Here is a 60,948-nt window from a genome sequence, read left to right on the forward strand (position 1 = left end):
CTCCCACCCCCCACTTTTTTATTCTGGCATCTTCCTTCTTCCTTTCCAGTCCTGAAGAAACATCTCTGCCTGAAACTTTGATTGTTTATTCTCCTGCATAGATGCTGCCTGACCTGCTGAGTTCCTCCAGCATTTTGTGTATGTTGCTGCAGAGAGACATAGTTCATTTGGAATTGTGGGCAGCACGGTGAAAAGTGAAATTTAATCCAGAGGCAATGCATTTTGGGACATCATAAACTAACTGATCGTATACAGGCAGGACCTCAGGAGAGATGGTGGACAGAGGGATACTGGGGTGAAAGTTCATAATTCCCTGAAAATGTGGATGGATAGGAGAGTGAAGAAGATATTTGACATTGCCATCCCCTACTCACAATTCCTCTGACTCCGCTGCATCTGCTCTCAGGATGAGGCTTTTCATTCCAGGATGAAGAAGATGTCTTCCTTTTTTTTAAAGAAAGGGGCTTCCCTTCCTCTGCTCTCAAATGCATCTCTCCCATTTTATGCACATCTGCCCTCACCCCACTGCCCGCCACCCCACGCGGGAAAGGGTTCCCCTTGTCCTCACCTACCACCGCACCAGCCTCCGGTTCCAATGTATAATTCTCCATAACTTCCGCCACCTCCAACGGGATCCCACTACCAAGCACATCTTTCCCTCCCTCCTCTTTCTGCTTCCCGCAGGGATCACTCCCTACGCAACTCCCTTGTCCACTCGTCCCCCCCATCCCTTCCCACCGATCTCCCTCCTGGCGCTTATCCCTGCAAGCGGAACAAGTGCTACACCTGCCCTTACACTTCCTCCCTCACCACCATTCAGGGCCCCAGACAGTCCTTCCAGGTGAGGCGACACTTCACCTGTGAGTCGGCTGGTGTGGTATACTGCGTCCGGTGCTCCCGGTGTGGCCTTTTATATATTGGTGAGACCCGACACAGACTGGGTATTTTGCTGAACACCTATGCTCTGTCTGCCAGAGAAAGCAGGATCTCCCAGTGGCCACACATTTTAATTCCATGTCCCATTCCCATTCTGATATGTCTATCCATGGCCTCCTCTACTGTCAAGATGAAGCCACACTCAGGTTGGAGGAACAACACATGATATTCTGTCTGGGTAGCCTCCAACCTGATGGCATGGACATTGACATCTCTAACTTCCATTAATGCCCCTTCTCCCCTTCTTACCCTATCCCTTATTTATTTATTCCCTTTTTTCTCTCTTTCTCTCTCTGCCCATCTCACAATCACTCCTTGCCTGTTCTTCATCTCCCTCTGGTGCTCCCCTGCCCCCTTTCCTTCTCCCTAGGCCTCCCATCCCATGACCCTTCCCCTTCTCCAGCTGTATATCCCTTTTGCCAATCACCTTTCCAGCTCTTAGTTTCAACCCTCCCCTTCCTGTCTTCTCCTATCATTTTGGATTTCCCCCTCCCCCTCCCACTTTCATATCTCTTAATATCTCTTCTTTCAGTTAGTCCTGACGAAGGGTCTCGGCCCAAAACGTCGACAGTACTTCTTCCTGTAGATGCTGCCTGGCCTGCTGTGTTCCACCAGCATTTTGTGTGTGTTGCTTGAATTTCCAGCATCTGCAGATTTCCTCATGTTCACAAGATATTTAACATGTTTGTCTTCATCAGGTTTGAGGTCCTGTTGCAGTTGTACAAAAGAATGGTTACTTTGCACATGGAATATGGTCTAGAGTTCCTAGCTCTGCATTAGAGTGTGTGGTAGCTTTAGAGGGAATGCAGAAGAGTTTCATTGGGATGTTGCCTGGAACAGCGAAGTTGGATAGATTAAGTTTATTCTCACTAAGAATGAAGGTGGCTCAGAGGTGACCTTTAAGAGATTTATAAAAACGATGAGGGATAGATAGGGTAGTTAGAATCTGTTTTCCCAGGATGGGGATGTTTAATACATGAGGTCGCAGGTTTAAGGTGAGAGGAGAGAATATTAAAGGAAATCTGTGGGGCACATTTTCACACTGTTATCTGGAAGAAACAGCCAAAGGAAGTGGTCGAAGCAGTTACAGGTGTTTGGGCAGGTACTTGGATGGGAAGGGAGTGGAGGAATATGGCCTAATGCAGGCTAATGTGATTAGTGTACACAGACTTTCTGGTTGGCGTGGGTGCATTAGGTTGAAGAGCCTGTTTCTGTGGTGTGTAACGATGACTACAGTGCTGCCACAGCCTTTTTATTCAAATACAGTAACAGTGGCTAATCAAGTTATTCCAAGTAATCCCTTTATTATCAGAGGAGGAAGTGCTGGATTAAATCACATAACACAAGCCTTCACTAGCCAGTTTTTCCACTGTTTTGGCATAACGATAGTGTAAATTCTAACTACTCAGAGCAGTTTTAAAAATGCTCCATATCCCTTTGGTCCAATATTGGTGTTTTATGAACTGCCTTTGGTACAACATAACAACAATGCATTTGTGTTAGAACATAGAACACAAGCCATTCAGCCCACAATGTTGTACCGGCCTTTTAACCTATTCTAAGATCAAAGTCCAACCTTATGTCCCTGCCATGAAAAATGGGAATGGGTGTAACCCTTTCATTGCATTTTGTAATTTTCGTTAGCTAACTCTGGCTAACAGCCAAGTGACTCGGTATTGCATGGAACTGGTGAGAAGTTCACTTTCAATTAGCAACACAGGTCTAGGGTTGGTATGATTCGATTTTAACCATGCAGGAAAGCTAGAATGTCCTGATTAGGGATTATTAATTGTGGTGTGTAAATACTGCCCATGAAAAGTTATTGTTCATTTGTACAGAATTGTGTACAGTTCTGGTCACCGAATTATAGGAAAGATATCAATAAATTAGAGAGAGTGCAGAGACAATTTACTAGGATGTTACCTGGGTTTCAGCACTTAAGTTACAGAGAAAGGTTGAACAAGTTAGGTCTCTATTCATTGGAGCGTAGAAGGTTGAAGGGGGATTTGATCGAGGTATTTAAAATTTTGAAAGGGATAGATAGTTGACGTGAATAGGCTGTTTCCATTGAGAATAGGGGAGATTCAAACGAGAGGACATGATTTGAGAGTTAGGGGGCAGAAGTTTATGGGAAACACGAGGGGGTATTTCTTTACTCAAAGAGTGATAGCTGTGTGGAATGAGCTTCCTGTAGAAGTAGTAGAGGCCAGTTCAGTTGTGTCATTTAAGGTAAAATTGGATAGGTATATGGACAGGAAAGGAGTGGAGGGTTATGGGCTGAGTGCAGGTAGGTGGGACTAGGTGAGATTAAGAGTTCGGCACAGACTAGGAGGACCAAGATGGCCTGTTTCCGTGCTGTGATTGTTATATGGTTATATGGTTCAGCAGGAATAACAGATCTTACACGGGCATAAAATTAAAGTTAGAAGTATATTTACCAATATTTCAACTTCAACAAACAGTTAATAGAAATATAAAAGAAAAAGAGCCCATTACAGTTAAGCAGGGCTAAATAGAAAACCTACAGCACAACACAGGCCCTTCGGCCCACAAAGCTGTGCCGAACATGTCCCTGCCTTGGAAGTTACTAGGCTTACCTATAGCCCTCTATTTTTCTAAGCTCCATGAACCTACCCAAAAGTCTCTTAAAAGACCCTATCGTATCCGCCTCCACCACCGTTGCCGGCAGCCCATTCCACGCACTCACCACTCTCTGAGTAAAAAACTTACCCCTGACATCTCCTCTGTACCTACTCCCCAGCACCTTAAACCTGTGTCCTTTAGTGGCAACCATTTCAGCCCTGGGAAAAAGCCTCTGACTATCCACATGATCAATGCCTCTCATCATCTTACACACCCTCTATCAGGTCACCTCTCATCCTCTGTCACTCCAAGGAGAAAAGGCCGAGTTCACTCAATGTGCACAAAAACGTTGGAGCCTGTTGCTGAACTAGTTGGGTGTATCGCTTTACTCACGGTGCTGAATTCCAACACCAACTACAGGTCGAACTTCCCTCAAAGAACATCCCAAACAAACTGGTTAACTCAGAAGTAATGGCACTTCCTCCTTGGAACCATTCGTCTGAACAAAGCACCCCTTGCGAAAGGGTCTCCCCTTCAGGTGAGATCCTCCAAGAGTCTTTCCTTGTGCTCTTCTTCACACCTCCTTCTCTACCAACATCGTCCAACCGAGACCACTGTCCCTCAGAAATACGATCCTGCCCAGCTCTCTCGAATGTTCCGTGGCATCCCACTGGAACCCCACCAAGACAAGCCCAGTTGGCTGACACAGGTTGAGCAATTGCCTCTTTATCTTAGCCAAAGCCAAAGCACGAGTTGATGAAGCTTAACTAACAGAACACTCAACGTTTTCAGAAAAGCTGCTAAAATAAAATACCTAGCAGCATAGCAGTACGAAAACATGTCCTTAACCAGGGCATAACATGGATAAGGCTGACCAACAGGGCTCTGGTGAGCTGTGTAGGCCAATCCCTGTACAGTGGGCACAAAAGATTGCAGAAATGTCGATGAACAACTATACCATCGACTTCAGAGGACAATGGAGATGGGAAGGCATCAATGGCCTATACTCCACTTAAGAGCTAAGGGCCCAAGGAAGGGAGGAAAATCAATCTACCCTTCCCTCTCATAAAGCCCTCCAGTTTTCAATCATTCATGTGTCTAAGAGCCTCTTAAATGACTGGAAAGTATCTGCCTCTACCACCACATCTGCCAGGACGATCCATGCGCCCACCACTCTCTCTGTATCCCCCCCTATAATTTCCTCCAATCACTTTAAAAGCATACCACTCTTGTTAGCCATTGCCACTCTGGGGGAAAAAGGTGCTGGCTGTCCAATTCTATCTCTGACTCATACATCTCTATCAGTCACCACTCACCCTTCCCCATTCCAAAGAGTTTTTCATCCCAAAGAGAAAAACTCTTGCTTCCTCAGCCTTTCCTCCCAGGACATGCTCTCTCTAATCCAGGCAAATCTCCTCTGAACCCTCTCTAAAGCTTCCACATCCTTCCTATAATGGCAACCAGAACTGAACACAATATTCCAAGTGTGGTCTATCCAGAGTTATAGAGCTATGGCATTATCTCACTGCTCTCGAACTAAATCCCTGACTAATAATGGCCAACATACCATATACCTTCCTAACCATCCCATCACTAGAAACTTTGTGCTTCTGACATCATTCCACCAGCCCCCATCACCAACACCACCTTCCACTTCAGCAGGTTTCACCTACCACCTAGCTTCATTCCCCCCGTTCCCCAACCACCTTCTTCTTCGGGCTTCAGTCCCCTTCCTTTCTAGTCCTGATGGTCTCAGCTTGAAACATCAACTATTTACTAGAGTTACCTGGGTTTCAGCACCTAAGTTATAGGGAAAGATTGAACAAGTTAGGTCTTTATTCTTTGGAGCGTAGAAGGTTCAGGGGGACTTGTTAGAGGTATTTAAAATTGAGGGGGATAGATAGAGTTGACGTGGATGGGCTTTTTCCATTGAGAGTAGGGGAGATTCAAACGAGAGGACATGATTTGAGAGTTAGATGGTAAAAGTTTTAAGGGTAACATGAGGAGGAATTACTTTACTCAGAGTGGTAGCTGTGTGGAATGAGCTTCCAGTAGAAGTGGTAGAGGCAGGTTCAGTATTGTCATTTAAAGTAAAATTGGATAGGTATATGGACAGGAAAGGAATGGAGGGTTACGGGCTGAGTACGGGCCACTGGGACTAGGTGAGTGTAAGCGTCGGCACGGACTAGAAGGGCTGAGATGGCCTGTTTCCGTGCTGTAATTGTTATATGGTTATTCCCCTCCATAGATGCTGCATGACCTGCTGAGTCCCTCCAGCGTTCTGTGTCTTGGTCAAGATTTCCGACAGCTTCAGGATCTCTTGAGTTTATAGAGTGGATAGTTGGTTGGCTGGCGAACAGGAAACCAATGGTAGACGTAAGCAGGTCATTTTTTGCTTAACAAAATGTAATCAGTGGTGGGAGCAGCAGAGGGAGGAGTAAATTAAAGTACAGAAGGGACAAGCAGGTGGCCATTGTTGGGAGTGGGAGTAAGGAGGCTTCTGCTCAGAAGAGACGTTGGCTCTGGGTAAGTTTCTGTTAAGTTTCCCTTTTTTTGTTACTGTGTCAGGGGTACTTGGTGCAATTTAAATGGATGTTGGAGTCCTGGGAGACCCAGTGTCTGTGTGAAGAGCATCCGGCTGCAGTTCCTTAAAGACCATGTTTGGGATTTGGAGCATTAGCTGGCTGATCTTAGGCTTATACGGAAGAGTGAGGAGATCATCAATTGAGGTTCTAGGGAAGTAGGCAGCTTTTAGTTGCAGGAAACAGGTAGCTGGGCGACTGTCAGGAGATGGAATGGAAATGTGAATGGGCAGTTAGTGCAGAGCACCCCCATGGCCATTCCCCTCAATAGTAAGTATACCGTTGTGGCGGATGGTCACCCAGGAGAAATCCACGTGACCAGGATATTGGCGCTGAGCATGGATCTGTGGTGCAAAAGGGAAAGAGGAGAGCAGTAGTGATAGGGGACCCTGTGGATGTGAATGGGACACCCGGATAGTATGTTACCTCCCAGGTGCCAGGGTCAGAGACGTCTCGGATTGCATCCACAGCATTCTGGAGGGGGAGGAAGAGCAGCCAGATGTCTTGGTACATATCGGTACCAATGCCAAAGGAAGGAAAAGCAAAGAGGTCCTGAAGAGAGAATCTAGAGAGCTCGGCAGAAAGCCGAGAAGCAGGACCTCCAGGGTGGTAATTTCTGGATTGCTACTGTGCCACGCACCAGTGAGGGTAGAAACAGGATGATTTGGCAGATTAATGCATAGCTGAGGAGCTGGTGCAGGGGGCAGGGCTTCAGTTCTTGGACCATTGGAATCTCTTCTGGGAGAGGTATGACCTGTTCAAAAGTGACCAGTTGCACGTGAACCCAAGGGGAACTAATATTCTCGAGGGTTGGGGAAGGTTTAAACTAATTTGCAGTGATATGTGAACCAGAGTGAAGTGGCCCAGGATAGGACAGATGGTAAAAATGCAAAGATAACGTGCAGTCAGACTGTCAGGAAGAGCAGACAGATGATAGGGCAAAGTTGCAGCCAGCAGGGTGAGTATCAGGGCATTAGGGATGCAAAATCAAAAAGGGTAGCAAATGCAGTACTCAAAGTGTTGTATCTCAATGCATAAAGTACAAGAAATAAGGTGGATGCATTTTTACAGATTGCCAGTTATGATGTTGTGGCCATCACTGAATTGTGGCTGAAGGATGGTTGTAGCCGGGAGCTGAATGTTCAAGGTTACATGTATCGGACGAATAAGACGGTAGGGCAAGGGGGTAGTGTGGCTCTGCTGCTAAAGAATGGCATCAAATCGGTAGAAAGATATGACATAGGATCAAAAGGTGCCGGATCCTTGTGGGTTGAGTTAAGATACTGCAAGGTTAAAAGAACCCTGATGACAATTATATGCAGGCCACTCAACAGTAGCTGGGGTGAGGACTACAGGTTACAATGGGAATAGAAAAGGCATGTCAAAAGGGCAATGTTATGATAGTCATGGGAGATTTTAACACACAGGTAGATTGGGAAAATCAGGTTGGTAATGGATTTGAAGAGCGAATTTGCTGAATGCCCACGAGGACTTTTTAGAGCAGGGGATTAACTGTTCATTATTGGGTGTTATGTAATGAAGCGGAGGCAATTAGGGACCATAAGGTAAAGTTCAACTTCAAACTTGATAGGAAGAAAGTAACGTCTGACATAGCAGTATTTCAGTAAAGGAAATTACAGAGGTATGAGAGAGGAATTGTCCAAAGTAAATTGGAAGGGGCTGCTGGCAGGGATGAGAGCAGAGCGATAATGGCATGAGTTTCTGGAAAAAATACAGAAGCTGCAGGATAGATGTGTTGCAAAAACAAAGAAATACTCAAATAGCAAAATAGTATAAACATGGATGAAAAGGGAAGTGAAAGATAATGTAAAAGCAAAAGCAAGGTATATAACAAAGCCAAAATTATCAGGGAAATAGAATTGGGAAGCTCTTGGAACAGTACAGAGAGCAAGCTAGCAAACAATATCAAGGTGGGTACAAGAAATCTTTTCAAGTATATAAAAAATAAAAGAGAGATGAGGTTTATATACAACCATGAGGAAAAAAATGCCAGAGAAATAATAAAGGGGGACAAGGAGATGGCCCCTAAATACTAAATGATTATTTTGCTTTAGTGTGGGAGACATTAGAAGTGTGCCAGGTTTTGAAGGGTGTGAAAGAAGAGAATTCAATTTACTTTATTTTCCATGTGGAACTTCATCTGCGCAGTGGTAAGGACAACGTCACAGACTTTAAGATACACAACTCTACACTACATATAGTTGAATACCATATAAAATACTCACAATAGATAATAAAAACTAAGAACTAATTCATGTGATTTTAAATACACATACACATAACAAAACTGACTGCTTTTCCTGTTAAGGGTGCCATGCATACTATATATTCAAAAGGAAGTAAGTGCAGTTGCTATTACAAGGGAGAAGGTGCTTGGAAAGCTGAAAGACCTGAGGGTACAGAAGTCACCTAGAGCAGATGAACTGCACTCTAGGGTTCTGAAAGAGGTAGGAATGGAGATTGAGGGATTAGTAATGATCTTTCAAAAATCATTGGACTCTGCCATGGAAAATTGCAAATGTCACTTCACTCTGGGGAACCTGGTAGAATTCTTTAAGGAGATTACAAGTAGGATAAATAATGGGGATGAAGTGAAGGTTATATATTTGGATCTTCAGAAGGCATTTGACAAAGTGCCACACATGAGGCTGGTTACCAAGTTAAAAGCCCATAGCTGTACAGGAAAGTTACTGGCATGGTTAGAGCATAGGCTGATTAGTAGGACACAGTGAGTGGGAATAAAATGATCCTTTTCGGGTTGGCTGCCAGTGATGAGTGGTGTTCCACAGGGGTCGATGTTGGGACCACTTCTTTTTATGCTGTATATGAATGGTTTAGAGATAGAATAGATGGCTCTTTTGCTAAGTTTGCAGATATATAAAGCTTAGTGGAGGGGCAGGTAGTTTTGAAGAAACGGGTAGGCTGCAAAAGGACTTAGACAGATGAGGAGAACGAGCAAGAAAGTGGCAAATGAAATACAATGTTGGAAAATCGATGGTAATGCAGTTTGGTAGAAGAAGTAAAAGTTCAGACTATTTTCTAAATGGGATGGGCCAAGTGCCTTAAATTCTGCTCTGATATCTTGTGGCCTATGGTCCTGTGGTAATTTGTGTGTGTGCCACGGGGATCAGTGGTGGGCATTTGATGTAAATGACTGAAGATGCATAAGACCATAAGATACAGGGTAGAATTAGGCCATATGGCCCATTGAATCTGCTCCACCATTTCATCATAGCTAATCCAATTTTCCTCTCAGCCCCAGTCTCCTACCTTCAGTATCTGATCATACACTGACCAATCAAGAATCTATCAAACTGTGACTTAAATATAGATAATGACTTAGAAGCCACAGCTGCCTGTGGCAAAGATTCACCACAGATTCACCACTCTCTGGTTAAAGAAATTCCTCCTGATGTCTGTTTTAAAAGGATGCCGCTCTATTCTGAAGCTGAGTCCTCTGGTCTTGGACTCTACTATCATAGGAAATATCTTCTCCACTTTGACTCTATCAAGGCCTTTCATTTTTCAATGGGTTTCAATGAGGTCACCCTTTATTGTTCTGAATTCTTGAGAATACCAAATTTACTGTTACTAAATTTGCTAACAACACAAAGATTAGTAGGAAAGAGAGTTATAAAGAGGACTTTTGGAGGCCGTATATCTGTACAGGTTGGTAGAGACAGTGATCACCCCAACAGTGTGGCTGTTAGAGATCAGGGGATAGCTAGTGGACATTAGACAATACCTGGAGGTGTGTGAATGGTGAAAGAGCTTGCATAGGCCAGATGGGCTAAATAGACTCCTTTACTGCCATAAAGGAATATGAAAAGTAAGGTTGGGTAGGAAATTATGAAATGGTCCACTTTGGCAGGAAATGATGAAACCCCAGATCCAAAGTGCATCTCCTTCTGTAGGCTATATATTGTTGTAGGTTATTTCTTAGAGTACAGAAACAGGCCTTTCAGCCCATCCAGTCCATGCCAAACCTAGTATCAACAACCTGCACCTGGATCAAAGCTCTCTAAATATCTCTTAAATGTTGAAATCAAATCTGCCTTCACTTCTTCCACTGACAGTTCATTCAACCCTCTCACCACCTTCTGAGTGAAGAAGTTCCTCCTCATTTTCCCCTTCAACAAATCACCTTTCCCCCTTAACCCATGACCTCTAGTTGTAGCCTCACCAACCTTTAGTGGAAAAAATCTGCTTGCATTTACCCTGTCTATACCCCCTTAATTTTGTATACTTCTATCAAATCTCCCCACAATCTTCTAAGTTCGAGAGAATAAAGACCTAACCTATTCAACCTTTCCTTGTAGTTCAGGTCCTCAAGTTCTGTGTTCTTTCAACCTTATTTAGATCTTTCCTGTAGGCTGGTGACCAAAACTGCACACAATACTCCAAATCAGACCTCACCAAAATCTTATACAATTTCAACATAACATCCCAAATTACATTGCAATAAAGCATGTCAGTTATATAGTGACTACAGATGAGATCCCTCCTCCAATCCAACAAAGGCCATGGGCCTCTCAGGCATTGTGTTGTCTCACGGCATGCAGGCCTAGCAGCTGGTATTTTGGTTGCTGTCAGTAAGGGCTACGTTGGCAGACATGAATTCAGCAGCAGCCTAACAAAATAAATAAACTTCCTAACGATGAGATACTATCTTCACCTTTGTCTATTACACTCTACAGCTGGGACACTGAAAACAAAAGTCGGGAAGTTATACTCCCGTTATTTAGGTCACTGGTGAACACTATGGTAGTGTAGTAGTTAATACAATGTTATTACAGCTCGTGGTGTTGGAGTTCAGAGTTCAATCCCAGCGACCTCTGTAAGGAGTCTCTGTACGTCCTCTCCGTGAAATGTGTGGGATTATTCCAGCTTCTCTAGTTTCCTCCCACAGTCCAAAGACATACTGATTAGGTTAATTTGACTTTGTAAATTGTCCTATGATTAGGTTAGGGTTAAATCAGGGTTGTTGGGGGTTGCTGGGTGTGGCCTATTCTGTACTGCATCTCTAAGTAAATAAATAGAACATGGAACACAAAGCATAGAGCTGTCTGTCAGTACAGGAACAGCTCTTTGGCCCACAAAGTTGCAACAGACTAATTAAAGTGATAATTAAATGTCTAACCCAACTAATTCCCTCTACCTACACAGTGACTATATTTCTCCATTCTCTGCACATTCATGAGATTCTTAAATGCCTCCATTGTATTTGCTTCCACTGCCACCCCTGGCATTGCATTCTGGGTCCTCACTATTCTCTCCTTAAAATATATGGCTTACACATCTCCTTTGAACTTATACCCTCTCACCTTAAATGCATTCCATTTAGTACTAGACACTTTGAGACTGGGAAAAAGATATTATCTCTCTTTTCTATTTATGCCTCCCATAACCTTACAAATCTCTTCAGATCTCCCTCAGCCTCTGCCACTCCAGAGAAAACAACCCACGTTTGTCCAAACTCTGTTTTTACACATACCATCCCCAACCACCACTCCATAAGACACTCGGCCCATCAATCTGCTCTGCCATTCAATCATGGCTGATTTAGTTCTCAGTCTCTTACAAGCATTCCAACCTCCCTGCTCCTCCTATGATCTCCTGAATTTAATCTATCTGGACTTGGAATTCTTTCCTTAAACATCACTAGCTCCCCTCCACCTTCATATTCTAGTTTCTGCCCCCTTCCTTTCCAATCCTGATGAAGGGTGTCAATACAAGACATCGACTATTTACTCCCCTTCATAGATGCTACTTTGCCTGCTGAGTTCCTCCAGCATCTTGTGTGTCTTGTTGTTGATGTCTGAATGGTTTTAAGCAGCAAAAGAGATACATCTGGATCTTGGTTGGATTTGAGCATTTCATTATGAGGAGAAAGTGGATAGTTTGTAATTGCTTTCCCTGGAATGGAGGAGGCTGAGGGGAAAGGTGGTTGAGGTGTTCACATTTATGAAAGACATAGATAGTACACAGAATAAGGTGTATAGACAGTGTAGATAGGAAGAAACTCTCTCCAACTCTTCCTCCGCTACATTGCTAACTGCATTGGTGCTGCTTCATACACCCATGCTGAGCTCAACAAATTCATCAACTTTGCCTCCAATGTCCACCCTGTTGTTAAGTACTGACATCTCCCTCCCCTTCTCAATATCTGTTTCCATCCCTGGAGACAAACTGTCAACTGATATCTTTTATAATCCTACCGATTCCTACATCTATCTTGACAATACTTCTTTCCACCCTGTCTCCTGTAAAAATCCAATTGTCTTCTCCCAGTTCCTTTGATGTTCCTAGGATCAGTTCCTAGGACATGGCTTTCCTTTCCAGAACATCAGAGGTGTTCTCCTTCTTCCAAGAATAGGGTTTCCCTTCCTCCACCTTTGATGATGCCCTCATCAGCATCTCCTCCATTTTCCAGACATCCACGCTCATTCCAGCTCCTCCTTGCCTTAACAATGATAAAGTTCCTTGACCCTACCTACCACCCCCACGAGGCTCCGCACCCAACACATCATTCTCCACAATTTCTGCAACCTACAAAGAGATCCTACCACCAAGCACATCTTTAATTCCAGACCACACTCCGCAGGGATCTGTGATTCCTTTGTTCATTCATCCCTCCTCACTAATCTCCCTCCCAGCACTTATCCTTGCAAGTGGCCAAAGTGCTACACCTGCCCATTGACCACCATTCAGAACCCCAAACAGCCCTTCCAGATGAGGGGACACTTCACCTGCGAATCTACTGGGGGCCATCTACTGTATCCAGTGCTTTCAATGCGGCTTGTTCTACATTGATGAGACCAATCAAAAACTGGGGGACTGCTTCACCGAGCACCTCTGTCTCTTTAAAGTCACCTCTCCATTCACCCAAAGTGGAACCTCCCAGTGGCCAAACATTTTAATAGTGATTCCCATTCCAACATGTCGGTCCATGGCCTCTTGTGTCAAAGTGAGACTACCCTCAGTGTGGAGGAGCAACACCTTATATTCTCTAACCTGATTCTATGAATATTAATTTCTCCTTCCAGCAAAATAAATTCCTTCTCCCTCTCCTCTTCTTGCATTCCTCACTCTGCCCTCTTACCTCTTCTCTCCTGCCCATCACTTCCCCCTGCTGCCCCTTCCCTTTCTCCTGTGGTCCATTCTCCCCTTCTATCAGATAGCTTCTTTACCTCTCCCACCCACCTGACTTCACCAATCACCTTCTAGCTGTCCTCCTTCCCCTCCCCCCAACTTTTATTCTGGCATCTTCCCCCGTCATTTCCATTGAAGGGTCTCTGCCCAAATGTCGACTGTTTATAGATGCTGCCCGACCTGCTGAGTTCTTCCAGTACTTTGTGTATGTTGATCTGCCTGTTCTGGCAGCTCAGTCTCGGCAGCCTCAATCCTCAGAGACTTCTCCAGTGTTCTCTCTACCTACGGTTATTGCTCATCAGTCATTTCCCCCCAGCCCCACCCCACCCACACGCACAGAGGAGGTAGGGAATGTAACAAAAGTTGCTGCTTCTAGGGAGCAGGAGGAATGGTGTCATTAGGCCCATATTCATGAGGGGATCTCGGAGAGACCTCCAACACACGAATCCCAATATATGATGAGTCTAGAACCAGGGGTCGTACAATACAACATCTAGGAAAAGATGAGGATAAATTTCACTTAACAAAGACACATTCATTCATTATGTGCTGTGTCATATGACATAGGCAATCATGGTGTAGACAATGATTTTTCTTGGCAAACTTTTCTGCAGAAGTGGTTTGCCATTGCTTTCTTCTGGGCAGTGTCTCTACAAGATGGGTGACCCCAGACATTATCAATACTTTTCAGAGTTTGTCTGCCTGGCATCAGTGGTTGCATAACTAGGGCTTGTGATATGCACCAGCTGCACCACCTGCCCTCATGGCTTCATGTGACCCTGATTAGGGGCTAATCAGGTGCTACACCTTGTCCAAGAGTGACCTGCAGGCTAGTGGAGGGAAGAAGCGTCTTACACCTCCTTTGATAGAGACACATCTCTGCCCCGTCACCCAATAACAAAGACTAAACTGACATTAAACAAGAAGTAAATAAATGCAGAAACTGGGAATCTGAAATAAAAGCAGGGAAAAAAACTGGAAATACTCAATGGGACACCACACACAAAATGCTGGAGGGACTCAGCAGACCACTTAGCATCTGTGGAGAGAAATAAAGTCAATGTTTGGGGCCGAGACCCTTCATTGGGACCAGCAAGATCCATCAACAGAGAAATGGAGAACTTCTGAGGTCAACAACTCTGCTGAGAGTCTCCACTCTCTGTTCTTGTTTCAAGTTCTCAGCATCTAAAGGATGTTTTAATTTTAGGGCCAACAGCCCAGAGTCTCCCCGTGACCATTCAGGGTAGCTGTTACTATTTGGGAAATTTATAAAAAAGCAATTGTGACTTGGACTGTACAGCAGTGTCAGTGAATGTCTGGAACCTGTAATTTGACTGTGTGACCTGAAGGATTACCATGTGCAGAATCCCACAGAACAGAAGAAACCATTCATATCTCCAAGAGCTATCCAATTTCCCCATTCTCCCCACCCTTTCACTGCATTCCCCCCCCCCCATTGATTTTGCAAAAGTTTCAAGTACATATCCAATTTCAATTTGAATTAAAACTGCTTCCATGACCCTTGAGGCAGTGCTCACCAAAGAGCAACTGACTTCTTTAAACATAAATTCTCCTCATCTCCCATCTTGCACATCTGTTGAATGTTACCTTTCTTCATTAGATCTTTACCTTCTAACCAAAGGGAATTTCTCTCCACATCAAGCAGACTGTGCCCTGATTTAACCATAGTTTTAGGAAAGATGTCATTAAGCTGGTAAGAAGATTTATGAGAATATTGGCAGGACTTGAGCATCTAAGTTATGGGAAGAGACGGGGCATGGTGAGGATGGATGACCTTAGAGGTGTGTAAAACTATGGGGCATAGGTAGAGTGAATGCACATAGAGTAATCATCTTCCCAGAGGCAGTTCTATAGAACATGGGTTTCAGGTGAGAGGGGGAGAGGAGACCTGAGGAATAACTTCTTCACACCAAGGGTGGTGAGCACATGGAAGTGATTGAAACAGGTATAATAAGACATTTGAACAGGTACATAGATAGGAAAGGTTCAGAGGGAGATGGGCAAATGCAGATAGATGAATCCGGCCCAGATGGTATTCTTGGTCAGTACAGACAAGATGGGCTGAAAGGCCTGTTTCTGTGCTGTATGACTCCATGAATATTTGAGTCTATGTAATGAGAGGTGTGAGACAGGGATTCTGTAAGGTGTGTGTTAGGGTTTCAACATTTTACAATTTATATAAACTATTGAGGTAAAGATATTGTTGCTAAATTGACACTACAAGAATAGATAAGTAAGTGAATCATGAAGAGGATGTAAAGAGGCCAAAAAGGGATATAAATACAATGATAAGTGGTTTAAAATCTACAGTGGAATACAATGTGGGGAACAGGCAGGAAAAAAAATTAAAAAGAAACCTGTTATCTAAATGGTGATAGATTACCAAGCTCTGCAGTGCAGAAGGAGCCAATGTGGCCTTGTCTGCAGGTATTTATTGGCTGGGCACTGAATTCAAATGCAGGAAGGTTATACACAAGTTATACTGGGCATTGGTGAGACCACATCTGAGCTACTGCGTACAGTATTGGATTTTTTAAATCAGAAAAAAGATGTTAATACGAACATTGAAAGTTTCACACAGAAGGTTGATAAGGTTACCTTCTCCGGAAAGTTCTGACAGACTCGGCTTGTGTTTGCTGGAGTGAAAAGTGAGACGATTAAAACACTCAAGTTGCTGAAGGACACACAGAAGGGAGATTCTACCTGACCTGCTGAACTCCTCCACAATTTGTGTGTGTTCCTCTGGATTTTCAGCATCTGCAGAATCCCTTGTGTTTCAGGTCTTGACAGGATGTTTGCCCTTGTGGAAGAACCTAGAACTGGGATTACTGTTCAAAATTAGAGGTCTCCCGTTTATGATGAAGATGGGGTGGTGAGTTTTTGGGACTTCCTTCCTTAAGGGGCAGTGGAAGCGAAGCCTTTAAATGTACAGATGGTTGATGCAGATGAATATTTGATAACAGTGAAATAAGGGGGTGGAAAGGAGCAAGGATTTGAGTCTACAATCAAATCAGCCATGATCTTTCTAACCGGCCAGGCAGGGTGCTGGGGCAAGTAATGAATTCCATGGTAGCTTGACATCTAGCCTCATGCTGCTACAGCTCGGGGTGTCAGAGTTTGACCTCCGTCAATCCTGGTGTACTCTGTAAAGAGTCTGTACATCCTCCTCACGGAATGCGTGGGCTTTTTCTCGGTTCTCTGGTATCCTCCCACAGTCGGAAGACATACCGCCTAGGTCCATTGGTCAGCTTGAAGGGCCAGATGGCTTATTCCGTACAGTGTCTCTAAATAAATAAAAAAATAATTCTACACAACTCATAAAAATGCAAAGTTCAGTACCTTCTGAATAGCACAAGTTTAAACTGACCTTTGATAAGAAATGCACTTAGAATCCTAATCATTTCCACACACTGTCATCAGCTCAGCTCTACTGCAGGAACTGAGCCAATAATTTAGCCTGACAACTGAAGGTAGTTCTGATAAAGAGCTACAAAGTTAGATCATTTGATTTGATGGGAAATCTTGAATATATGGAGAACTGGTGTCAGGGAAAATTAATAGGGGAATTGCATTGCCCTGTGGGCTAGCATATGTTCAATGGGCTGAACAGTTTCCTTTTACATTTAAGGAAATAAATCATGTCTTCAGGTTGAAGCAATGTGTAAAAAAACATGTCCTGCACATCTCCTTTGAACTTAACCCCTCTCACCTTAAACGCATGCTCTCTGGTATTAGACACATCAACCGTGAGATTAAGATATTGTCTGTCTGCTCTACCTTTGCTTCTCATATCTTATAAGCCTCCCTCAGATCTCCACTGAGCCTCCGGTGCTCCAGAGAAAACAACCCACGTTTCTCCAATCTCTCGTTTTAGCACATGCCCTCTAATCTAGGCAGCATCCTGGTAAAGCTCCTCTGCACCCTCTCCAAAGTATCCACATCTTTCCTATAATGGGGTGACGAGAACTGTAGCAATACTCCAGACGGGACTGAGCCAGAGTTTTATAAAGCTGCAACTTCCCAACTTCCCAGCTCAACGCCTCAAACATTCCACATGAACTTGGACCCTAAGATCCCTCGCTCATCAGCACTGTGGTTAACTGTATATTGTCTCTTCACATTTGAACTCCCAAGGTGAAGCACTTCAAGGTTAAACCCCATCTGCCATTTCTTCAGCCATATCTGCATCTGGTCTGTATCCTGTTGCAAACTTTGTCAGTCTTCTTCACTATTCACAACACCACTAACCTTGGTATTACCTACAATCTTACTAACCCACCCAGGTCGTTTACATGCACCATAATCTGCAGAGGTCCATATGGAATACCACTAATTACTGACCTCCAAACAGAATAAATTCCATCGACCACTACCCTCCATCTCCTATGGGAAGCTGGGCATTAGGGTTTGGGTATTGAATGTTTATTATGGAAAAGCGCGACTGCACCAACATCCTCACATCTACCTCCCAACTTGCCAAACAGGAGGATCTGGCACAAGACAGACCAAGCATAGAAAGCAAGTTGGTCGTGCAAATCAAAAGGAAGAAGACAAGCCGAATACTGGCAGGAAACAGGAGGACAGTAAAGGACAAGGTCCTTTCTTCTACGTTGGAGGCACAAGTGGAACTTCATTGTATGTTTAAAGAATCTCCTTTCTGACGGTCTCTGGGCTTGAGGGTACTTGCTTCCTTTATTGTTCTGTGGACTCTAAATTGGCTGCTGAGGCAACATTTTATCACTGAGGTTGTGAAGATGTTATATCTTTTTCTGAGTCCTGGAAATGATTAAATATGAGGCAACCTTTTCACAGATGGGATAGGTGATTCAAAGTAAATTTATTATCAAAGTACGTATCTGTCACCGTGGACAACCCTGAGATCCATTTTCTTGCAGGCATACTCAATAAATCCATAATAGAATAATAACTGTAATAGAAGCAATGAAAGACTGCACCAATCTGGGCATTCAACCAGTGTACAAAAGACAACAAACTGAGCAGATGCAAAATCAAATAAATAACAATAATAATAAATAAGCAATAAATATTGAGAACATAATATGAAGACTCCTTGAAAGTGAGTCAGTAAATACAATAGCCATAATAGAATCAGTTAAAGACTGCACCAACTTGGACATTCAGCCAGTGTGCAAACAACAACAAGAAGTATTATATGTAGCCTGCAGAACAACACCATGGTTCATCAATGCCATCTTGGTGGGCAGTGAGTAGTGTAGCTTGTGAGGTGGTGGTAGGGTTGAGAATAGAGAATTACACATTTTTAAGATGTGTAAAGGGGTGGAGTAAGAACATAAGATATCGGAGCAGAATTAGGCTATTTGGCCTATCGAGTCTACTCCACCATTTCATCATGGTTGATCCAATTTTTCTCTAAGCCTCGATCTCATACCTTCTTCCCATTTCCCTTCATGCCTGACTAATCAAGAATCTATCAACTTCTACCTTAGATATACATAAAGGATTGGCTTCCACAGCTGCCTGTGGAAAAGAATTCCACTGATTCACTACTCTCTGGCTAAAGCAATTCCTCCTCTTCTCCATTCTAAAAGGTCTCTGGTCCTAGACTCCCCCACTATAGGAAACATGCTCTCCACATCCACTCTATCAACAACTTTCAATAGGTTTCAATGAGGCCATCCTTCATTCTTCTGAATGCCAATGAATACAGGCCCAGAGCCATTAGACACTCTTCATATGACAAGCCATTCAATCCTGGAAATCATTTTTGTGAACCTCCTCTGAACCCTCTCCATTTCCAACGCATTCTTTCTAAGATAAGGGGACAAAACTGCTCACAATACTCTAAGTGAGGCCTCACCAGTGCTTTATAAAGTCTCAGAATTTCATCCTTGCTTTTATATAGTAGTCCTGTTGAAATGAATGCTAACATCACTTAGCCTTCCTCACCACAGTAGGTGGTTGATGGTTGTTTGTTAATATTTGATGTGGATTCTTTGGGCCAAAGGACTTGGTTCTGTCTATGACTCTGATTTCAAGTCCATTTGCATTTGCAATGGTGTACATGCTCTGGTAAATCTCTTTGTTGACTAACAGATATATGTTGAAATTTTATATTCTGCTTTGTTAACACAGAATTACCGCCTTCTGCAGGGACAAGGGCTGGAAGCAAATCCTGGATAGCAACCGAGATGACTACTACTTTAAATGGTCTGATGCTAAAGTAGTTTCCAACTATCAAAACTTTCAAGAAGGTAATAAGTAGAATCAAAATGGCTCAGATCAGTCAGAATCTGCCATAAATTACTATGCCAAAACAGTAGGCTTTTAGTTCAGTACAACTTGGAGTAAGTTCTTTATTCAGTTCTGAGAGTCAGAGACTGCAATTCCCTTGTCACTGCATTTTGCAAGGAGGATTCTGGAATATGAGTTAGACAGACATACAGGGTTCAGGAAGAAATTGTTTTGGCTGTAAGTTTTAAATCCACCCATTCATTCATCATCCTCTTTGACTTTCTACCATCAGGCAGGAGACTCCAATGCATGGAGACAAGAACGGTCTGGATGGAAAACAGCCTCTCCCTTCAGGCCATTTGGCTTCTGAAGTCCTTGCCACATCACATTTGAAGTGTCACTGGATAATTTGTACTGTTCCTTACATTATTTAATTTATGCACTTTACTTTATTTATCTATGTGTAATTCAAATGTAGATTTAATTTTTACCTTCCTAAGTTATTGTGTGTTAAGTGTACTACTATGCTTTACACCCTGGTCTGGAGAAATGCTGTCTTGTTTGGCAGTATACGTGTTATAGTTAAACGGTAATAAACTTGACTCATCTTGATTTCTATGGATGCTTGACCACTGAGTCTGTTCAAGGCTAAGCCTGAAGGGCTTTTGGACATGAATGAACATGGACTGGTCAAGAAAGTGGAAGTAAGTGAGAAGGTCACTCACGATAGTATCTGGAGATCTACTCTTCCATTGCTTGTGCCTTATTCTTCTGAGTGACATGTGTTTGGTCATTGTGTTTGATTTTGTCTGTACTACATAAGCACGTACTATGAACATCTACATTAAGTACTCCCATATGACATAGCTTAGTTCAGAGTTAAGCCCTCGCTGCTTTGCATATCCACGTTGTATTCAGTTTTTCTTTGTCCACTACAACTTAGATTTATCAAACACAACATAATCCCGGGATCATTTAGCTCTACAAAGCATGTACATGGCTAGGAAAGGTTTAGAGGGTTACGGGCCAAACACAAGCATATGGAACTTGCTGAGTTGGATCCTTGCTTAGCATAGACCATATGAGCCGAAGGGCCTGATTCTGTGCCCTATGGCTCTATGATTCTATTAAGATGAAATATACATCCAGTGAAAAACAGCAGGGCAGCTTTGTTGATCAAAACTGTAGTCAATGATACAGGTTCTGAGAAGGGTTGTAAGAAGAGAGATATGTTGTGAGTGGTCCTGGAGTCAGCCTCAGCTGAAAGGAATTAAACATCTTCTGAATTTCAAATGGAGGCAAGAGGCAATATAGAGAATTCAGTAGGATTTGGTGGAAGACTTTTCTTTTAATGCTGTCCAGGATGTGAATTGCACCAGTACGTACCTGTTTAACCTAGAGCTTCTGGAACCTTGAAATGTTTCTGATGTTGGATGAGGAGCTACAAGCTGGGCCCATCATGAATCACCCTTCACATGGGCAATTAATGCAGCCTAACCAATGAAGCTCATGCTCCAGAAATAGACAATATAAAAGATGTGCTGTAAAGGGCAAAGGTACCCAATAAATACGAGGATTGAGAGCCAACAGTATTTCACACTTTAGGGGTAAAGGTAAGTGCGACACTGTTACAGCTCAGGACGATCTAAAGTTCAGGGTTCAAATCTGGAGCCATCCTATTAGGAGTCTATGTGCACCCTCCCCGTAGAATGCCTGGTTTTCCCCGGGTGCTCTGGTTTCTTCCCACAGACCAAGGGTGTACCAGGTAGGTTAATTGGTCATTGTAAGTTAGCCTGTGATTAAATCAGGTTTAATCCGGGTTGTGGGGTTGCTGGGGCAATATAGCTTGAAGGGCCAAAAGGACTTAATGTTACAATGTGTGCTGATGGACAGCTGATCCTAGGTGTGGAGGAACACCAGCCTCCCATGTAGAGACAGAAGCAAGAGTTCCTTCACAGGAATTCCAACTGAACATCGATGGCTTGACTGAGCAACACCATGAGATGATTCATTCTCAAAACACAGAGACCCTACAGTGAGCACTAATTGGGAGTCCGTTTTAACTAATCACAGTACGCTGTAAACCCATGCCAGTCAAAATAAACTGGACAAGATTAACAGTAAGCACAAGAGCTTAACAACTCTAGTTAAAACAACTATTATAAATAGGTGCACAGGCCTGCAGGACTCATGACATCTAATCCATGCTCTATCACTCAATAAAATAAAGATAAATAAATAAAATAATGTACAGTGATACTAACTTTGCCAATATTTGTGCCTTTGACTTGTTGTTCTAAAAGGTAAGCAGATGGTGAATCAAATCCCAAACAAAAGTGTCCTGACCAGCAAGTTTGGCCTCTGCTCTTCACTCAAGAACAACGAACGTATAATGAATAAGTATGGCAGGATAACATTCTCGAGGTAAGTGTCTTCTCCTCTGCATTCAGAAATTTGGCAGAGGTTTGACTAAAACAAGAATAGAAGGACCCTGGTTACTTGGGCCTTACCAATTGCATTACATGGGTCCAGATTTGAAATGACCATGTTTAAATCAAACTGCAAACCTAAAGGACAATTAAGTTCAAGTTTAATTATCACTCAACTATCTCAACCATACATGAATATAGCCAAGCAAAAGAGTGTTCGTCTGGGGCCAAGGTGCAAAACACATTACCAACAGCACATACCACACAACACAACACAACAAAAATGGCTTCAGAAAAAAAGTCACAAAGAAGAAACAAATACAGCCCATGTCCCTGAGCAGAGACTATAACACCATAAGACATAGGAGCAGAATTAGGCCATTTGACCCATCGAGACTGCTCTGCCATTCAATCATGGATGATCCTTTTTTTCCCTCCTCAGCCCCATTCTCCGACCTTCTCCCCATAACCTTTGATGCTGTGTAAAATCAAGAACCTATCAAGCTCTGCCTTAAATACACCCAATGACTGGGCCTCCACAGCTACCTATAGTAATAAATTCCACAAATGCACCACCCTTCAGCTGAATAAATTTCTCTGCATCTCTGTTTTAAATGGACGTCCCTCTCTCCTGTGGCTGTGCCCTCTTGTCCTAGACTCCCCCACCATGGGAAACATTGTTTCCACATCTACTCCATCTAGGCTTTTAAACATTTGAAAGATTTCAATGAGATCTCCCCTTATCCTTCTAAATTCAATGAAGTACTTACCCAGAGCTATCAAATGTTCCACATATGATAAGCCTTTCATTCCCAGAATCATTCTTGTGAACCTCTTCCGAACCCTCTCCAATGCCAGCCCATCTTTTCTTAGGTGACAAGCCCAAAACTATTCACAATACTCACAGTGAGGCCTCACCAGTGCCTTATAAAGCCTCAGCATCACATCCCTGCTCTTGTATTCTAGATCTCTCAAAATGACTATAGACTTGATGGTAAGTTGACCTGCTCCAGCTTATTCCTCCACCAAACGAACACAGGAGGGCAACACTGATGGGAGAGGCCAGCTTCCAATCCAGTATGGATGTCAGTACAGGGCTCTCCCATAGTGATTGGATGCTTCCTCTGCCAGTCTGCTGCAAAAGGTAACCCCACAGCTTCAGCCTAGCTCTTGCCACAACTGAGTCAATGCAGTTCCCCCCACCATCTGTCTCATCAATGCAGCAGTGAACCAGACTTGCAGTATTCTACATTGCCAGTGTCCAGACAGGGCCTTGCAATCACAACAATACATCCAAAACAACCACTCGTACTGCACACCGTCCAACAGTACACGACAAGTCCAGGCGACAACACAACAATGGTACAAGAACAAGTCCAGCTTCATCACTACTGGGAAACTCGCTGATGGGATAGTCCTGCAGTACTTGATGTTCTTAGTATCCAGCAGTGACTTTCACTCGGGAAAAAGGCTTACTAGATGAACCTTTAATCGATCTGGAGTGACCATTGCATCCCAGCATGCTGCCATCTTACCAGAAGTCAGTTGGGCTCTCTGAACTCTTGGACCTTCCAGGAAAGAATAAGTTGATAAATAGATGCACAAGGAACTCAGAAGAATGCTCTGTTGATTGGAAATGAGATTCACGGCCATTTGGGCAAAGATTAGATTAAATCTGGGTTGACCTGGCTCAGATGAATGTATTTGTTATCTCCTCCTTATCTCTGTTATTGGTTCAAAATCAGACTTCTTTTCTGTTGAAGACAGACACACCACTGGTTCCATATTTAACCTTTCTTTATTATTTGTGATGGCTCATGATAAAAAGTATAGTCTATGCTTCAATATTTGATCCTATAATGATGTCTTTAGAAGTGTTAAGCAATTAAGAATCAAATAACAAACAGCAAGAAGAGCAGTGCTTGGTTGGGAAAAGAGGGATAGGCAGTAGTATCACTAAGTTCCACAACTTGTAGATGTGTCTGTGTGGATGAGGGCATGCCTTCAAGAACATATCAGACATACCCAGATGAAAAACTGTGGTTAAAGCAGGAACACGTAGTCCATTGAGGACTAGGTCTGTGGCATTTGAGGCCAATGATCCAGAACTATACAAGAGGTCTAGGTATGACAGTCTCCATCAGCACAGGTGCAACATAAGGCTATGTGCTTAGCCCCCTGCTCTACTCAGTTTACACTTACAACTGTGTGGCTAAACACACCTCCAATGCCATATTCTTTCCTATACAAAGAAGGCACGACAGCAGCTATATTTCATTAGGAGTTTGAGAAGACTCGCTATGCCAGCAATTACACTTGAAAATTTCTACAAAGGTACTGTAGAGAGCATTCTAACTGGTTACATCACCATCTGGTATGGTGGGGTCACAGGATCAGAAAAAGCTGCAGAAAGTTGTAAGCTCAGCCAGCTCATTCATGGACACTAGCCTCTCCAGCATCAAGGATGCCTTCAAAAGGCAATGCCTCAAGAAGGCACCATCCACCAGTAAGGACCCCCATCACCCAGGACATGCTCTCCTCTCATTGATACCCTCTGGGAGGATGTACGGGAGCTGAAGACACACACTCAATGATTCAGGCTCAGCTTCTACCCCTCTGCCATCAGATTTCTGAATGGATATTGAACCCATTAATACTACCTCACTATTTATATTCATTCATTCATTATGTGCTGTATCATATGACATGGGTAATCACTGTCTCATGACCATGATCGTTCTTTGTAAATTCTTCTGCGTAAGTGGTTTGATATTGTCTTCTTTTGGGCTGTATCATTATACGACGGGTGACCCCAGACATTGTCAATACTCTTCATAGATTGTCTGACTGGTGATAGTGAATTGAATTGAATTGACTTCATTACTTACGTTTTTCATATACACGAGGAGTAAAAATCTTTATGTTACATCTCCATCTAAATGTGCAATGTGCAATTTATAGTAATTTATAATAAATAGTATGTACAACAATATAACATAGAAATGCATTTGTGTCAGCATGAATTAATCAGTCTGATAGCCTGGTGGAAGAGGCTGTTCCGACACCTGTTGTCCTGGCTTTTATGCTGCGGTACTGTTTCCTGGATGGTAGCAGCTGGAACAGTTTGTGGTTGGGGTGACTCAGGTCCCCAATGATCCTTCAGGTCCTTTTTACACACCTGTCTTTGTAAGTGTCCTGAATAGTGGGAGGTTTACATCTACAGATGCGCTGGTCTATCTGTACCACTCTCTGCAGAGTCCTGTAATTGAGGTTCCCATACCAGGCGATGATGCAGTCAGTCAGGATACATTCAATTGTGCCCCTGTAGAAACATAACTAGTACTTGTGATGTGCGCCAGCTGCTCATATGACCATCCACCATCTGCTCCCATGGCTTCATGTGACCCTGATCAATGGGAGGTGAGGGGGTTGGGGGCTAAGCAGGTGCTACACCTTTCCCAAGGGTGACCTGCAGGCTAGTGGAAGGAAAGAGTCTTTGGTAGAAGCATCTCTCCACTCCACCACTATATATACACAGAATTATTGTAATTTATGGTTTTTAATATTATATTTTGCAATATTCTGCTGCTACAAAATATATGACATATGTCAATGATAATAAACCTGATTCCGGTGCCATTTGTAGAGGTCACGGACTCTGGACCCACCCTTGAACACAATGCTAGCATCAAGGGGGTCCGCCACTCTGCTGCAGAATGCTTGATATTGACTATCAGATGTTGAAATCAAATTTTATAAAGATTGCCTTCAGAAAACTTTGATTACAGAAAAGGTAATATATACCCTACAGACAGTAGAAATTTTGCAACAGCAGCTGCGGAGATAAGAAAATTGACACAGCAGGGCCTGACGTTGGAACATGTTTATGAGAGTACTTATACCGGCTGCACCTTTACTGTGCCCTTCAGACTGTCCCACTTACAAACTCTTTGTGTCATAGTCAGGAAATCTTGGCTGTACAAACCTTCTGCCCACCTTGTTCCTGCTGACCACTGAGTGCCCTTCAATGCCAATCCCATTCGCCAGTACTTGGTCCATTGTCTGCTCAGTTCAAAGTTCAAAGTAAATTTACTATCAAAGTACATATGTGTCACCAGATACAAGCCTGAGATTCATTCTTTTGTGGGCATTCACAGTAAATCTATAGAATATTAACCATAACAGTATCAATCAAAGACCGCACCAACTTGGGTGTTCAATCAGTGTGTGTAACAGACAACAAGCTGCAAATTCAGAAAGAAAATAATAATAAATAAATAAAGAAGCATTAAGTATTGAGAACATGAGATGAAAAGTCCTTAAAAGTGAGTCATAGGTTGTGGGAACATTTCAGTGATGGGGCAAGTGAAGTTGAGTGAAGTTACTCTTTTGGTTCAGGAGCCTGATGGTTGATGGCTAATAACTGTTCCTGAAACTGATGGTGTGGATCTTAAGGCTCCTGTACCTTCTTCCTGATGGCAGAGCATTGAATTGAAACTGAGTACAGAAATGTCTCAACTTATTTCCCATGATTGTGTTTTCTAGATTCATGAAACTAGACGAATTTTACCCAGAGACGTATCGAATGGTTATAAAAAGTGAACGTCATGCTTTCTACCGAGCCTTCCAAGGCAAGATGTTTCTTCTGAAATATTTAATAGCTTGTCTCCTTAGAACTTCTCCTTCAGGAGGAAGTGTTGCCACCCCTTTATCAAACCCTTCCTTTAGCAATGCATTTGATTTGGCAGCATTGATTCACTACCTCATTTACTTTACTTTCCTCTATGGAGTAATTCTTGAGATTTTTGGAAATGATTGAGAATGGGGACCTACTGCTTGGATTTAGGAAAACAGTGAGTTGAATAAATTCCACAGATTCACTACCCTCTGGCTAAAGAAATTCCTCCTCGCCTCAGTTCTCAACGGATGTCCCTCTATTCTTGATTGATTACTGGAGACACTTGGATGTGAGAAGTGTGGCTTTAAGAAGTAAGTAGCTGTAGATGTGACTGTCAAATTAAAACTGCAATCATTCAATCCGGATTAGCAGAAACACTGATTCAGACAACAATAGATAATATTCAAATCTGCTTCTTCCACATCAGCTGTGCCCTCCCCACTGACCTCTTCAGCTGTAAAGAATCTCAGCTTTTCAAAGAACATATAGAAACTGGTTGGCAAAGGGAGTTTGTTCTTGGTCTGAATGCCAGTGAAAATGACCCATTCTCGGTGGAAACCAGATGGCCAAAGTTAACAGTTTATGTGATATTTTCCCTCCTATTTGAAGCACTGATGAGGGGATTTTTTTTGAAGGAAAGAGTACATTTGGTAGTTATGATCCCTGAAATGTGTTTCAGTATCTGAATTACATTTTTGATAAAATGTAATTGTCATTAGCCAATCTCCTAATGTCCTTACTATGGCAAGTGTGATATGACTTTCATCTGAATTGAATTCAGCCTTACTCCTGTTCTATAACTTCCCTCAAGGAACTTGCCATTGTATATCTGCTCAGACTTTCAACTTCTGGATGATTAGTTTCTGACTTTACAACTTTCTCATGGACTGCTGCCCAGCTTGTGATTGGCCAGTGAGATCACTGCACCATCTTGCATACTTTTTTAAAATCCATTTAGATCTTGATTGGAAGATAAGTCCATAATATATCCAGGGAATTTAATGTCTTGTCTATGTTGCTCTGAGACGAGGACATTATTGATATGATTAGACTTGACAGTCTACTCAGATTCCCTAACCAGGTTAAGGACAGCAATGCTCTTAGAGAGTTCAGCTGGAAGATAGCTTCCATGTACCTGGGATGGGATGTCCTGGAATGGCTCAGAAACATACTTGGTGGCACATAATGACTCAAATAGGAACTGCATAAATAAAGTTTGTCAGCATTCTGACTGGAGATAATTAGTTCTGAGTTTTGTTCATTCTTGTTTTTCTGTGTAGAAGGCCAGATTTGGATATCCAAGCCTGCAGAATCATGTCAGGGAAAAGGAATCTTCCTATTGAAGACACTCGATGATCTAAAAGCATTTCATGAAAAATTGGAAAGCACAGAAGAGAATCCCTATATCAGAATGTGTTTCTACAATTCTCCTATTAATAGAATCGTGCAAAGGTGATGGGTAGGAAAATTAAAACTATAAATAAAACTGCAATTTTCTTGCCTGGATGAACACAATAACTACCATCTTTGACCATATTATCACAATATGGCTTACAGGTCTTGGTTTAAAGTGAGAGAGGAGTGATATAAAGAGGACTTGAGGGATAGATTTTTACAATAGTAAGTGGTGGATATGTGTAACAAGCTGTGAGAGGAAGTGGTAGAAGCAAGCCGAATAACAAAATTATAAAGACATTTAGACATGTGCAAGGATTGGAAAGGTTTAGAAGGATGCAGGAAAACAGGACTAGCTCATTTAGGTACTTTGGTTGGCAATAGGCAAGATGGGCCAATGGAACTGTTTCCTTGTTGAACAACTCCATGATTTTCTCAAGGAGGACAAGTGATTAGGGTATCTCCATCTCTAGGACAGGTGCTTTATACCAATGTCCATACTGTCTCCATCTCCAGAACAGGTGCTTTATACCAATGTCCATACTGTCTCCATCTCCAGAACAGGTGCTTTATACCAATGTCCATACTGTCTCCATCTCCAGAACAGGTGCTTTATACCAATGTCCATACTGTCTCCATCTCCAGAACAGGTGCTTTATACCAATGTCCATACTGTCTCCATCTCCAGAACAGGTGCTTTATACCAATGTCCATACTGTCTCCATCTCCAGAACAGGTGCTTTATACCAATGTCCAGACTGTCTCCATCTTCAGAACAGGTGCTTTATACCAATATCCATATTATCTCCATCTCTAGGATAGGTGCTTTTGATGCAATGTATTTTGAGAGGGGGAAACATTAGTCAGATATATCAGTATCGCAATGGCATAAAGGGAATTACAGAGGCATGGGGGAGGTGCTTGCCCAGCTGGATTGGAGTGGGTTACTAGTGAGGTGATTGCAGAGTAGAGGTGGCTGGGAATTGTCTGGGAATAGCTCTCAAGGCGCAGGATAGTTAAGTTCCACATAAGTTGTTCTCAAATGGCAGGAGTAGGCAACCATGGCTGACAAGGGAAGTTAAGGACTGTATAAAAACCAAGGAAAGGGCATATAATAGTGAGTGGGAAGTTAGATGATTGGGAAGCTTTAAAAATCTAACAAAGATAATTAAAAAAGCCGTAAGAAGGGAAAAGATTAAATATGAGGGCACACGAACAGGATATAAAGCAGGATACTAACAGTTTTTCAGTGATATAAAGAGTAAAAGGGAGATGGAAGTTGATATTGGACCACCAAAAAATATTGCTGGTGAGGTAGTAATGGATAACAAAGAAATGGTGGTAAAACTTATGGGTACTTTGCATCAGTCTTCACCGTGGAAGTGTGGTGAACTACATATACCTGTCTGGACACGCCCCCTGCTGACTGCTCCTGTGGCTCCTCCCACAGACCCCTGTATAAAGGCAATTGAGGCCTGAGCCCTCATTCTCCAGGATGTAGTACTGTGGTCAACCACTGCTTGTTCTTTCTTCCAGTCAATAAAAGCCGATATCTCGACTTCACGTCTCAGAGAGAGTTATTGATGGTGCATCAGGAAGACACTAGCTTGTGTGATAAAGAGATAACGAATGCATTGGTCATGATCTTTCAAAAATCACTTGATTCTAGCATGGTTCTGGAGGACTGGAAAGCTGTAAATGTCATTCTACTCTTTAAGAAGAGAGGAAGGCAAAAGAAAAAAAAATAGGCTAGTTAGCTTAGCCTCAGTGGTTGGGGAAGTGTTGGAGTTCATTATTAAGGATGAGGTTTTGGGGTACTTGGAGATTATTGATAAAATAAGTCAAAGTCAGCATGGCTTCTGGAAAGGGAAATCTTGCCTGACAAACCTGTTAGAGTTCTTTGAGGAAGTAACAAGCAGGGTGGACAAAGGAGAGGTAGTGGATGTCATTTACTTGGATTTTCAGAAGGCATTTGATAAGGTGTCATGCACAAGGCTGCTTAATAAGATAAAAATTCCATGCATTACAGGAAAAATAGTGGCATAGATAGAGGAATGGCTGACAGGCAGGAGACAGCGAGTGGGAATAAAGGGGGCCTTTCCCAGTTGTCTGCCAATGACTAGTGGTGTTCCACAGGGGTCAGTATTGGGATCGCTACTTTTCACTTTGATTGTCAATGATTTAGATAATGGAATTAATGGCTTTGTGGCAAAACTTGCAGATGATACAAAGTTAGGAGGAGGGGTAGGTAGTGCTGAGGAAGCAACGCGACTGCAGAAAGACTTGGACAAATAGAAAGAATGGGCAAAAGAGCGGCAGATGGAATACAGTTAACACACACAAAATGCTGGTGGAATGCAACAGGCCAGGCAGCATCTATAGGGAGAAGCATTGTTGACGTTTCGGGCCAAGACCCTTCGTCAGGACCAACTGAAAGGAAAGATAGTAAGAGATTTGAAATAGGAGGGGGAAGGAGAAAAGCAAAATGATAGGGGAAGACTGGAGAGGGTGGGGTGGAGCTGAGAGCCGGGAAGGTGATTGGCAAAAGGGATACAGAGCTGGAGAAGGGAAAGGATCATGGGATGGGAGGTCTCGGGAAAAAGAGAGGGGGAGGGGAGCACCAGAGGGAGATGGAGAACAGGCAGAGTGATGAGCAGAAAGAGAGAGAAAAAAAAGGGGGGGGGGAAAACTAAATATATCAGGGATGGGGTAATATGCATGACATGAGTACAGCACTGGTCACAGACTTCCAAACTGAGAAACATCCTTCTACCAGAGTAGGACTCACACAGTGAGCGGGAGGACCCTGAGGAGTGCAGCTGAACAGAGGGATCTGTCTCTATGCTGTGGTGTTCCAGCACTCTACTACCAACCTCTGTCTCTAGTTTTTAGATACGTTCCACCTCCGTCTGTCCTTCCCTTCACTGATCCCTGTGAAGCCAGAGCATGCTCTCAGCTGTCAGTAATAAACTCTCTAACAACTGATAAGAATTATGTTACTGTTTGAACCGGTTATCAGTAAGGCTCCATAAATTCAATAACTTCCTCAATTTCCACAATGCTTTGTATTGTTACACAATCAGTTTGTAAGTGAAACAGCAATTCAAAGTTCAAAGTAGACTTATTATCGAAGTACAGATACTCTATGTCACCATAAACAACCCTGAGGCTCATCTTCCTGTGGGCATACTCAATAAATTCATGAACACAATAGAATCAATGAACTACCTCATGCAAAAGGGTGGACAAACAATCAGTGTGCAAACGACAACAAATTGTGCAAATACTAACAATAATAAATAAATAAATGATAAATATTGAGAACATGAGATGAAAAATCCTCGAAGGTGAGTCCATAGGGTGTAGGAACTTTCAGTGATGGGGTAAGTGAAGTTGAGTGAAGTTATCTCTTTTGGTTCAAGAGCCTGATGGTTGAGGGATAATAACTATTCCTGAACCTGATGATGTGAGCCCTGAGGCTCCTGTACCTTTTTCCTGATGGCAGCAGTGAGAGGAGAGCATGGTCTGGTTGGTGGAGGTCCTTGATGATGGATACTGCTTTCCTATGACAGCACCCCATTTGGATATGTGCAATTGTGGACAGGGCTTTACCTGTGAGGGCCTGGGCCATATCCACTACTTTTTGTAGGATTTTCCATTCAATTGACCTCTGTAAAGAGAAACACACCCATCTGACTATAACTTCCACTCTGCAGCAGTGTCAATGTATGACCTCTAACTGCACAATCTATTCATTGTGTAGAATAATAACAAGCCACAGAGCAGAGCTGTGCTGGCAGAGTGGGTAAGTGGTACACATTAGCAAAGAGAATGAGGGATGATGACGACTAATGGACACGGTTCTTAATGGTGTCCTGAGGAAGGGTTTTGGCCTGAAATGTTGACTGATTATTCATTTCCATGGATACTGCCTCATCTGCTGAGTTCTTCCTGCATCTTGTGTGTGTTGCTCTGAATGGTGTGCAGTAGCAAGACTCCTGAACATACAAGTGGATAAATCCTTGATAAATGAGAGAGAAGTTTGTGACCGAAGGCTTCATGCAGAGAGGCATGGAATACAAAGGTTATGGTAAAGCTGTACAAACACCAGTAAGGCCACAATAGGCAAAAATATCCTGACTTCAGAAAGAGGTGTTCAGAGAGTAGCTACTGGAGTGGTTCCAGCAATCAGGGGCTTCAGATCCTAGGTTAGATTGGAGATGCTGAAGTTGTTCTCAAAGCACATTTATTATCAAAGTGTTATACAACCTTGAGATTCATCTCCTTACAGGCAGCCATAAAACAAAGAACAACACTTGAATCCATTAAACAAAAGACTATCAAGCACAGCATTGTGCAGAGAGAAAAACTGCGCAAACAATAAAAGCAAGCAACAGCATTCAGAACTGAAGTTCACTACACCAGGTATCACTGCAGCCAATCCAGACAGCTACTAGTTGCAGGCTACAGTCTCAGAGCTGAGCAAACACTGCAGAGCTACAAGCCGAACCAACCCATCTCTCGCCTCCAACCCCAATACCCTGACTGTTTCAATCTGTGCCAGTGCTTAAATCGTCTAAACCTCAGGTTGTTCCTCGTTGTCGGACTCAGGCTTTGGCACTTCGATATGCCCTCGCGCTCAGGCAGCATCACCTCGATTTGGACAATACCCAACCTTCCCACTTCAGCTCAGCTCTTAAATCAATCAAACCTTGGACCTTTCCTCACTTCGCCTCGGATCCACTGTATTGCAGTGCCTCCAAGTCTGCTCCAGCAACTCCAGCCCAGATATTCTGCAGCCCACACCACAAAAATGCAGGTCGTACAGGTGATTCAACTTAACGCTGACAGGGAAACCTCAGGCCTCTGTTGGCAGAGATCATTCACCAAAATGTGTGAAGCACTAAGTATTTTGATGCTTTCTTTGTGTCACTGGCCACCAAGAAATAGTCACTGGGCTTCACCAGCACCATCTTAAACTAGAAGATTCGTTTTGATGGAATAAGTAGGAAAGTTGTTCCAATTAACTAATGGTTTCAGGATGTCAGGGCACAGATTTACCATTTTGCACATAAGATGGAAGAGATTGGTAATGATCTGGAACGCTGATCTCTTTGGAACCTACAAATTACAGCTTGTCAGCCTAAAAATTGTTTGCTTATACCTACTTCCTATTTTCTGTCCGTTAATCAATCCTTTGTTTAATATATCACCTGGTGACTATGAATCAAAAAATTGTGAAACAAGCTGTGAGATGGAATGTTGTTTGATGCCTTTTGAAAATGTCAGTATACTACTCTCCCTAGTCAGTAAGCTTCGAATCCCAATGCATTTCTTACCACAGATAATTATGTCTATTGGTAATGAAGGAATTAAAATATGGAAGAAAACATCAAATTCGAATGGGTCAAGGACAGTGGAAATAGACAAACCAGATGTTGTTGTGCTTGTCATGTTCTTGAAGGAATTGAGCCTACCATTTTGTGAAGCTGCTCTGTAACTTCCATTTTGTGAACTGTTTGATGAACTGATTGTTGCTCAGGGATAACTTAATCAGAGCAATTGAACATTGCTCAAGGAGTTCCTGCTAATGATCCACTAAACCTGAGGCCCTTTTCAGCAAAGCAGTTTATTGTGTACAATGGCAGATTTGCAGAAATTGTAGGTTTACGCAAATACAACTAAGTGAGGTGTTTTCTGTTTAACAAAACCCATAACACATTTTATTGAACTCCAAAACCTACACAATGCTTACGCAACAAGGTCAACACTTCAGACCAGCCTCTTAAAGCAAAGCCCCAACTCAATTTGGGTGGTTGCGAACTATGTACTTTCTCCCATTTATGTTACCCTACAAAGTAATCTCGTTACCTCGGCCCAGTGTCTGGGTAACCTGGTTTGACTGGTTTGAACCAGAGTCACATAGAACAAAAGGAGTCACATAGAACAAAAGGAAGTTGTGTAACTCCTGGACTACCATCCAATGGGAATCTGACACGGGTCAGTCAGATGACCTCGAGCCAATGAGATTGAAATGCAACATTTGAACCGATAAGGAAAGGGTATAGGAATAAGGGACTTCAAATGCAAGAACTCTGGAGGCTAATGATCACAAGGAAAACCCCCATGTCAGCGGCTGGGAAGAGGAGGATCAATTGTTTGGCCAAAGGGAGATCATCTGTACTGGTGTTATAAATTGGAGAAGTGGCCTGAGTGAGTATTGGTACAGAGGGAGCAGTTGAACTCATGTTTTAAGTTGTTGGCCTGGGGTCAACATAGTTATGTTGTTGTGGAGAGGCAATAAAGTGCGAGTGTTGATTAATTAAGAGTGTGAGTGAATTGCTTAACTGAGACTAGTTGAGGACTAGTCAATGCATCTTATTGGGGAAAAGTAGAGGCATTGAAATCAGAGAAACGTACAACCTATCAGTAGAGACTGGATTATAAGATTAGTTTTGTTGTGTTTTTATGTTGTAAAATTTTAGCTAGATAGGACAGATAGTCTAATTTTCATCACTGCCTTCTTCATGAGTGCAATCTCATGACTTATGGTGATGTCCATATAGTTTTGTGGGTTCTGAGGTGACTGGTGTGAGACCTGCAGACTGCCACAGATGGGGCAGAAGGTGGCCTAATGAATTAGGTATGTAAGATTGTCATGTGACACACACTTGCCTTTTATTCTGGGCTTTTCTCAACTCTAAATGCACAACTTGGCACCTTAATGCCAACTTGAGTGTCCCCTCACCTCCCTCAGTGAACTTTGAGCAGATCCTCAAACCTTTTCCCCTGTCTGGCTGCTAATTCTCTTCCCAGAGACTTTCACCTTCAGCAGACTCTTAAAGCATTCCAGGAGACCAAGAGACCTCTGCTAGGCAAACAAATGTCATGTACCCCAGATGGAAATAACTGTATGCTGGGGATATTGGCACTGATTTTGGTTTGCTTACCCTTCCATGTATTTGGAGGATTTTATAAAAGCTTGTTAATTCTATCCTTCTAATGCTCTCTCAATGCCTGCTGTAGGTGGTCTACATTTCAGAAAGACATATGAGTTGGGAATGAGGGCTACCTAATGAACATGAACTTTGTGACAGGTTTGAGGCTTCAAATACCCTTTCCCTCAACTGACCAAAACCTGTGCTGCTATATTGAGGGAGTGGAGAGTTTCTTCAGTGACACACTGTGAGTTGTTCCCTGAGATACAGGGGTAGTCCATGTTTCCAGGGCTTCTGTTTGGAAAGCAGCATTATACAGTGGAACAGGTTGGAAGAGGACTTTCCCTTGTGGACACTGAGTGCAAGGCCCATAATTTCATAATCTTCGAAGAACAAATTGGTGTTTGGCCTCCAAGCACAACCCTTAATGAGTCTCAACTGCACACAGTAGCCTGAATACTGAGATTCATTAGACCGAGGTCTGGAGCATGGTCACTGTAGGGTAAACACCACCCATCACATCTGAAAGTTAGCTCCAATCCTGAGCATAGTTGGTTAATGTGAAGCATTGAAATAAGAACTGTATCTGTGTTTCCACATTCTTTAAGAACAAAACTGTAGTGTCATAATGGACTGAATTTTTTTTGAATTTAAAGGAACTGAAAAACTAAAAAAATTGCAACTGTTGGGAACCAGCAAATCTTGGGGTGCATGTTTTAACATAAAAAGAGAATGTCAGCTATTAAATCTTCACATATTCTCATCAATCCTACTCTCTATAAACTGAAAACTTACTCATGCTTGCCTTTATTAATCGAGGCATTAAGTTCAAAAGTCAGGAAGTTATGCTGTAATTTTATAAAACTCCAATTAGACCATATCTGGAGTATTGTGTATAGTTTTGGTGACCCCATTATAGAAAGGATGCCAAGGCTTTGGAGATGGTGCAGAAGAAGTTTACCAACATGTTTTGCCTGGATAAGAGGGCATGTGCTATAATGAAAGGTTGAACAAGTGAGAGCTGTTTTCTCTAGAGCAGCGGAGGTGAGGGGAGTTCCGATAGAGCTTTATAAGACTGTAATAGGAGCAGAATTTGGCCATTTGGCCCATTGAGTCTGCTCCGTCATTTCATCATGGCTCATCCCATTTTCCTCTCAATCCCAGTCTCCTGTCTTCTCCCCATATCACTTAATATCCCAACCATTCACAAATCTAACATAACCTGAGAATAACATAACATCAGCCTCTGCCTTAAATATACATAGAGACTTAGCCTCCACAGCTGTCTGTGACAAAGAATTCCACTGAAAATGTTCCTCCCCATCTCCATTCTAAAAGAACATTTCTCTATTCTGAGGCTATGTCCTCTTGTCTTAGAAACTCCCACCACAGGTAACATCCTCTCCACATTCTCTCTATCAAGGCCTTTCACTATTCAATAGGTTTCAATGAGGTCATCCCTCATTCTTCAGAATTCTAGAGAATACAGGCTCAGAACCATCTAACACTCTTCACATGACAATCCTGGAATCATTTTCATGAACCTCCTTTGAACCCTCTCCAGTTTCAACACATCCTTTCTAAGATAAGGAGCAAAAATCTGCTCATAATACTCCATCAGAGGCTTCACTAGTGCTTCATAAAGTATCAACATTACATCCTTGCTTTTATATTCTGGTCCTTTTGAAATGAATGCTAACATTACATTTGCCTTCCTCACCACAGACTCAACCTGCAAATTGACCTTTTGGGAATCCTGCACAAAGACTCTCTGCTTTTATGTTGCCTTTGACCTCTCTTGTTAGCCACGGTTGTGCCGTCATTCCTTTAGAATACTACTTCCTCTTTGGAATGTATATACCCTGTACCTTCAGAATTGCTTCCAGAAATTCCAGCCATTGCTGTTCTGCAGTCATCCCTGCCAGTGTTCTTTTGCAATCAGTTCTGTCCAACTCCTCTCTCATTCATCCGTAATTCCCGTAAGTCACTGTAAGTGACTTTAGCTTCTCCTCAAATTTCAGGGTGATATTATGATCACTTTTCCCTAAGGGTTTTTTTACCTAAAGCTTTCTAATTAATTCTGGTTCATTGCACAATAAGATTATGAGAGGCATAGGTAGAGTAGACAGACAGTACCTTTTCCCAGGGTTGAAATGTCTGATAGCAGAGGGCATGCACTTAAAGTGAGAGGAGGCAATTTCAAAGAAGTTGGGAGGGGCACGGTTTTTTACACCAAGAGTGGTGGGTACCCGGAATGCAGTTCCTAGGTCGGTGGTAGTGGCAAATACATTAGAGAAATTTTGAGATAAGGTCATGGATATGAGGAAATTAGAAGGGTATGGATATTGTGTTGGCCATTTGATTAATTTATTTGTTTCAGCACAGCATTATGAGCTGAAAAGTCTGTTCCTGCAATGTACTGTTCTCTGTTCGATGTTGTAAAACACTGGAAGTGCTCATCAGTTGGACCATTGACACTACCTCTCCCTTCATAAATGCTCTATGACCTGCTGGGAGTTTTTAACACATGCTGTTTTTTATTTCTTATTTTACTTGGATTTTCTGAGTTCCAAAAGAAAAAAAAGGAAAACAGCAGAAGACCTGAAGAAAATAGAGTAGTTGAAAAGTAGAGGGAGGAGAGGGAATATCTACTGTTTGTAACAGAGGTGAAACTCTCCATGAATGGAGTTATCAATAAACTTGACATTTAGATAAATCCTTAACTTTGAGAAATCTGGTTAGTTAAGTGCCTCCATCTTTTTCTCAAGCAGATACATTGATGAGCCCTTGCTGTTGGAAGGCAGAAAATTTGATGTCCGCTCCTACTTCTTAATCGCCTGCAGTTCACCCTTTGTGACCTTTTTTCGCCATGGTTACGCCAAGCTGACCTGTAATGAATACAATCCAAACTCTGACGATCTGATGGATCACCTGACCAATCAGGTAAAGGAAATTTGAGCCTCCACTTTTCCTGCCTCATTCTGGTGACGATGGGTTTTCTGGTGTTCCACGGGAGCGGAGCTCTGATCAGCTCCATTCTGGAATATGACTGGTGATACTCTGCTGGCTGTGTACCACAATGTCTGCAGAATCTCGAGTTTAGGTTTTACCTGCGTTGCCTGTGGGACAGTTATCCCATTCGACACATTCATCCCATTAACCATATAACCATATAACAATCACAGCACGGAAACAGGCCATCTTGGCCCTCCTAGTCCGTGCCGAACCCTTAATCTCACCTAGTCCCACCTACCCGCACTCAGCCCATAACCCTCCACTCCTTTCCTGTCCATATACCTATCCAATTTTACCTTAAATGACACAACTGAACTGGCCTCTACTACTTCTACAGGAAGCTCATTCCACACAGCTATCACTCTTTGAGTAAAGAAATACCCCCTCGTGTTTCCCTTAAACTTCTGCCCCCTAACTCTCAAAACATGTCCTCTAGTTTGAATCTCCCCTACTCTCAATGGAAATAGCCTGTTCACGTCAACTCTATCTATCCCTCTCAAAATTTTAAATACCTCGATCAAATCCCCCCTCAACCTTCTACGCTCCAATGAATAGAGACCTAACTTGTTCAACCTTTCTCTGTAACTTAATTGCTGAAACCCAGGTAACATCCTAGTAAATCGTCTCTGCACTCTCTCTAATTTATTGATATCTTTCCTATAATTCGGTGACCAGAACTGCACACAATATTCCAAATTTGGCCTTACCAATGCCTTGTACAACTTTAGCATTACATCCCAACTTCTGTACTCAATGCTTTGATTTATAAAGGCCAGCGTTCCAAAAGCCCTCTTCACCACCCTATCTACATGAGACTCCACTTTCAGGGAACTATGCACAGTTATTCCTAGATCTCTCTGTTCCTCTGCATTCCTCAATGCCCTACCATTTACTCCGTATGTTCTATTTGAATTAAGCATTCAGATACTGCGCAATCTCGACACTGATTACACTCAGCCCTTAATACGCTTACTCCATCTGGGACTCACTCCACCCATTACAAACACTGCTGGTTATACAATCTGCCACTTGCATGGTTGTTCTGCTGCAGATCCTGCATTTTGCACAAGCTATTTGTTAGAAGCATATTTCTCTCTCCCTTGGCTTCACCATTGTGCATGGTCAGTTACAGAGTCTGCCCCTACACCCTTTGCATGCTACACATTCATCCACCACCCACCAGAGATACATCACCCTCAGCAAGAAGCTATTTCTATGCCTCTGTTTTAATTGTCCAGCCCCTTATCTCATTGCTATGTGCCCTAATTCAAGACTCTCCCAAACATTGCAACATCTACTTTGTCAAGTGCCTCTTAAGATCTTATATCTTTGAATGAGGTCACTCCTCATTTTCTAATGTCCAAGACCCAAACAACTTCATCTCTCTTGTTAGGATGAGCATCTCATCTCAGGAATTAGCCTGGTGACTGTCCTCTGATGCTAGTAGCTCTGTGAAAAGGTAGGAAACATATCCTGTGTACAATATTCCAGCTGTGGTCTCACCAATATCGGTTAACAACCAGAATAAACCTTCCCTAGTTTTAAATTCCAAACTCTTTGACATTTGCCTTCTTAACTATTTGTGGGACCTGCCAGCTAACTTCTTGATCCCTCTGAATTTCACTCACTTGCACTTTCTCTCTCCATTAAGAAAATAATCTCCTTTGGATTTCACTTACCTCACGCTTCCCCACAGTAAACTCCATTTGGCAGTCTCTTGCCCAGTTGACTGACCTGTTTACCCAGTCCACCTTAAGCAACCCCTCCTCAGACCACTGATAAGGGCCTTTATTTAAATTGAAGGCATTGGTTATGGGCTTTTCTGTGACTCTGTGACTCTATGAACTGTGATGCTCATCCCCAAAGTACATTTGGCACTTGGAGGGCCGCGGGAGGGGTGTGGGACAGGTGGCAGAGAAGGAATGCTGGGGGGTGGTGATGTGGGTGCTAACACAACCAGCCCTGGGACACTAGGCAAGGTAGTTTAATTCCAAGCTATTGGTTTATTGCTCATTACAGAATATCTTTCTGGTGTTTCCCACTCCCTCCGCTCTTTCGCTTTTTCCCAACCATGATTCCCCTCTCCCTGTCCCTTCCCACTCTCGGTCCACAATAGAGACCCATATCAGAATCAGGTTTATCATCACTCACTTATGTCATGAAATTTGTCTTTTTTTGCGGTAGTAGTACAGTGCAATACATAAAATTACTACAGTACTGTGCAAAAGTCTTAGGCACCCTGGCTATAAATATATATGTATGTATATGTGTCTAAGACTTTTGCACAATACTGTAAAATAAAATAAACTAGACCATTCTGGTCTAAGCAGTACATGCACTCTCTAACATCAATCCCTGAATTGCACAAATTCCTTTTCTATGATATCCTTGCCAGTTTGACTCATCCAGCCAATACACAGTTCAAAGTCTGAGGCAAGTGGTGATTTCATTCTGGGACATCACGACAGCTCACTCAGTCGGGCAGCTGACATCCCTTTTGGATCCTGTCAAGGACATATGTCTATGCTCAGAGCCAAGCAGCATGAGAGACCAGAAGACAAAGGGAGCAGAATTATGCCACTCGGCTAATTCAGCCTAGCTAAACAAGGAAGAGTCAGGGAGTAATAGTTAGGGGGTCTAGATGGTACTTCTGTGACTCCAGGTTGCTGGGGTCAAACATCTTCTCCTACTTCCTTTGTTCTTGTGACATCAGTAACCTTCTGCCAGAATTGTGATAATCAAAACATTGAAACAACAAAGCTGTGTCAAAACTGGCCTAAATCCCCAAACCAATTATAAGATATAAAGAATCCAAACTCTACAAGGGGGTATACAACATTTCATTATTTTGTGTGAGTCATTGGACTGGAACTGACAATGGTCTTCTGGGTATTTCTCTGTTGTTTGTGCGTGTCTCTGCAGTGCACGGGGAATTGTGCAGCTGAGACTGGGGCAGCCCAGCTCAATTCAGGGCAGGTGTTCATTAGCACCGAACCAATTACCCAGCAGCCCCAGAGAGGGGCCAAAAATACCCACATCAACTCCAGTCAACAACTTTCCCAAGTCCTGATCCCTCCTCTCTCATCTTGCCGTCTTAGTCCTGAATCTACTCGTTCTTGCTATTGTAAAATCTCACTGTTACAAAATTACCCAATTTCTGATCAATTAAGTATTTGTGAGACTACTTCTTCAGGCTCATGATCTCAGGTTTCAGTATTGAATCCAGTCAGAAAGAATATCTCAGTTTAAATTTGGTAAATTGTTTTTTGTCGCATGTTCCAATGTACAGCGAAAACCTTCGTCTTGCATACTGTTTATACAGATCAGATCATCACACAGTGCATTGAGGTAGAACAAGGCAAACAGTAACAGAATTCATTTCCATAGACGCTGCCTGACCTGCTGAATTTCTCCAGCATTTTGTGTGTGTAGCTCAGATTTCCAGCGTCTGCAGAATCTTTTGTTTTATTGGAAAGTTTAGATCTGTATTCCTTGGAGTGAATACAGCTGAGGTGACGTGACAAAACCGGTTTATTTTTGTTTGATGTACCAAGTTTTCGAGAAAAGTATTTGTCTTGTACAGTGTTCAAATAGATCAGGTCATGCCTGCAGTTCACTCAGATCAATTCATTACAGCAGAGCAGTGAGGTTGTAAGAGAAGTACAGGATGCAGTATAACAGAGAAAGAGCAGTGCAAGGTCACAACAAGGTAGCTTGTGAGCTCAACATTCAATTGTCTTATAACAGTGGGATAGATGCTGTCCTTAAACCTGAGGATATGCGCCTTCAAGCTTTTGTTCTTCTGCCTGATGGCAGAGGGAGAAGAGAGAATGTCTGGGATTAATCGTTACTGAGGCAGTGAGAAGTTTAGAGAGAAGGGGCAGTGAGAATGTAAACTGATGAGCCAGTTATAGTCCCAAAAGCATCTTTGTGAATGCTGTTTTATTATTTATTATATAATGCTGAAAGTCACAAATAAACCATAAGTGGCAATGTGTCATGGATCAACATGGTAGTGTAGTGGTTATCAAGATGCTCTACTGTACCAGTGGCCTGGGTTCAATTCCTGTCTCTGTCTGTAAGGAGTTTGTATGTTCCCCCATGACTGTGTGGGTTTCCTCCGGGTGCTCCAGTTTCCTCCTACAGTCCAAAGACGTACCAGTTGATAGTTAATTGGCCATTGTAAATTGTCCCGTGATTAGGCTTAGGTTAAATCAGGGGTTGCTGGGTAGTGCGACTCAAAGGGTCAGAAGGGTTTGTTCCACGCTCTATCTCAATAAATCAAATAAAAATAGTCTGATCAGTTTTCTGTAAAATCTGGTTGCTTCTGCTGGACCAGTGATTGTATTACACCCATTTGCTTCCACCTACCACAGACAACCATGACAAGATCAGCCAAACAACAGGGGAGAGATTCTTACTTCAAAACTTCCTCTTTCAGGGAGATGGTACTCACCCACCTTCACTGACTTGTTGCCTCCAAGGGAAGAATTTTTCTTGAAATCTTGATTTCCAAAGGTATTTTTTTAATTATTCAGCTTTTGTTTTCAAGTTCAATGTTCAGCCAACAAACTGCTTTCACTCAAAAGACACTTTAGAGCAAATTAACAGGTAACTCCAACAGAATCAGAATGAGATTTACTGTATTATCACTGACCACTGATATGAAATTTGTTGTTTTGTGGCAGGAGAGCAGTGCAAAGACTTAAAATTTCTACAATATATACAAATAAACAGACCAAAAAAAAAGCAACAAGGTAGTGTCACAGATTCATGGACTGTTCAGAAATCTGATGACAAGGTGAAGAAGCTGTTACTGAAAAGTTAAGTGCATGTCTTCAGGTTCCTGTACCCCCTCCCTGATGGTTGTGCTGTAAGAGGGCATGTCATGGATGACGAAGGTCCTTAATGACAGTAAATGTCACCTTCTTGAGGCCCTATTAAAAAACGTATCACTGAATATCCTTTTAAAACAAATCTATAGAAGTTTTTCTAATCAAATGACAATGACATTGAGGTTTCTAAATTTGATTTTTCGTTATTGCACAATTGTTGTTCTACTTCTCTGTCCTTCAGTTTAAATTGTAACATTGCTGTAACTGTTCCTTCACTGATCTGTCCATTGTATCCACCCAGGATGTTCTTCCATCTGCACCCCTTCCCCACCCGTCAGGAGATGGAGATTTATTCCACCAACTGCAGCTTTGAAATTTCTTCCCCACAGTTCATCCAGAAAAAGAACCCCAGGTACAATGACATGAAGGAGGACACAGTCTGGTCGATGGAACACCTGAACGACTACATTAATGAGAAGTACATGCAAGCGAAGCAGCTCCCCAAGGACTGGGTCTTCACTGATTTTACAGTGAGTGTGTGCTGTTCCCAATTAAGGGAATAAGGCTGAGGTAGAAGATTATATCACTGGAGGATTGAGATACTCAATGCCCATGGATTAGGGTTGTTAATGTGACTCTTTATTTCATTGTGGCTTTCATTACTGGCAGGCATTCACATTGGAATCAGATTCAGGTCTAATGCCACCAGCACATGTCGTGAAACATTGCAATACATAATTATAGAAGAAGCTGTGAATTATAAACAAGTAATGCAAAATTAAATATTAGTGCAAAAATAGAAATAAAAAAGTAGTGAGGTAGTGTTCATGGGTTCACTGTTCATTCAGTAACCAGATGGCAGAGGGGAAGAAGCTGTTCCTGAATCACTGAGTGTGCTTCAGGCTCCTGTACTTCCTGATGGTAACAATAAGAACAAGACGTGTCCTGGGTGATGATAGACACCACCTTTTTGAAGCATCACCTTGAAGATGTCCTGGATACTACAGAGGCTAGTTCGATTCTGTACAGTGCCCCAACCCCCATACCTGATGGCGATGAAGCCAATTAGAAAGCTCTCCACAGTACAGCTGTAGAAATTTGCACGCATCTTTGGTGACATACCAAATCTCCTCAAACTTCTAATGAGACATAGCCGCTGCCGTGCGTCCTTTGTAACTGCATAATACGTTGAGTCCAGGGTAGATCCTCGGAGATATTGACATCCAGGAATATGAAGTTGCTCAATCTTTCCACTTCTGATCCCGCTATGAGGATTAGTGTATATTTCCTCGTCTTACCCTTTCAGAAGTCCACAATCAGTTATTTCAATAGAGTCTATAGTACTGATGGTGTTAATATCAGAAATCTCTAAAACTTAATCAGTTAATTAACTGGCGAGGTACGTTCACTAACCTTATTAATGGAAAAATACAAATCAGCGCATCTTTAATTGAAAGATTCTTTTATCTGATCTTAATCAGTTGATGTTTATCAAAAGTCTCCCATTGTTTTCTGTAGTTTCTGCAAGAGGTTGTGACTTTGCCTGTTATTTGCCTTTCCTGGGCAGAGAGAGGACTCCCTATACGAGTGTTCACTTCTCTGAATGTCAAATTCAGATTGAAAGTCAAGTTTGACAGGTACCTCTGTGCACAGGTGCAATGAAAACTTGCCTACAGCAACATCACAGCTGTGGAGCATCAGATAGTCCATATTCACATGAAAACTATAAATTACAAATAAATTATACACAATTTTTACAAGAAAGATCACAGTTAGAACAAACAATTAATTTGAACTTTAAACTTTGAAAGAAGAATCCAGTTGAAGGCAAAGTGATGAACATGGTCTAGTCCTGTGGTGATTTGGGTGGTGAGGAAGTAGCCGTTCTCGGATCTGGTGGTTAGGGAACCCAGGCTTCTGTACCCCCTGGAGGCTGCAAGAAGAGACACTGTCTGGATGATGGGGATCTTTTATGATTCTTGAGGCAGTTCCTCCTGTAGATAATGATGGGGATTGCTGTGACAGTAACGTACTAGGCAGAGTCAAACCCTTTCTGTAGCCTCTTGCATTCCTCCACGTTTCAATTGCTCTACCCGGCCATGACACAACCTCTCAAGACACTTTCAACAGTAGAAACATAGAAAACCTACAGCACAATACAGGCCCTTCAGCCCACAATGCTGTGCCAAACATGTCCTTAGCTTAGCCATTTCCCTCCTGGATGTACCTATCCAGGAGCCTCTTAAACGACCCTATCGGTTACACCTCTACCACCGCCAGTGGTAATCCATTCCACACACTCACCACTCCCTGCGTAAAATAACTTACCCCTGACATCTCCTCTGTACCTAAGAGTACATCTTTCAAAATTTGTTAGTGTGTTCAGTGACAAGCCAGACATCCTCAACCTTCCCAGAAAGTAAAGATGCTGCGTGCCTCCAATCTGATGGCATGAACATCAATTTCCCCTTCTGGTAATTTTTTCCACTCCCACTCCCACTTCTTTTATCTTCTGTTCCCCACTCTGGCCGCTTACTTCTTCTCCTCACCTGCCTACCACTTCTTCCTTCCTTTTCTCCCATAGTCCCCTCTCCTTTCCTATCAGATTCCTTCTTCTGGAGCCCTTCACTTTTCCCTGTCACCTGGCTTCACCTGTCACCTGTTAACTCGTCCTCCACCCCTCCCCACCTTTTTAATCTGGCATCTTCCCCCTTCCTTTCCAGTCCTACTGAAGGGTCTTGACCTGAAATATTGACTGTTTATTCCCCTCCATAAATGCTGCCTGACCTGCTGAGATTGTCTAGTATTTTACATGTTTTGCTCGGGATTTCCAGCATCTGTAGAATCTCTTGTGTTTACGAGTTTCTTTTTCCCCTCCTTTATATCCGCTCAGTTAGGACAGTGGAGATGCAAGGCAGGGTCATTCAATGCTCCTCTTGTGGGATGTGGGAAGGCAGGGAGATCTCCCGTGTCTCTGCGGGAAGTGCATCCAGCTGCAGCTTCTAACAATCTGCGTCAAGGAGCTGGAGCTGGAACTGGATGAACTCCGGATCATTTGTGAGGCCGAGGGTGTGATAGATAGGGCAGAGAGAGAGGTAGTTACACCCAAGGTACAGAACACAGGAAAGTGGGTGACAGTCAGGAAAGGGAAGGGGCAGAGTACCCCTGTGGCCATCTTTCTCAACAACAGGTATATCACTTGGAGGAAATGACCTAACACAGGAAAGTCACAGCAGTTAGATCTCTGGCACTGAGGCTGGCTCCATGACTCAGAAGGGAAGAGGGGAACAGGAGATTTGTTAGTTAGGGGAACAGAAAGGACCTAACACAGGAAAGTCACAGCAGTTAGATCTCTGGCACTGAGGCTGGCTCCATGACTCAGAAGGGAAGAGGGGAACAGGAGATTTGTTAGTTAGGGGAACAGAAAGGAAGTTCTGTGGACAAGAACGAGTTTCCCAATGGTATGCTCTCTCCCAGTGCCAGGGTCTGGGGTATATCGGATTGAGGCCTCAGCTTTCTTAAGTGGGAGGGTGAACAGCCAGAGGTCATGGTCCATATAGGTACCACTGACATGGGTAGGAAGAGTAATGAGGTTCTTCAAAGTGACTTCAGAGGGTTTGGTGCTAAGTTAAAGGGCAGGACCTCCAGGGTTGTAATCTCAGGATTGCTACCTGTGCCACGTGCTGCTGAGGCCAGAAATAGGAAGATTATACAGTTTAATATGTGGCTAAGGAGTTGGGGTAGGTGTGAGGGCAAAAGATTTTTGGATCATTGGGCTCTCTTCCTGGTCATGTAGGAACTGTACAGAAGAGACAGTTTGCACCTGAACTGGAGAGGGTCTAAAATCCTAGAGTGAAGGTTTGCTAGTACTGCATGGCAGAGTTTAAACTAGAGTTGGGGGAGAGGTGTGGAACCAAAGTGCCAGAACAGATTGTGGAGAGGTTGTGGAAGCAGATATTGTTAAAACCTCAGTCAGAAATCAAAAGGTTGAGCTTGGCGTGACTTATGTCCTGTGCTGCGTATATTTCAATGCAAGAAGTATTGTAGGAAAGGCAAATGAGCTCAGGGCATGGACCAAAACATGGAATTATGACAATGTAGCCACTGGTGAGACTTCATTGCAGAAGGGACAGGACTGGCAGCTCAGTTTTCCAGGGCTCCATTGTTTTAGACGTGACAAAGCAGTAGGCATTAAAAGAGGAGTGGTGACGTTACTAATTGAGGAAGATATCAGGACAGACTGGAGAACTTGTCTAGTGAGGTGTTATGGGTGGAACAGAGGCCTTTCTATGATCCCCATATGTTTTTTTACCCTTGCAATTTCTTAATTCCACCCACAAAGATTCAAAATTCTCTAACTCCATTTCACCTCTTTCTAACGATTTAATTCCATCTCTTACCAACAGAGCCACACCACCGCCTATGCCTTCCTGCCTGTCCTTTCAATACAAAGTATGTTGTTTGATGTTAAGTCCCCAACTATGTCCTTCTTTCAGCCATGACTCACTGATGCTCGCAACGTCGTACTGACCAATCTGTAATTGCGCCATGAGCTCATCCACCTTATTCCAAATGCTATGTGCATTTAAACACAGCACCTTTAGTCCTGCTTTCTTTGCCCATTTGAATTTTGCCTCTGTGATACAATTTAACTCTTTGTTCTGTTTGCATTTGTACCCACATTCATGTTATATCCATCATCTACTTGTAAACCTGCTGGCTCATCCTCAGCTCTATCATATTGGTTCCCATCCCCCTGCCATATTAGTTTAAACCACTTCCAACAGCTCTAGCAAACCTGCCCACAAGAATATTGGTCTCCCTCAGATTCAACTGCAACCCATCCCTTTTGTACAGGTCACACCTAGCCAAGAAGAGGTCCCAATTATCCAGAAATCTGAATCCCTGCCCCCAGCTCCAATTCTTCAGCCACGCATTTATCTGTCACCTCATTCTATTCTTATCCTCACTGTCACGTGGCACAGGTAGTAATCCAAAGATTATTACCCTTGAGGTCCTGCTTCTCAACTTCCTTCTTAACTCCCTGTATTCTGGCTTCAGGACCTCTTCCCCTTTTCTACCTATGTCGTTGGTATCAATATGTCCCACAAGTTCTGGCTGCTCACCCTCCCTTTTCAGGATATTGTTGATGCATTCAGAAACATCACAAACCCTGGCACCTAGGAGGCAAACTACCATCCATTTGGGTGCAGAGAGGATGCTGCCTGGATTAGAGAGCATGTCTTACGAGGATAGATTGAGTGCGCTTGGGCTTCTCTCTTTGGGGCAAAGGAGGATGAGAGGTGACTTGATAGAGGTGATAAGAGGCATAGATTGAGAGGAAAGCCAGAGACTTTCTCAGGACAGAAATAGCTAATGTGAGGGCCATCATTTGAAGGTGACTGGAGGAGAGTACGCGAGGGATGTCAGAAGTAGGCTTTTTACACAGAGAGTGGGACGCACTGCCGAGTGGTGGCAGAGGCAGATACATTCTGAATATTTAAGAGACTCGTAGATAGGCACATAGATGATAGGAAAATGAAGGGCTATGCGGGGAGGAAGAGTTAGATTGTTCTTAGAGTAGGTTATAAGGTCAGCACAACCTTGTGGGCTGAAGGGCCTGTACCGTGCTGTCCTGATGAAGGCTCTCAGCCTGAAACATTGACTGCTTACTCTTTTCCACAGATGCTGCCTGGCCTGCTGAGTTCCTCCAGCATTTTGCGTGTGTTGCTTTGGATTTCCAACATCTGCAGAATCTCTTGTGTCTGTACCTTGTTGTAATGTTCTATGTCTATGTTTAATGAATGCAGAACTGCAGTCTGTGCTTTAAACATAATAAACAGTTTTGATATTTTCTTACAGAACCGGATACAGCAGATCGTTACCCAGTGTTTCATTGCCAGCAAGGCCAGGCTGGGTAGTAAACTGGGCTATTTTGACCTTTTCGGTTGCGACATTATGATTGATCAGAATTTCAAGGTGATTCTTCTTGGCCTTTTTGATAAGGGTTACTGTCTCTGAGTTGTTCTCAGATTATTCTAATACAGGATTGGCTATTGGTCACATGGGGTTTACACTCACAGTGATCCCTGCTGCTCAGTTTGAAAAGTTTTATTCATTACTAAAAATGATTCTGGAGTGAAAAATGAGCATCAGCTCCAGTCTTGGACAATGAGGTGTACAAGAAAGCAGGCTTTCCACCGATCACATCAAAGGGTGAACATTTTGAGAAATACCTTGAATGAGTGATATACAGATAGCTAATGAACACTGAGGTGCCTGGAGGTTGCTGTGCAAGTTGATTGGGTGGAGAAGAAGGTGTATGGTTTGTTGACCTTCATTATCAGGAGACTGAGTTGCAGAGTTGTGACGTAATGTCACAGCTCTATAAAACTCTGGCTAGACCATACTTGGAATATCGTGTTCCATCCTGGTCGCCACATTATTGAAAGGACGTAGAAGCTTTAGAGAGGATGCAGAGATACTGCCTAAACTAGAGAGCATGTCTCCTGAGGATAGGTTGAGCAAGGTCGAGCTTTTCTGTTCAGAGTAAAGGAGCAGGAGAGATGATTTGATAGAGGTGTAGATAGAGTGGGCGGCCAGAAACCTTTTCCCAAGGCAGTGAAGCTATATAGGAAGGCATAACCTTACAGTGATTGGTGACAGGTATAGCAGGGGGTTTCAGAGGTAGGTTTCTTACACAGAGAGTGGTGTGTGTGTGGAAAACATTGCTGGGCTGCTGGTGGAGGCAGATACATTAGAAACATTTGAGAAACTCTTAGATGGACACATAGATGGCAGAAGAATGGTAGGTGGTGTTAGCATCAATCAGTCTGTCACTCAGATGGTGTTGATATCTGTCAGACTGTCACTCAGATGGTGTCGGTATCTGTCAGACTGTCACTCAGACGGTGTCGGTATCTGTCGGACTGTCACTCAGATGGTGTCAGTATCTGTCAGACTGTCACTCAGATGGTGTTGATATCTGTCAGACTGTCACTCAGACGGTGTTGGTATCTGTCAGACTGTCACTCAGATGGTGTTGATATCTGTCAGACTGTCACTCAGATGCTGTCGGTATCTGTCAGACTGTCACTCAGATGGTGTCGGTATCTGTCAGACTGTCACTCAGACGGTGTCGGTATCTGTCAGACTGTCACTCAGATGGTGTTGATATCTGTCAGACTGTCACTCAGACGGTGTTGATATCTGTCAGACTGTCACTCAGATGGTGTCAGTATCTGTCAGACTGTCACTCAGACGGTGTTGGTATCTGTCAGACTGTCACTCAGATGGTGTTGATATCTGTCAGACTGTCACTCAGATGGTGTCAGTATCTGTCAGACTGTCACTCAGATGGTGTTGATATCTGTCAGACTGTCACTCAGACGGTGTTGGTATCTGTCAGACTGTCACTCAGATGGTGTTGATATCTGTCAGACTGTCACTCAGATGCTGTCGGTATCTGTCAGACTGTCACTCAGATGGTGTCGGTATCTGTCAGACTGTCACTCAGACGGTGTCGGTATCTGTCAGACTGTCACTCAGATGGTGTTGATATCTGTCAGACTGTCACTCAGACGGTGTTGATATCTGTCAGACTGTCACTCAGATGGTGTCAGTATCTGTCAGACTGTCACTCAGACGGTGTTGGTATCTGTCAGACTGTCACTCAGATGGTGTTGATATCTGTCAGACTGTCACTCAGATGCTGTCGGTATCTGTCAGACTGTCACTCAGACGGTGTCGGTATCTGTCAGACTGTCACTCAGATGGTGTTGATATCTGTCAGACTGTCACTCAGATGGTGTTGATATCTGTCAGACTGTCACACAGACAGTGCTCGGCCTCATTGGCACAGGCAGAGAAACAAGTCACTGCCCAACAGGCAGACAGAGTAGTAGAAGCCCCTCAGTTGATCAGGGTCAGCCAGGGCTGTTGCATCCTAGATAACAAGATACACAAGCCTGGGCAGTACACTATGGAGAGCAAGCTGTTGCCCCTCTCTACACAGGCTCCCTCTCTCCACACATTTGATGAATCCAAAGGAATGGCAGAAACCGATACAGTTCGGCACCAATGGCACCGCAGGAATTGCCACTCAATGTAGGACTGCCCTTGGAACTCCAGTTCCAGATTTTCCCCCGGGGTTTATTCCCAAAGCCTTTCCCGAGAGTGGGTGTAGCCGCAAGGCAACAGAGGTTTGAGATCAGAGTTTTCCTTCTCCTAGGTAAGCTGACAACCACGGCTGATGAGTCCCATCTGCCTGAAGTAACTGGCTTCAAGGCACCAGTAACCCACCTTTGCCCCTTCTCCTGTCAGTAGAAACAGTTCTGCCAGGCTTAGTAGCTAAGCCACACGTGAAGGCCAGGAAGCAGCTGGACTTGGTTGTCAGAGGCTATTGGAGATGCACACCGCTGGGAGCTTATCCCCAGGTTATAACAACCTTAAGGCAGACAAGGTATTCAGAATTAGTAGAGCACCTTGTTAGCACTAGAGATCCTGCAGGTGCTGGAAATCCAGAGCGACACACACATAATGCCGGAGGAACTCAGTAGGTCAGGCAGCATCTATGGAGAGGAATAAACAGTCGTTGTTTTGAGTCGAGACCTTTCATCAGGACTGGAAAGGAAGGGGGAAGATGTCAGAATAAGAAATTGGGGGTGAGGAAGGAGAGCAGTTTCACTGCCCCCGTAGAACCCGCCAAGTCCTTTTGACCAAGGCCTGTGGAAAGCTGTCCCACTGCTCATCACCAGGTGAAATGCAGTGATACGGAACTGTTTCCGCCTTTCTCTTCATTGTAACCTTGCCTAAACTTAGCCTGCAAAAACAGGCATCAATCTTTTGTGCTCCCCCCCACTCTTACTGGAAGGCAGACAAATTATTAATCAAACAATAGGTTAATCTCAGCCCTTCAATTCAGAACTGGGAGTGCTGAAAAGCAAATGGAGGAAGAAAGTCCTTTAATTAATGAGAAAAGATGTTTGAATGGACAGGTATGAGATCCTGCATTGTGTTCGGTGATTACTCACTGTGCAGGATTTACAAACCATTGGCTCAGCAGCAATTTACTGAAACACGAGAGGGCTCCATTTCCAATTCACAGACATTTGCTTTCTTCCCATTCAATGACACAACAAGACGTTGCATTGTGCAGTGCTTTGCATGCATTAATGCAATCCGAATATATCACGGCTGAGGCAGTACAGTGTTACACACTGCCATCTATATGGTTTTGATTGGTCTAGCCACTGCTAGGCAATAGCTTTGAAACGGCCAAAATTTTACTGTGACCAACGCAAGCTATTATTTTCTATTCAGAACAGGTCCTTTGATAAAGGCTTGATAGTCGATATGTTCCGCGGCAGCTAACTATTAACAATATATTACACAAGCTCATTAAAGTTGACTATGGTAATTATGTAATCTGGTATCATTTCTGTTGGGTCATTTATACCAACGCTGGGCCAACGGTGTAAACAGCCAATACACAGAGAGCCAACAGGAAGTTAGCAGCTGGAAAGGTGCCTTTAAAATAAATAGAGACACAACTAAACACAAACCCCGATCAAATTTTCAGATCAGAGAGAGTGACGGTTAACCTGGGTCATACATCACACAACAAGGACTCATGCAATAAACCAGTTTCTTCAAGGTTTCTTGTCCATTACCACCATGGCCATGTCCTCTTCTCGCTTTACCACCGGGACAAGGCTACAGGAGCCTCAGAACTCACACCACCAGGTTCAGGAACAGTTATTACACTTCATCCATCAAGTCCTTGAACCAGAGGGAAAACTTCACTCAACTTCATTCACCCCAACACTGAACTATGGGTTCACTCTCAAGGACTCCTATCTCATGTCCTGACATTTATTGCTTAATTATTTATTATTATTTTTCTTTTTTTTTGTATTTGCAGCTTGTTGGCTTTTGCACATTGCTGTTAGTCTGTCCTGCTGGGTACAGCTTTCCATTGATTCTATTGTGTTTCTTTGTATTTACTCTGAATACCTGAAAGGAAATTAGTCCCGAGGTTGTATATGGTGACACATATCTACTTTGATAATAAATTTACTTTGTACTTTGATGTACACATACGCTGTGGTTCTCTTCACATGTGGTGTGCGAGCAGGCAGGCTGTTGGCAGCAAGCGGTGTGTAACACTTGTGTCAACATCACTCACACAAAGCACACACACTAGGCTGGCAAAGTGAGGCACAGCTTATTAGCAGGGATGAGCATAACTTCAATATGAAGGGGTAGTCTCCCCTGGGCACAACCACACTGTAATCAGGCCTCACCAAACATCTCCCAGTTTCCTCTTCTCTCCCTCTCCCCCTCTCTCCCTCTCCCTCTCTTTCCCTTTCTTTCTCTCTCTCTCTCTCTCTCTTAAACCACTGTACAGACCCTTCGGCCCACAATGTTGTGCCGACCTTTTAAACTCCTCTAAGATCAATCGAACCCTTCCCTCCCCCATGTCTCTCAGTGTTTCTATCATCCACGTGCCTGTCTAAGAAGTAAATCTCCCTCATGTATCTGTCTCTACCAGCAACCCGGCAGTACATTCCATACACCAACCACTTCCTGTGTAAAAAAAAAACTTACCTCTTATATCCCCCACTATACTTTCCTCCAGTCACCTTAAAGTTATGCCCTCTTGTATGAGATATTTCTGCCTTGGAAAAAGTCTCTGGCTGTCTACTCGACCTATGCCTTTTATCATCTTGTACATCTCTATCAAGTCACTCCTCATCTTCTTTTACTCCAAAGAGAAGAGCCCTAGTTCACTCAACCTATCCTCATAAAAAACTCTCTCTAATCCAAGCAACATCCTGGTAAATCTCCTCTGCACCCTCTCTAAAGCTTCCACGCCCCTCCTCTAATGAAGCAACCAGAACTGAATTTCCCCACCATTCTCTCTTGACTAATGATTCACCCATTCATGTGATTTCCCCATCTCTGTGATTCCCCTCACAATCCCCAATGATTTCCTAACAATCTGCTCTCCTTCCCTACTTCCTCCTGCGCTGGCTAGTCTTAAGCAGGTCTGTACAGGTGTATACAGATCTGTGCAGAGGTGGACAGATCACACTATTACTGTGGGAGGGAGAATTTAAACCCCGCGGGTTTTGTAGATGCTGGTGTTCTAATTGTGCCATCTGCTGGATCGCGAACATTTGAACAATGGGGAAAAAAAGCCACAGTCGGTTGTCTAGTAACCAAGAATTTAGCTTCACTCCTAGTTTCCTCTGTTAGCTAAAAGGCGGAGAGCTGAAAGGATGATGAAACTCCCTTCACAGGTGTTAGGCAATGTAATTCCCAAATACAAAGGAACAGTATTAACATTTGCAAAACAAACAAGCTTCACAGACCCACAATTCAGAAATGTTAATGTTTGAATGGAATGTAGTCCACTGTGGGCAGAGGTCAATTCACCATAGTCAGAGATCAATCACTGTGCTCTGATGTCAGTCACTGTAGTTAGATGTCAGACACTGTAGTCAGAGATCAGTTCACTGTGGTTAGAGGTCAGAGGTCAGTTTACTGTGGTTAGAGGTCATTCGACTGTGGTCAGATGTCAGTTCATTGTGGTCAGAGGTCAGTCACCATAATTACTCTGATCAGAAGTTAGTCACTGAAATCACTGGGGTCAGAGGTCAGTCACCTTGTAATTTCTTGAGAGACAGTCAGTTTGTAAAAGAAATTGAATAGTATAGTCTTCGGCCCACTGCCCTGTGCTAGCCGTGATGCTGATCCATATACCTCTGTTCCCAGTCTGTCCACTTGTCTGTCTAAATGCCTCTTAAATGATTTTATTATTTTTACTTCTGCCACATCTCCTGGCAACATGTCCCTGACACCCACTATTCTCTGTGTAAAAAAAAGGTTGCCTTGCACATCTCCTTTAAACTTTCCCTTTTCACCTAAGTTCTTTACTATTTGAAATGTCCACCCTGGGAAAATGAGTCTGACTGATCAATGTCTCTGATTATGTTACATATGCCTATCAGGCCTCTCCTCAGCCTATGGCTGATCTCCCCTCTGCCTCTGATAATGGTAACATAGAACATTAATGTAACCTACTCTGGAAACTGCCTGGAACTTCCCTACGGCATAGCCCTTTATTTTTCTAAGCTCCATGTACCTATCTGAGAGTCTCTTAAAAGACCCTATCATAACTGCCGCTATCATCTTTGTTGGCAGTGCATTCCACACGCCTAGCATTCTCTGTGTGAAAAACAGAGAGTGGTGAATCTGTGGAATTCTCTGCCACAGGAAACAGTTGAGGCCAGTTTTTTTGGCTATATTTAAGAGGAAGTTAGATATGGACCTTGTGGCTAAAGGGATCAGGAGGTATGGAGAGAAAGCAGGTACAGGGTTCTGAGTTGGATGATCATACTGAATGGCGGTGCAGGCTCGAAGGGCTGAATGGCCTACTCCTGCACCTATTTTCTATGCTTCTATGTTTCTGACATCCCCCTTGTACCTATTTCCAAACACCTTAGAAGCATGCCCCCTCATGTTAACCATTTCAGCCCTGGGGAAAAACCTGTGGCTATTCACACGATCAACGCCTCTCATCATCATATACGCCTCAATCAGGTCACCTCTCATCCTCCATCACTCTAAGGAGAGACGGCCAAGTACACTCAACTTATTCTAATAAGGTACACCCTCCAATCCAGGCGGCATCCTTGTAAATCTCCTCTGCACTCTCTCTATAGTATCCACATCCTTCCTGTAGTGAGGTGACCAGAACTGAACACAGTACTCCAAATAGGGTTTGACTAAGGTCTTATGTAGCTTTAACATTACCTCGCGGCTCTTGAACTCAATCCCACAGTTGATGGATGCCAACACACCATACGCCTTCTTAGCAACACGGTCAACCTGCACAGCAGCTTTCAGAGTCCTATGGACACGGACCCCAAGATCGCTCAGATCCTCCACACTGCCAAGAGTCTTACCATTTATATTATATTCTGTCTTCAAACTTGACCTACCAAAATGAACCACTTCACACTTATATCTGTGTTGAATTCCATCTGCCACTTCTTAATCCAGTTCAGCATCCTATCAATGTCCCGCTGTAACCTCTGACAGCCCTCCACACTACCCACAACACCCCAACTTTTCTGTCTCTGATAATCTTACAGACTCCTATCAGGTCTCCCCTCGGCTTCTGGCACTCCAGAGTAAACAGGAGTGTTCAGAGTTGTACACAGTACTCCAAATGTTTCATACAGCAGCAACACGACTTTTATACTCAACACCCTGACTGATGGAGGCAAGCATACCGTGTGCACCTTTACCGTCCTGTCCACGGCTGTTGCCACTTTAGGGAGTAATAGACTTGCAACCTGAGTATTAATATTATTATTACTTATTTTATTCTTGCATCCAAGGGAGTAAAAATCTTTATGTTGCATCTCCCTCTGAACATCTGAATGTCTAAGGTTTCTGCCATTTACTTTCCTCCTACTTTTGACATTCCCAACTGCAACATCTCACACGTGTCTGGTTTAAGCTCCATCTGCCATTTTTCTGCCCACATTTCAATTGAGCAAACCACCTCCATTAAAAAGTTTCCCCTCAGGTCATTTATAAAACCATCCCCTCTCACCCTAAGTCAATGCCCCCTTGTTTCAGGCACCCCTACCCTGGAGGTGCTGGGACTCAAGGGACTGAGTTATGGAGAGAGGTTGAGCAGGTTGGGACTTCCTTCACTGGAGCATGGGAGAATGAGGGGTGATTTTATAGAGGTGTATAAAGTTATGAGAGGCATTCTTTACCATTATGGTGATCCAATCTTGGCCTTATCTCAACTTTCTTGTCTGTTCCTCACAATCCTTGACTCTATAATGACTGAAAATTCATCAACATTAGCTTTGGATATAAGATACCAAAGCAGAATTCGGCCATTTGGCCCATTGAGTCTGTTCCATCATTTCATCACAGCTGACCCATTTTCCCACTCAGCCCCAATCTTCTGCCTCCCCCCTCCATATCCCTTCATGCTCTGACTAATCACGAATCTATCAACCTCTGCCTTAAATATACATGATGACGTGGCCTCCACAGCCGCCTGTGACAATGAATTCAACGGATTCACCATCCTCTGGCTAAAGAAATTCCTCCTCATCTCTTTTCTAAATGAAACTCCCTCAATTCCGAGGCTGTGCCTTCTGGTCCTAGACTCCCCCACTATGGGAAGCATCCTCTCATATGTTCAAAGTTACTGCTTTGACAATTTGTGTGGTAAGCGTGACTGAGGTAAGAGTGCTGAGGGAAGGGGAATTGGAATTGGTTTATTATTGTCAAGTGTACCAAGATGCAGTGAAAAGTTTGCCTTGTCATGTAGACCAATTCATTACACAGTGCATTGAGGTAGAACAAGGTAAAGTAATAACAGAATGCAGATGAAAGCGTAAAAGCTACAGAGAAAGTGCAGTGCAGGTAAACAATAGAGTGCAAGGTCATAACGAGGTAGATTGTGAGGTCAAGAGTCCATTTTAGTGTACTAGGAGGGAATTATTCAGAAGTCCTGTAACAGTGGGATAGAAGCTATACTTGAGATTGGTGGGAGAGGGAGAAGAGAGAATGTCCAGGTTGGTGGCAGCTTTGATTATGCTGCCGGCTTTACTGAGGCAGCGAGACATGTGGGCAGAATCCATGGAGAAGTTGTGTCCATAGCTCTCTGCAGTTTCTTGTGGTCACATGCAGAGCAGTTGCCACACCAAACTGTGATGCATCCAGACAGACAGACATATTTTATTGATGCATGGAAATTGGGTTTCGTTACAGCTGCACCAGCCAAGAGTAGTGAAGAAATATAGCAATATAAAACCATAAATAATTAAATAATAATAAGTTAATCATGCCAAGTGGAAATAAGTCCAGGACCAGCCTATTGGCTCAGGGTGTCTGACCCTCCAAGGGAGGAGTTGTAAAATTTGATGGCCACAGGCAGGAATGACTTTCTATGACACTCAGTGTTGCATCTCAGTGGAATGAGTCTCTGGCTGAATGTACTCCTATGCCTAACCAGTACATTATGGAGTGGATGGGAGACATTGTCCAAGATGGCATGCAACTTGGTCAGCATCCTCTTTTCAGACACCATCGTCAGAGAGTCCAGTTCCACCCCCACAACATCACTGGCCTTATGAATGAGTTTGTTGATTCTGTTGGTGTCTGCTACCCTCAGCCTGCTGCCCCAGCACACAACAGCAAACATGATAATACTGGCCACCACAGACTCATAGAACGTCCTCAGCATCGTCCGGCAGATGTTAAAGGACCTCAGTCTCCTCAGGAAATAGAGACGGCTCTGATCCTTCTCGTAGACAGCCTCGGTGTTCTTTGACCAGTCCAGTTTATTGTCAATTCATATCCCCAGGTATTTGTAATCCTCTACACTGACCCCTTGGATGGAAACGGGGTTCACCGGTGCCTTAGCCCTCCTCAGGTCCACCACCAGCTCCTTAGAAAGGCCAGAGTGCCATAAGCTCTCTTTACAACCCCGTCTACCTGTGATGCCACTTTCAAGGAATTTCCATATCACTCTGTTCTACCACATTTCTCACTGTCCTACTGCTCACAGCATAAGTCCTACCCTGGTTGGTCCCATGGAAGTGTAGCACCTCACGCTTGCCTGCATTATATTCCATCTGCCATTTTTCAGCTGGTTCAGATCCCACTGCAGTCTCCAAGAGTCTTCCTCACTGTCCACTACACCTCCAGTCTTGGTGTCATCGGTCACCAGTGCCTTGGCCGTCCTCAGGTCCACCACCAGCTCCTTAGTCTTTTTCACATTAAGCTGCAGATGATTCTGCTCACACCACGTGACAAAGTTTCCCACCGTAGCCCTGTACTCAGACTCATCTCCCTTGCTGATGCATCCAACTATGGCTGAGTCATCAGAAAACTTCTGAAGATGGCAAGACTCTGTGCAGTAGTTGAAGAATGCTTTCTAGAGTGCTTTGGTGATATCAATGGGGACATGCCAGATTTCTTTAGTCTCCTTCAGGAGTAGAGGCTTTGGCAAGCTTTCTTGACTGTGACATTTACATGGTTGGATTAGGACAAGTAACAGGTGATGTTCACTCCTGGGAGCTTGAAGCCCTCAACCCTCTCAGCAGTGTTGATGTAGACAGGAACATGTATCCCACACACTGTGAACTCACCCCCCCCCCCCCACTTTCCTAAAGTCAATGAACAGCTCTTTAATTTTAGCTGACATTGAGGGAAAGGTTGTTGTCATGATGATATCTCACCAGGCTATCTATCTATCTTGTACTCCAACTCATCATTATTTGATGAGGTGGGACTCAGGTAAAGGTGTGGTAGAAAGGGGATGGACATAAATGGCAGAGGTAAGAGGACTGACAAGTTAGATTTTTCCCCTGTCTGGGAGAAGCTAAGTTAGTAAGCATTGTTTCTGGGCATTTAAATTGGAGATGAGCGGAATGTCTATCTCAGTGGCACTGGAGCACAGGATTCATTTCACTCCATGAGATCTGATAGTACTCAGTCCCATTAATTTACCAGCCATCAGCATAGGAATGCTTCAACCACATGCTCTGTGTCGTGAACTCAGTATGAATGTGTAGAAAAGGATAACATGGTTTGATCTCCTCTGTAGGTATGGTTGCTGGAGATTAACTCAAACCCATCTTTACAGACAAACTGTGCAGTCCTCCAATCTGTCGTCCCCAAAGTATTGAATGAAGCTCTTGGTAAGTGTGACATTCTTATCTTTATATTAATATAGATTTAGAAAATCTCATTTGTACCAACTGATGATGTTTCAGTAGCACATTATAGAGGTGTACAGCATGGAAGCCGACCATTCGGCCAGTGGGCACCCACTCACACTCATCCCATCTCCCAGCATTTGGCCCATATCTCTCTGAACATAAACAGTTCAACTGGTCATCCCCAGACTTCTCAAATTCTGCCAGTGACTTCAGATCCGTTTCTCTCTTGGGCAAGGTATTGCAGGCATTCCCCAGCTTCTTCAGAGTGCAGAAGGTCCCTCTAAAATTCCTCTCTGGTCCTAAGTTTAGGTCCTTTTATTTTGTCTATGTTCTGCTGTAGGGTAAGGTTTCCTGCGGTCTCTCCTACCCACACCCTTTTACACCTCAATCATATCCCCTCTTGGTCTCTCGTATTCCTGAACCAGTTTCTGCCGTCTATCCATCCCAGGTAACCTACCAGCACAATCACATCTTCTCAATCAGGTGGAGTCATAAACTACATGCAGTAGTCCAGCGAAAGCCCAACCAAAGCTGGAGCATAACTTCCATGCCTTTGCAGTCAATGGCCCAGATGGGATAATAGAATGGTTGTCGTCAACAGTAATGTTCTTCTCTTTCTCTCCATCAGACCTGGTGCTTGAAATATTCAAAAAAAGCAGCAGTGGGCTGTCCATCATGCCTCTTGAAGCACTGAAAGAATTTGTCCTGTTGTATAATGGTTCCCCAAAAGAGCCATTTATGAAAACATTTAAAGACCAGACAGCAGAGAGAGCAGTGGTTCTTGAACGTCCTCAGCAATCTGAGAACAGCTCTCAGATAAAGGTTGGATAAAATGAGAGAGGCACAGAAGCACAGCAGTTAGTGTAATGCTATTACAGCTCCAGTTATAAAATCTGGGTTCAGATCAAAGCAAGTTTAATCATCATTCAAACCATACATAGATACAGCTGAGACATATAGTCGAAGACCCTGCTCGACAGTGTCCAGCAATCAATGGTACAGTCTCCTGGCAGTGTACAGAAGCACACATTCTAGCCTGTCATTCCACCACTCACACATGAGACGGCTGTATCGACAGGAGAGGCCAGGCCCCAGCCGACCTTAACCATGCTGTGATCACGTCCGCATCTCTCAACTGGTCAGCAGTAGCAGGCAAGCCCAAGGCTTGAGGCCTAGTTCTTGTTACAACTGAGGCTACACAGCTCCCATGTTGACTGTCTCTCCACCAGACAAGGGCAACACGCCTGTGGCAACTTACATTATCGCTGTCCAACAGGGTCTTGCAATCACGAGAAATGTCCAAGACAATCTCCCACAGTTATACAGCACCAACTTCAATGCTTCCGAGTAGCAGGCAGCAACATGGTTTGTAGCCAAGTCAGTTCCT

At 43.3% G+C, this 60,948-nt stretch overlaps 1 protein-coding gene across 1 annotated transcript; it reads left to right on the plus strand.

Annotated features, from left to right (window-relative positions):
* Positions 1–15,152: 15,152 nt before the first annotated feature.
* ttll10 (tubulin tyrosine ligase-like family, member 10) lies at positions 15,153–60,392 on the plus strand. Its single transcript, XM_059951629.1, has 10 exons — positions 15,153–15,163; positions 19,410–19,528; positions 21,812–21,932; positions 26,483–26,568; positions 27,896–28,067; positions 37,720–37,891; positions 43,188–43,328; positions 48,661–48,777; positions 59,447–59,540; positions 60,190–60,392. The coding sequence occupies exons 1-10, from the start codon at positions 15,153–15,155 to the stop codon at positions 60,390–60,392; spliced, it is 1,236 nt and encodes a 411-aa protein (XP_059807612.1).
* Positions 60,393–60,948: the final 556 nt, after the last annotated feature.

The sequence above is a fragment of the Hypanus sabinus genome, chromosome 27, assembly GCF_030144855.1.
Source record: "Hypanus sabinus isolate sHypSab1 chromosome 27, sHypSab1.hap1, whole genome shotgun sequence".
Lineage (NCBI taxonomy): Eukaryota > Metazoa > Chordata > Chondrichthyes > Myliobatiformes > Dasyatidae > Hypanus > Hypanus sabinus.

Bases quoted from the DNA above. Each gene is read 5' to 3' on its own strand.
- ttll10 (XM_059951629.1), top strand. The intron at 26,569-27,895 runs GCAAGATGTTTC...TTTTCTGTGTAG, and splicing joins TTTCTACCGAGCCTTCCAAG to AAGGCCAGATTTGGATATCC. The intron at 59,541-60,189 runs GTAAGTGTGACA...TCTCTCCATCAG, and splicing joins AGTATTGAATGAAGCTCTTG to ACCTGGTGCTTGAAATATTC.